Source organism: Euphorbia lathyris, chromosome 6 (genome assembly GCF_963576675.1).
Source record: "Euphorbia lathyris chromosome 6, ddEupLath1.1, whole genome shotgun sequence".
Classification (NCBI taxonomy): domain Eukaryota; kingdom Viridiplantae; phylum Streptophyta; class Magnoliopsida; order Malpighiales; family Euphorbiaceae; genus Euphorbia; species Euphorbia lathyris.
In genome coordinates this window covers 90,765,288-90,837,376 of record NC_088915.1, presented here as the reverse complement: position 1 = coordinate 90,837,376, position 72,089 = coordinate 90,765,288, and the positions used below count along the sequence as shown (strand labels likewise).

The following is a 72,089-nucleotide window of genomic DNA, read 5'->3' as shown; positions in this document are numbered from 1 at the left end:
CAAGTTGTACAAATAGTTATAGATACAAGATACAAATTTTATAGTTTACATTAGAGTTTTCTTCGAAGTCGAGTTTATACTCTGTAGTTGACCGAAATGTGCTATTTCGAGGATTCCGCGAGGGGAACCAGTATTGGAGGCGACCCACAGTTTGACAAACCTACGAAGTTAAGTAAATGATTGACAACCCGGAACTCAATGTAGTCAAATGCCGTTCAAACTTCTTCTTCTCTGTTAACTTGTGATGTTTCAATTCAAACTAATAAATATCTTTTTAATACAGTTCCATTTTCACTTTTGTTTTATTTAAAGTTGGATCTAGTGATATTCTTTAAATAAATCTAATTGGTGTTTTCATGCAAAACTATTTAAAAAGAAATTTGGTATTTTCTCATGCAAACTTTGTTGTACACTTAAGCAAATTCGGATTTATATTTGTTCATTACGGTAATTCGAATACTCGGATTTAGATTTCGAATTTGATTAAGGTTTTCAGTCTTAGTCTGAAAGGTATAAATTGATTACAGTACAATGCTTCTAAATTGAATTAATTGATAATTTGTTATATCTTTCTAAACAAATCAAAGTTATAAGTTGTGTTTTCGCTTAGTGTAAATAAGCCTTTGAATTAACTTTAATTTAAACATAATTTCTATAAATTGTAATCTTAACTATAGCCAAAAGTAGAATCAGAAACACCATTTTTAACCCATTTAACGATTTTCTATTAACCTCGAGAAAACGAATTTAATCAGAATTATAATTTTTTTATTATCAAAACGTTCCTTATGGGATCGATATCTTTTTATTACATCATGCGATACCGTGCACTTATGGAAATCTCGCAACATTCGGTCCCACATCGCCTTCCGCCGGTTTGCTGTAACCGACCAGAAGTGTGATAACCGAGACAAGGTCCTAAATTCAGCTCCACCAATCCAATAGAGGGTAGAAAATGACACCTTATTTCAGGTGTATCACCATAAGGCCATACAGATGGTAGTAATTCTGGAGACACCGAAGGGAAACCGGGGATAAGTCCACCTAAATAGAGGGTAAATTACATACGTGGTGTACAACCTTTACCTGTTTTCACACTTTGGTGTATAACCTTTAATTTTGCACACTAAAGTGTACAAAACTTCATGTGACCTCCCACTAAAATGTACAGCCGGTAATTGTAACCGGTCAACCAAAGTCAACGTGCCACATCATCATTTTCATCCTACCCATTATAAAAAGTGGGGCCCACTCCTTATGAAATTATAAAAATACCCTTTACCCTTACATAATTACTAAAATGCCACTGTATTCTTCCTTTTCCAATTTTCCCCATCTCTCTCTTTCCCTTTCTCTCTTTAAATCTTCTCTCTCTAAGTTTCTCTCTCCTCTCTCTAACTCCTCTTTCATCACTTACCCTTTCTCCAAGAAATTTAGGGATTGAAATTGCTTCAAAATTATTGTTGCTTAGATCTAGATACTTCAAATGCTTCAATTCTAGCAAAGATTCACTGATCTTACCTCCCAGTGTTGATCTTACCTCCTAATTTTGATCTTACCTTCATAGTACATTTGTGGAGAAAGAGCAAAACTTTGAAGATGGAGCTCTCAAGAACATGGCCAGTGAAATTATTGCAGATGACTACGTGCCAAGGATAGCAATCTGCCTCACCATTCCAAGATCCAAGCTGGTTTAAAAGACCGATTAGACCACTCTTCAATTTCACAATTTGTACCTTATCTGAAATAAAAATTTAAAAATTAGTTTAAATAAAAAACGTTGGGAGATAAGTGAAGCGTTTCGAAACCCCCTTCACAAAAACGCTGACATTATTTCTGTGAAGTGGAACTGTATGACTGAATGAGTTCGATAAGGTATTTTTCTGTGATTCACATTTTCGTTCTCTTCTGAGAAATTCTGTCTCTGCGTTTTCCTTTTCTTTTGTAATCTGATGACTATTTTCATGGCCGTATCGGCATCTTCTCCATGGATGATTACGATAAAAAAAACTCTCCGCTCGAAGCTTCTTCATCTTTTCCGTTTAAACTCTCCAAATTACAATCATCCCCTCCATTTTTATCGGTTTTCGGTTCTGGGTTGGATCTATGCTGGTTCTGGTTGTGATCTTGGTGAGGTTGTGTGGATTGGAAATATTGATGATGAAGTAAGTGATGAAAGAGGAGTTAGAGAGAGGAGAGAGAGGAGTTAGAGAGAGAAAGGGGAAGAGAAAGTGGAGAAAAATTGGAAAAGGAAGAAGACAATGACATTTTAGTAATTATGTAAGGGTAAAGGGTATTTTTATAATTTCATAAGAAGTGGGCCCCACTTTTTATAATGGGTAGGATGAAAATGGGGTAAATTACATACGTGGTGTACAACCTTTACCCCAAATCACACTTTGATGTACAACCAATTTTTTATCACACTAAACCGTACAAACTTCGAGTGACCTCCCACTAAAGTGTACAGCAGGTAATTGTGACCGGTCAACGTTGGTCAACCATACCACGTCATCATTATTTGCCTTTTTCAATTAAAACATGTTTCCTATTACAGATGCAATTACCTTTATACCCCTCCTGCTTAGTTTCCCGTGCAAATTATAAAACCCAAAAGACTCTCTGTCCTCTCTCCTCTATCCTCTCTTCTTTCTCGCCTGACATTGCGTCTTCGTCCCTCTTTCTTCCATTGTTGGTCTTCATCGCAAGAACTGAATGGCAAAAAAAAAACCCAATCTTCAAAATCGCAATCGCAAGGGAAGTATTGCGATACCCAAAAAAAAAGCACTAAGCATGCCTTCCTCATCTTCTTCGCGAACTGTCCAGAACTTTGGCGGAGGATGGATTTTCCATTGTGGGATTGAAGCCCTTATGGCAACTTCTTGAAGTGATTCAAACCCAGGGAGAAGATATTTCAACTGTAGGAACTTTGGGGTAAGTCGTTTGTTTTAAAAAAAATGTTGTGTGGATTCTATTGTATTACTTCTCTAATGCTCTGTTAATTTTTCCTCCTCTGTGCCAGACTCGAAATGCATGTAAGTTCTTTAAGTGGATGGACCCTCCAATGAACAAAAGGGCAAAATCTGTCATCCTTGGATTATTGAGGAAACTAGATAAAATGGAGAAAGAGTGTGAGAGATTGAAGAATTGTGAAAGAGAAAGAAACAGGGAATTTGACATGGCAATGGAATGAGAAACAGGGCAATGAGCAACACTAATTCCGCAGGAGAATGATAGAAATGACAAAGGAGGACAATTGTGCAACTGCCTTGGGATTTTCTGTGTTGTTGTGCTTGCTTGCTATATTTCCAAATTGTTGTTGGGTTAGACATGTTTTAAGGTTTAATGTACTCTTTTCGGAAATCTGTTATGAAATTTGCAATCTGGTTTAATGTACTCTAACTTGCTGTATTTAGAATTTGTTATTTCTATATATCATTGAAGACATTTGCATTATAGGTGCTTAAAAACAACATTTGCACTACAAGTGCTTACAAATTGATCATACCTAAAAAAAGGCACAAAGTGCACTTGCACCTTACCTTAAAAACATCGTTTGCATTATACCTAAAAAATCACAAAGTGCACTTGCACCTTACCTAAAAACTCCACTATAATTGCCTAAAACATCCAACGCTTTAAAAATCACGTGTGCCTAAAAACATCATTTGCATTGAAAGTGCCTTAAAAATGGCACAATATATATATATATATATATATATATATATATATATATATATATATATATATATATATATATTTGTACCATATACCAAAAACGAGTTTCAAAATGGAATGCCTGTTAGATGGCAACAACAAAAACATGTAGCACATTACACAAAAAACATATTCCCCAACCAAAACCATGTACACAATAAGATTGGTACAACAAAAACATGTTCCACAATGCAGCAAAATGAATCAACACTCAACGACATGGTCTTTGAGAACTTCTGGTGCTTGGTCTGCTGCTTGGATCATTAGTTAGATTGCTTTCTTGCGTATTGACTACTTCATTGTGCCCTGTTCGTCTACTTGTTGAAGGGTCTGTGGCTTGTGGTCTGCCACCAGTATTTGAGCCCTGATTCTGTTGTCCTCCACCAGTTGGATTGCTTTGACTTGCACCCTACAATAACACAAGCAAACATCAATTTAATAACAGTGACTACCAACATATATTGCATGAAAACGAGTCCTCTAAATATACACTTACATGCATCATCCAACGCACTGTTGTAGGTTGTGTAGTTGGTCTTGGAGCACTAAATTGAGTGGGTGTGCTAGTTCTTCTCCTTTTAGGCTAAAATCAACAAGCAGCTCATATAATTCATAACAATTCATAACTTCAGCTCGATATGCAACTCATATACTACAATTTGAGATTACCTGTGGGGCACTTGAAGATTGTCCTTGAGATGTACATGTCCGCTTGTTATGACCTTTACCTACCCCAATCAGTCCCTGGCAAAGTAGCAAACATGTTAAATATGGTATTCATCGCAAGCTTCACAGCATATAGAGGTATGTTGATTACCTTTTGTCTGTCGGACATAAATGTCCACTGACTGCTGTTGTTAATTCCCAAATCTTTTGCTAGCAGGTCGAAGAACCAATTCCATGTTTCTCTACTTTCATTCCCAACCATTGCATATGCTACAGGGAATATGCAATCATTAGGATCAATGCCAACAACAGATAGCAGTTGTCCTCCATATAGCCCCTTCAACCAGCAGCCATCTAGTGAAATGAGTTTTCTGCATCCTGCTTTGAATGCTGACTTGAGAGTATTTAAACAAACATACATCCCCAGAAACTTCCCATCCTTCCATCTCCCCATCACTGTGCTGCCCGGGTTTGATCTGAGAATCTCTACTCTATATCTGTTATTAGAAAACAATACAAGGTACAACAGGTAATGATCAAAACATGTTACAATGTTGACTAAATAATACAATATAGAGTGATCCATACCTATAAATATTGTCATACTGGCTCCTTTCATCACCATGTATAATTTTCAAAGCATAGCACTTAGCTCTATATGTTGTCATCCTTCCAACTGTTAGAGACATCACCCTTGATATATCATCAATCATAGCATCAACTTTCCAATCAGCATCACTTCTGAAACTCTCTAAATATTTATTCCCTATCCATTTATAGGTCATGTGAAATTTTTTATGCACTTTGCTGCATTGATGCTTGAAGAACCCACTCTTTAATTGCATTGTCTTGTTTGTTGCATCTCTCTTATCAACCCTAGAAGCATATGCTCTCCATGGGCACTTGTCTTTCCCACCCACCATTGATTTACACACAGCTTCAATCTTGATGGGGGTATTTAGGGGAAACCATAGTTGAAACCTATGCTTGATGCCATGCTGCCTATAGGCTTCCTTGAACTCCTCTCCATTGTTAAAAAGCATCCCAATCTTAAAAGTTGGATCTGCCATATCCTGGTCTGCATTGAATTCAGGATACCTAGGACGTACGTCGTCATTTTCAGAGTCTCGATCAGAATACAATGCATCTGAGTCTCCATACTCGGATGAATTGTCCTGCAGTTCGAAGTTTGTGGTTGGATCAACAGTACTGCTCCTAACTTCAGCTCGAGTTCTTGGTCTACCACCCCTAGCATTCTCAACTCCATCCACCAAGTCTGCATCATCGTCTTCAAGCACATAGTCTGGATCAACAAAATCTGGTTCTTCTGCTCGATGGTTTGCTTGTGAAGTGCTTGCTTGATTTGTATTTGGTTCTTCCATATTACCAACAACAGGTTCATCTTCAGATTCTTCCCTATCACCACCCTGCCCATATTCAGCTTCTTCCCAATCCTCACCATGCCCAACTTCAGCTTCTTCCCTATAATCACCATGCCCAACTTCAGCTTCTTCCCTATCACCACCATGTGCACCTTCATCTTCAGCCCCTCCCATATATCCACCACTTATTTTTGCTTCACCTTCAGCCCCTCCCATATATCCACCATTATCAACATAATTCAAGTCATCTCCTCCCATATGTACACTAACATCTTCTGCTTCATTACCTCCCCTATACCCAACATTATCCCCTAAATTGTGATCAACACTAACTTCAGTCAAACCTCATTCCCAACATCATCCCCTACAACATTATCAACACCGTTATTTTCCCCTACATTATGATCAACACCAACTTCAGTCACACCTCCACTCACTGCCATATTACCAATACCTACCCCATTAGATTCTCTTATACTAGCAACACCCGCACCACTAGATTCTCCTATACTAGCAACACCAGCACCACTAGATTCTCCATACTCAAGGCATAAAACCCCCCTTGCCACCTTCGTCTTACCTTTAGCCTGCGTTCCAACAAGAGAGTTGAGGTCTGTTGCTTCATCAATTTCTTCTATCACAACTGCACTATGCACGAATTCATCTTCCTCTATAAAAATATCCTCTTCAGTCAATGGCTTCACATATACATCTACCTCACCGCATTCAACACCAGCCAGTGCCATTTCATACACATCATCGTCATTGCCTAGATGTTTCAAACTATTGCTAATGTCCTCATCAAATTGCTTCCAGTAATATTGGAATGTGTCAGTACATTCTAAACTTACAACTTTAGCAACTATTCCCACCAGAGAGAGTGTATCCTAGTGACAATCATTCCATATGAACATATCACCCCCAACATACACATTCCTATACATTCTGCCATTGTAATGTAGAATCATACAAAAATATCCGTCTTCAGGATCTGCATTAGAATAAATAACCATTTCTTTATATGCAATACAATTAATACATTCACCAAACAAACAAACCAAATATAATAAATTCACAAAACATTTAAACAAACCAAACTTATTAAAAAATTCACCAAACACATTTTAAACAAGCAAAACCCATTATTAAATTGACCAAACATATAAACAAACAAAACCCATTACTTTACATATGATACAAATATTAAATTATACCCTCTCACTTATATATTAAATACAAAAAAAAACATATCATATAATACTTACATGGTCTGTCTACTTTAGACATTGCACGGTTTCTTTATGATGGACCACCAAAAAGGCAGCTTCTTTATCCTACGCATCGCAACCCCCCCCCCCCCCCCCAACCCCCCCAAAAAAGCACACCGCTTATTTACCACATGTGGGTTCGTATATAAAGAATATAAAGTGAAGAAACGGGAGACATAACATAATCACAGACGAAACGAAGAGAAAACGAGCTTGCAGACGATGATGAATACAAAATAAAAACGGCAATGAAGAGTTCACTTACATGCACGAAGTACCGCTTCCACTTGACGATGAAGATAAAAGACGATGAACTGCTGAACTGCTTTACCGAACGAAAACGAACTGTCTCTAAATGTCTTCTAGGGTTTTTCAGAGAAACAATGTCGAGGAAAGAAAGAAAGAAGATGAACTGAAAGAGACGAAGTGATCGAGTAAGTATAAGAGATGAATACTGATCGTTTTTTGGGGGGAGAGATAACGGTTCCCAAAGTAAGTTTTGCGGAAAACTAAGCAGGAGGGGTATAAGGGTAATTGCATGTCTAATAGGAAACATGTTTTAATTGAAAAAGGCAAATAGTGATGACGTGGCATGGTTGACCAACGTTGACCGGTCACAATTACCTGCTGTACACTTTAGTGGGAGATCACTCGAAGTTCGTACGGTTTAGTGTGACAAAAAATTGGTTGTACACCAAAGTGTGATTTGGGGTAAAGGTTGTACACCACATATGTAATTTATCCGATGAAAATGATGATGTGACACGTAGACTTTGGATTGACCGGTCACAATTACCGGTTGTACACTTTAGTGGGAGGTCACCTGAAGTTTGTACACTTTAGTGTGCAAAATTAAATGTTGTACAACTTAAGTGTGAAAACAGGTAAATGTTGTACACCACGTATGTAATTTACCCCCTAAATAGATTAAAAAAGAAGTTATTACTCAACTATAAAAATTATCTTCTCTAATATTAGAACCGCTTACCTCGATCTTGATCGTTTTAATTTTTTTAAGACTCGTTTAATATATCTGTCGCATTTAATTTTTTTTCTTCAACGATCAATTGATTGCATTTTGTATGAGTTTAGAGAACTAGCTGAATATTTTATCAAGTTGAAGGGGCTATCGAGAACTTTTTAAAAGATCACATGATCAATCAAGTGTTTTTTTTGTCAGGGAGTAAATGATGTATCAAGCTAATTTAGTGAAATGGTTCATAACAATATTCTATTAATATTTTAAGTTTTTCTCATGTTGACCAATGAACAGAAAAGAGCATCCCAAACTCTCTTTCCATTATCATGAAAAAACAGCTTTATATCAGCTTTACAAAAAGTGTACTCATGATATTATTAACGGAAGAAGAATAAAATCAAAATGATAATGATATGGTACTTTACAGTACCATTGAATTTCGGGTAAATTACACTCACCGCCACTGAACCTTGCTCATTTTAAAATTTGAATTTTATTTCTTAACGGTATAATCACTAAATTTTATTCTTTTTAATATCGGTAGCTATTGAACTTTAATTAATTCTTCAAAATGAAACAGTAATGACTTCAAAACGAAAATATTTAAAAATTAAAGTCATGGTGTAATTTACCAATAAAATAACGTCTGATATTCTTTTTATCACGTTTTTTACTAATAATAAAATGAAAAGGGAAAGAGAACCAATTTTGGTTCTAGGATTATTACGAAATCAATTTTACATTCATATTAGAAAGTAGGGTTATGTACATTGGCTAATCACAAATCTAATCCAATTGAATGGGTCTATTAATATATTGGACCCGCTTTACTTTTATTTTATCAAATTAGGCACTTTCATTCACTTTGGACAAGAATACCCTTATTTCAATGTACTTTCTTTCTCAGACTCTCAACGTCTTCTTCGCCATCCCAAACCAACGAATATCATTGTGGATTGGCAAAAATATAATTAAGCCTCTAAACTTTACATGTTTTAAGGATCAAGCCCTTTATCAATTATTTTTTCATATTGAGCCATTAATCGTTGATTTTGTTATGGATTTGACCTTTATTTAACTTTTCCGTCGAGTTTAGGGGATGAGAAGATCGATTTGGCGATTCTAATGTTGAAAATCACAAAATAGGAGAGGAGAAAATCGAGTTTGGCAGAATATAGTGGAGATTAATTTCAATAATTTTCTTTTAGTTCTTAATTTTTATCTCTCCTAATCAAGAATTTCTTATTTTTATTTGTCAATGACAATAAGATGAATCGCCCTAACGATATATGCAATCCAAACTCGACGAAAAAGTTAAATAATGGCATAATCCATAATAGAATCAAAGATTAAGAATTTAATGTAGAAAAAAATAAATGATTAATCCTTAAAATAGTTAAAATTGACTTAATTATGCTTTTTACCTTGTGGATTTTAATGATTTGGCAGTTAGTTATATTTAAGTTTGTGTTTTGTCACTGAAATTGTTTCCTATGGTTTTAGCTTGACAACGTCTCAATATTATAACAAAGTCACTTTGAACATTTTTAATCATTTTTTTTTACCAAAATTACCCTCGTGTCATCTCAATGTCACGTAAGCGCCACATAGCATATTAAAAAAATGTAATTATATATTTTAATTGACAATTAATATGTCACGTGAGTTAGTCTATAGTTAAAATTTTAATTGACAATCCTTATTTACTTAGTTTAATTTGTGGTTTATTTTTATTATTATGTCACATGGCGTTTAGACGTGTGATTAGATTTCCCGAAATCAACTCCAGCGAAAAATGATCAAAAAACGACCAAAGTGACTTTATCGAGACAAAAACAAGTTTAAGTGATTTTATTAAGACAAAAGATCCTAAAACCAATTCAGTTTTCTTAAAAATGACATTTTCCAGTTTCCGTTTCAATTTGCATTTCCGTGCAACATAGGTGCCACATAAAGCAGCATGCATAATACACTTAACTAATTCGGTTTATCAATAAATGTGTTTGAAAAATACGATTTGAACATAAAATGGCCAAACATATAAATAGAAGTGGAAAAATATTAACCCTAAACCAACATATTGTATTTTGTACGAGTTAGACACAAAAATCTAAATACTTCACCGTTTTATAAGAAATCGAACCAACTTACCAACATTAGCAATATAATTGATTTTGATTATTAATGTTATGAGTAAAATTGCACCATTTTAAAATGTTACAGATAAATTTAATCTTGACTATCGACCTTGGGGTATTTTTTTCTTAATCTTATTCTTGTATAACATAAAGAAGAACAGTTTCCTAATGTAATGGGAGAATAAAACAACAACTTTTAAGAGTTTTATGAAAAAGGATAAGGTGTTGGTCCCGTGTAATGTGATAGGATTAGTTCCAAGGGGGGTTAGGAACTAATATAACTTTTTCGCTTAATTATGCTGGCTTAATTTAATTCTTCAAATAACTTCACTCAGTTTTGGTCAGCAAGGCTGAGCGCGATGCAAGACAGCTTTAGTCAGAGGCTGGCTAGAGCTGTTTCACTTGTGAGTTGGGAAATAACACTTAAGGTCAACTTCCAATTCGGCACTCTTGTTGACTCAGCGTCGGCTTATACAAATTATATACTAAGTAATTTAAGCAAGCAACACACACACACACACACATATATATATATATATATCAAGAGAAGGGTTAGAGATTACTCAGCAGTCTTATCCTGGTTCGACCTCACCGCCTACGTCCAGTCCCTAGAGTCCTTCTGGGCTTTTTCAATCCACTACTGAGCTCTTTAAAGGTAGAGCAAAAACCGTTTACAAAGCAATTGAGTATGCAAGAGTACCGTCCTCTATTCGTCTACTCAACCTTACTGAGCGCTATAACCGAACACTCAGATTTTCTCTACCGTTGAGTACTAAAACCGAGTACTCAGCACCACTCTCTCAATCTTTACAAATGATACAAATTTGTTCTTTCTAGATGAAGAACACTTTAGATGAAATCAAATTCACTCTAGACTTTTACACAGAGATTGGATTTGGGTGTAAGAACTTGTTTTTTCTAATGAGACAGCTTCTCTTTTGGATTTTCACTCTTGTGAAGATTTTCTTTTCTGTCTGTACTTGCTTTTTCTTTATGTAATTCGGCAAAGGATCCAAGTGATGAACTTGTCCTTTTATAGCAATTCTGAAGCTCCTAATGATTTAAATTCGAACATATCCGTTGAATTCAAACGGTCTTCTTGCGTCATTCATTTGGCCAGCATTCAGAATCGCAAGCCAATCTTGTCGTCTGAAATTAGCAGGCGTCAGGCTTGCTAGTTTCGTCTTCTTGCGCCAGGTTTCGTCTTCTGGCGCCAGGCTTGTCTTCTTGCTAAATGTCAGGTGATACGGGCGTCTCGAAAAGGTCTTTGATCATTTTTCCGAGGCTTCTGAATTGGTGTAGACCTTTGTCGGATCTTGTCTTTTAGTAAACGGATCATTGGCGCTGACCTGACGAACACTCAGCTTGACTTTATTGACGTTGCCTTTGTTCTTTATCTTTATCAAAGACTGAGTAACATTCTACTCAGCGTCTTCGGTCAGCTTCGTCTTCAAGCGTTTGTTCTGAAGAAGACTTTTCTTTTATGATGCTGAGTTGTGTTCTACTCAGCTTGTGTTGTGTCTTATGCTGACTTCGTTCTGTCTTACTTTTTATTCATGTTCTCATTTATTCATATACCCAACATTAAACAAACACATTAGTACAATTAAATCAAAACACTTAAATTTAATTGTCTTAATCATGGGATTAACTTAAACAATTTTTTCAAATCAAAATCATGTGGAAAGGTGTTTCAACATAAGGTACTAAAATAAGCTTATGGTTTTTAGGGAAATATTAATTTAGGTTCTACGTACAAAATAATACCAATAAAGGTTTAACGTTAAAAAATGGTACCAATTTAGATATCGATAATGGAACATGACACACCATTAATATTACTTCGTTAAGTTCTGTCACTTGTACGTGGAGAGAAAAATCAGAACTTAACCGAGTAACATGAATGACGTGTTACGTTCCGTTATTGAGATCTAAATTGGTACTCTTTTGTAAATATTAAGTCTAAATTGATATTTCTCCAAAAACAATAAGCTTTAGTTGGTACCTTATCCCCGTGAAAAAGAAAGGAGAGAAGAGGAGTTTATTCGAGAAAAATCCCTTATGCTTGATTTTGAAAGGGTTAAATGTACCAATGGTCAGTAAACTTACATGATTATCTTAAAATAGTTATCCAACTTCAATTTGTCTCAATAAAATCATTCAACTTTGAGTTTTGTCTCAATTAAGCCACTCCGACGATTTCAATAATTAAAAGACATTGAAATGATAACATGGCTGACACGTCAGCATGAATCAATTTAGATATCTGGCTGAAACGACATGTGACGGCTTGGTATATGTCAAAGGGTAAATTACACAATGATCATAATTAACAAATTATTTATAACCGTGTCAGACTCTTAAACAAATTTATTTAAATGTCAAACAAATTTATTTAAATGTCATATTTGGTGGTTTTTTTAAAACTGTTTTTATTTCCTGCAACTGAATAACTGAAAATTTAACAAAAATAGAAATAAAATTATGATATTCTGATATTTTAAAATTTAAAATCATATAATGATAAAATACATAAAAGCGATTTTCATAATTGTAAATAGTTTTTAAAATATGAATTTCTGTGTAATTTTCCCTATGTCAAATGGCTTCCATTTGTTAGTTATTTTAATGAAAAAAATAATTATTTAATTGGTGGTCCTTAAGTGGCTGCCACATATCATTTCGCTCAGAGATCTAAGTTGACTCGTGCTGATATATCAGCTATGTTATTATTCCGATGTCTTTTAATCATTGAAATTGTGGGAGTGACTTAATTGAAACAAAACTCAAAGTTGAATAATTTTATTGAGACAAATTGAAATTAAGCATCAAGCTGTTCGGAAGGGCCAACTTGATCCTCTTCCCCAAGGATCCCAGATGAGGGAACCCTAGGAGAGCCACTGACTCCAACTATCGTCCATGTATGCTCCATGCTAGATCTGACCAACTGCCCATCTTACCCCCTCTGCGTTCTTTTTTGCCTATCTTTGTCTCAGTAATGTCTTTCAGTGGCATGTTTCGGTCCTCTTCCCTATTATTTAGAAAAAGTGAGCCACCGGTTCCAAATTATTTTACGTTTTACACTTTTCAATGAGCATTAAATGTGTTTTTTTCAACTTTGTCCTCATATAATAAGAGGAAAGAAATTTGCAGAGAAATTTAAGTATTAATTGCAATAGAGTAATAAGGTAATGTTTAACTACTTTTTAGGCTAATTAATAGGTTTCTTAATATTTGTGTAGAAACCTTAAAAGACAATTAAAATGAAACGGAGTGAGTATAATCTTTTTAGAAACTAGTATTGAACTAATAAAAAAAATTAAATATATCTCATTACGTGTTAGGCTTGTCCAAAATTCAAAATTTTTATATTTTGGACCTATTTGGTATTCCCTAAATCCAAATTTCTAATTTTTTTAGACCTGTTAGGCATCTCTAAATCGAAATTTTTAATTTTTTTGGTCTATTACGAGTGTACGTACTAGTGTTGGGAAGACTGAAGAGTTTCCTATTACGATTGGAGTGCATCAAGGTTCCGCACTAAGCCCATTTCTTTTTGCGATCGTTATGGATGAACTAACAAGTTCACTTCAAGATGGTATACCATGGTGCATGCTGTTTGCAGATGATATTGTGTTGGTTGATGAGACGAAAGAAGGAGTGGAGAGGAAGTTGGAACTATGGAGACAAACTCTAGAATCTAGAGGCTTTAAGTTGAGTCGAAGTAAGACAGAATATTTGGAGTGTAAGTTTAGCGGCCATAGGAGTAGGGAGGCAGGGACAATCACCCTAGATGGGAGAGTTGTTCAGGCCTCAGATTGCTTCCGGTATTTAGGATCTATTATCCAAACGGATGGAGAAGTAGATGGAGATGTTGCTCATAGGATTAAAGCTGGTTGGTCGAAGTGGAAGAGTGCTACGGGTTTCCTTTGTGATCCCGACATGCCTAATAGATTGAAGGGAAAATTCTACCGGACGGCAATTAGACCAGCATTGTTATATGGTACGGAGTGTTGGGCAGTGAAACACTGCCACATCCATAAGATGTCGGTGGCGGAGATGCGTATGTTGAGATGGATGTGTGGTCATACGAGAAAGGACCGGGTGCGTAATGAAATAATTAGGACAAAAGTAGGGGTCACATCTATTGAGAATAAAATGAGAGAAAACCGACTAAGGTGGTTTGGCCATGTGAGACGTAGAGCGCTTGATGCGCCGGTTAGGAGAACCGAAGAGTGGCAAATGGATGTAGTGGTGAGGGGTAGGGGAAGATCTAAGCAAACTTGGAGGAGGGTGATCGAGAGTGATATGAGTTTACTGGGAATTGAGGAAAATATGGTAGTGGATAGGACGGAGTAGAGGGAGCGAATCTGTGTCGCTGACACGACTTGATTTTCACGGTTTTATATGATGGTTCATGTTAGCCGACCCCGAATCATTTCGGGACTAAGGCTTTGTTGTTGTTGTTGTTGTTGTTAGGACTATAAACGAAATCTAGCTTAATTTTGAGAAATTGTACATTAATACTTAAAAATTGGTTCTTGACCATTCAAATTATAACACGCATATATACAAAAAAAAAAAATTAAGCAAGTTCGATTTAGCAATTTTTTTTTCTAAATGCACGTATAAAATCGGCCCCCAACCGAGTAATCCTGTATTCACCACTGGGTTCAGGTACAAGATACTATCATTACCGTCTGAATAATTAGACATCCAAACCGTAATCGCAACGATCCAATTGCAAGAGCGGATTAAAATAACCATATAAGTTCACTGGATACATTTAGGGAGAGATTGTTTTTAACCGGGGTTAGAAAAATATAACCATTCCGGCGCACTAGGCGCCGGAATGGGTACCACTATGCAAGTCAAACTTGCGCAGTGGACTACTATTTGGAATAGTGGCGCCGGAATGGTCACTATTCCACTGCGCAAAACTGAATCAACTTTGCCCTCAATAAATATTAAAAAAAATTATTATTTTATAAAAATAAATATAAAAAGAAATTAATTTATCATTTTATAAAAATAAAATTATATTATAATAATGTTATTGAATTTGTATTTTATAAAATTTAATTTTGCATGAAAACGTTATGATTAAATTTGCACAATTTCATATATTATGGCTAAATCTGTACTTCACTTAAAACTTTACAGTTAAATATTTAGTGTATTACTAACAAAAAAAAATATATTTAGTATATTAATAATAGAGTAAAATATTTTAGACATTTTCAAAGAAATTGTGATTAATTTATACGTAACAGGTTTAGTTTTTTTAAACTGTCTAAAATATTTTACTATATTATTAATATAATTACGAAAAAAATGTAACTGATTCAATTTATCGATAAACTAGTTTAGAAGTGTGCAAATTTAATCGTAAAGTTTTAAGTGAAGTACAGATTTAGCCCTAACGTATGAAATTGTGCAAATTTAATCATAACGTTTTCAAGCAAAATTAAATTTTATAAAATACAAATTCAATAACATTATTATAATATAATTTTTATAAAATGATAAATTAATTTCTTTTTATATTTATTTTTATAAAATAATAATTTTTTTAAATATTTATTAGGGGCAAAGCTGATTCAGCTTTGCGCAGTGGAATAGTGACCATTCCAGCATCGGAATGGTTACTATTCCAAATAGCAGTCCACTGCGCAAGTTTGACTTGCGCAGTGTACCCATTCCGGCGCCTAGTACGCCGGAATGGTTACATTTTCCTAACCCCGGTTAAAAATAGTCTCTTCCTTGAAATTATTTCCTAACTATCCCTATCTCCCTATTTATCTTCCAAATCAGTTCCAAACACAGGTTTAATCCATTCACATGCTTTTTTTTATAATAGCTCTTCACAGACCAGCCTTGTTGCTTGCTTTTCCTTTGTGCATTGACAGAATATTTTCCAAATCCTTTGTACTTTGTACTTGGAGAGAGAAGAAGAATTGACCAATGGAACTCCAACATATGGATGGTCACGTGATTCTTGCTTGGTTGGCTTTTGATGAAAATGTTTCAAAATGGCATTCTTTTCTTTAGTTTTCTCTTCCATTGTTTTGTTTTTTCGTTGGGGTTTCTACTAGAAACTAATATAGGGGTGTTGAATTAACCAAAAAAAAAAAAAAAAAATATATATATATATATATATATATAGGGGTGTTGAAAACCGAACGGGATTGAAATAACCGACTCAACTAATGCCTTTCAGTTTTTAATCTATTAGATTCGGTTTCGGTGTTAAATATAGAAATATATCAGTGATATGAGTCGATTTGATTTTTATGATAAAATAATCAAATTAACCGAACCGAACCAAACCGATCGAAGTACGAATTAATTCTTAACATTGTGGTTATCAAATTTCAATTCTTAACTTTACACCTTTTTAAGATCAGTGGTCATCAAATATGTCTTACTTTTCTTCCATCAAACAAGGAGAAAGGCTCCATTTATATATTATCAACCAAGACGAAGAAATAAGAAAACGATTTAACCGAAACCATCAAAGTACGAATTGTTTCTTAACATTATGGCAATTGAACTACTGTCACGTCCGTGTCTAAATTTCTAGAATTTATACCTAGATATTAATATATATTATAATTATGGGGTATGTGATTTTTATTTGGTGTTATAGGAAAAATTTGGAGTTAATTCGATGGTTTTAGGTGTAAATTAAAAGTTTAGGGTAAGTAGTAAAAGATTATATAAAGATGGAGGACCAAAATAGATATTTGCTAACTTTGGTATATAAAACCAAATTGTTCCAGAATGTCGAGCATCACCTTTTCTTTTCTTTCTTCTCTGTTTCTTTTTGCTTTTATCCGTTCTTCGCCGTTCTTCGACCGTTTCTCCACCGTTTCTTTGATTTACGGAGATTCGACCGTCCAAATCACTTGAAACTTAAACTATAGCATCCTTAGGCATAGATCTAAATCCTAATCGAAGAGTTTCTGAATTTCGGAAGTGTTTGGAGGGGAAACGTCTTAGACAGGATTTAGAGGCGAATTGAACGAGTTGTTTTCTTCAATTAGCAGTCAAGGTAAGTAACTATCAATTATATTTTGAGTTTTATGTATAGAGATATATATATAATCAAAGAATTTCTAGAAATTGATATTTTAGGGTTATGCCGAAATTTTGTAAAAGTGAGGTTTTTCACAATCTTGCTTTTATTGTGAAATTATAGTTCAAATGAACTATTAACTATGTTTAAATGTGAAGTACAGATTTTACTGGGTTATATTGATTTGAGGTTTCATTGGTTGATAATTTTGGAAATTTTATTTGATTAAGGATTGATATTTTGGAGAATTGAACACTTGTGAATTTGATTATGATCAAGTGAAATATATACATATATATATATGTTTTTGGTTTCAATCTATATATATATATATATATGGAATTAAATGTTTGGTATCCATTGAGAGTAGTCCGGTATGGTGGATTTAATTTTCAAAGACCATATTTAGTGAGAAATATGGCCTGTGTACACAGTCTGAAAACCTATTGGGTATGGCAGAGAAGTGTTGGGTAAGACCATATGGGATAGGCAATGTTAAGAGACGTCTCGTATATGTTGTGAATTGTGATTTGAATTATAAGGGGATGAACTCAAGAATGGATACAAGATTATATATTCTTGGTTTTTGGTTTAATACCTTGATTGAGTATATTTTACAAGGTTTTGATAAATCCTTTATAAACGTATATATATGTAGTTATATTAAGTAAAGTTGATTTTTATAGCTGATAGTTTCTTATTGAGATTTTTATCTCATGTTTTCCAAATGTTTTTATTGTTTTGTTTTAGGCGAGGAAGTGCAAGGTACCGAGAGGGGTACTCGATCCTAGGGCGTGGTTCGGTTACAGCTACGAGGTGCAAGTCGTCTCTAGGGTATTGCATCCATTTTGTTCATGTACATACGGACACTTGAAGAACTTGTTTTTGGCAGTGTCCTTTTGTTTGGTTTGTATTATCTACCGGTATATATATAGATATAATAAAGAATTGTCTATATAGGTGATGCGGAAAAATCAGATTCATACCTGAATCTTGTGATGAATTTTTCGACCAGATATAGGCCGAATCTGTCTTGGAGTCCTAAATGAAAGTTCTTTATTTTTGTCTTATGTTTCCAGGGGTTTTTGAATCGCCTTAATCGGACTCCGTATGAAAAAGTTAAGCTGGAAATGGAATATGTTGTTCATTTTAGCTTTAAACTAGAATTTCGTTTTTGATTTGATTTTTCTCCTTATTTGAGAGATACTGCTAGTGGTTTATATAATAAGTCAGTAGTAATGTCTCACCGTCTTATCTGATCTTATTTTAGGTCGGGTTTGACATTTTGGTATCAGAGCAATAGGTTTAATCCATATCCATAAGTGGATATATAAGTAATATAATGTGATTCTTTGTATTTCTTGTGTTGCACACATGACATTCATGCATAGCATATATCTACATATAATTATAATTGTGTCTTTATCATATAGATGCATCCGAGACGACCGCGTGGCCGACCGCCTCTAAATAGAGGTAGAGGTAGAGGTAGAGATGAGGAAAGAAGAGAGTTAGGATGGGATCTTGAGGGCATAGGGGATAGTGAAGCCTCTGATGCTAGAGTTCCACCCATTAACCAACCCCAAAGACAACAACAACCATTGCCTCCACGTCGACCTGTTAATCTTCCAGCTGAACAACCTGCACCGTATGTGGCTCCACAAGCTGCAATGCCACAAGTAGTACAACTTGAACCCCGAGCTTTAGTTGAAGCTTTTGTTACTATAATGGAAACACGGGAAGCACATAGAAGGCCCAGTGAGCTAATTGAGGATGCTAAAAATTGTGGGGCATTTGATTTCAAAGGTACAATTGACTCTGAGGAAGCTGACAATTGGTTAAAGGCTACAGAAAAAGCCTTTAGTACTATGCAGTTACGTGATGAGGATAAAGTCAGGGTTGTGTTTGGTTTATTACATGGACCAGCAGATGCATGGTTAACTCGAGTCAGGGGTTTGTATCCTGAAGGTTTGAATTGGGGAGTTTTCAAACGTGAGTTTATGAGAGAATATCTGACTGAAACATTCCAAAAAGCGAAGAGAAATGAGTTCTTTAATTTGAAACAGGGGACTATGGCTGTGAAAGAGTATGTGGACAAGTTTGATGATTTATATCGTTATGCTAGTCAGTGGTTTCCTACTGAGGAAGTGGAGATTTAAGGATGGATTGAGTGCATTTTATCAGAATGAGCTGAGTTTATTCGAGGGTGTACATTATCGTGGCTGGGTAGAGAAAGCATTACAGAAAGAAAAGTTAAAGGGGAAGTTAGAATCTGAGACCAGTCAGAAGCAGTCAGAGGAATTTGGGAGATCAAAGTTTGCTAGAGGAGGACCATCTCAGTTTCGGGGTAGTCAGATACAAAGTCAAGGTTCAAGGGGAGCATTTGTGAATCGTAGTACTTTTCGAGCACCTGATACTTTTAGCCAAGCTTCACACAGTCCTTCAATTGCTAGCAGTGGTAATGTTTTAAAATGTAGTCAGTGTGGGCAATTTCATTCAGGTGAATGCAGAAAGAGAACATTACAGTGTTTTCAGTGTGGCGGAAGTGGTCACTTAAGAAGGGATTGTCCTTCAGGAAGGACAACTGAACCTCAGAGAAGAATTGTTTGTTATGAGTGTGGTGAGGAAGGACATGTACGTACTCGTTGTCCTAAATGGAACAGAGCTGGAAGAGGTAGAGGATTACAGACTGACAGAGGAAGTAGAGGTAATTTGTTTGGGAGAGGAAATAATCAGGGTAATGGTAGAGGTAATAACATGGGAAGAGGAGCTGGTAATACTTCTCAAGGAGCTAGGAATCAGGGTAATCAGTCAGATAGAGCTGCAACTCAACCTCGAGCTTTTGCTATGACTCCACAAGAAGCTGTTGCATCTGCAGAAGTTATCACTGGTACGATTTCTTTATTTGGAAAAGATGCTTATCTGCTTATTGATCCTGGTGCTACACATTCTTTTGTGTCTCCATTATTTATGTCTGATATAATTTGGGAGTCAAAACTTATGCCAGAACGTTTAACTGTTAGCATGCCTATGGGAGAATCTTTAGTATGTACACATGTGTATCCTAATTGTGAAGTGCAGTTAGGAGAGTCTTTTATAGATGTGAATTTGATACCTTTGCTGGTGCAAACATTTGATGTCATCTTAGGCATGGATTCATTATCTAAGTATCAAGCAATAATAGATTGTTCTAAAAAGAAAGTTAATCTAGTATTAGCTAGTGGAGAGGGATATGTGTTTCATGGTGAGAGAGGTGTACGTAGAAGTATAGTCACAGTTATGACAGCTATGAAAATGCTAAGGAAAGGATGTGACGCTTTCTTGGCATATGTGGTAGATAGTAATAAAGAATCTCCCAACTTGGAAGATGTGCCAATTGTGAATGAGTATCCAGATGTCTTTCCGGATGAAATACCAGGGTTACCACCAGTAAGAGAAGTAGAGTTTGCAGTTGATTTGCAGCCTGGTACTGCTCCTATATCACTTGCACCATATAGAATGGCACCGGCAGAAATGAAGGAATTGAAAGTGCAGTTGCAGGAGTTATTAGATAAGGGATATATTCGACCTAGTGTATCACCATGGGGAGCTCCAGTTTTGTTTGTAAAAAAGAAGGATGGTACAATGCGGTTATGCATTGATTATCGTCAACTGAACAAGGTTACTATTCGTAACAAGTATCCATTACCTAGAATTGACGATTTGTTTGATCAATTGCAAGGAGCAACCATATTTTCGAAAATTGACTTGAGAACTGGGTATCATCAATTGAAGGTCAGGGAAGAGGATGTTCAGAAAACAGCTTTTAGAACTCGATACGGGCATTATGAATTCTTGGTTATGCCATTTGGATTAACTAATGCACCTGCTGCTTTTATGGACCTTATGAATAGGATTTTTAAACCTTACTTAGATACATTTGTGATTGTGTTTATCGACGATATCCTTGTGTATTCTAAGGATAAGGAAAATCACAGTAAGTATTTGAGAACAGTTTTGCAGATTCTAAGGGAGAAACAATTATATGCAAAATTTAGCAAATGTGAATTTTGGCTTGATGAAATGATGTTTTTAGGTCATGTGGTCTCAGCTAGGGGAATTTTAGTTGATCCTAAGAAAGTTGAAGTTGTAGCTAATTGGGAAGCACCGTCGAATGTACATGAAGTACGTAGTTTCCTAAGATTAGCGGGTTATTACAGAAGATTTGTGAAAGGATTCTCACTTATAGCTTGTCCGATGACACGATTACTGCGGAAGGGTGTTAAATTTGAATGGACACTTGAATGTCAAGAAAGTTTTGATATACTAAAGTCCAGACTTATCAGTGCTCCTGTGTTAACACTACCTATAGTGGGTGAAGGTTATACAGTGTACAGTGATGCATCAGGGCAAGGTCTCGGAATTGTATTGATGCAGAATGATAACGTTATTGCTTATGCGTCACGACAATTAAGGCCACACGAATTGAATTACCCGACACATGATCTTGAATTAGCTGCCGTGGTGTTTGCTTTAAAGATTTGGAGACATTATCTTTATGGTGAAAAGTGTCTAATGTTCACTGATCATAAAAGTCTGAAATATATAATGACACAGAAGGAATTGAATTTGAGGCAAAGGAGATGGATTGAGTTATTGAAAGACTATGACCTGACTATTGAATATCATCCTGGTAAAGCTAATGTTGTAGCTGATGCCTTGAGTCGCAAGAACGTTGGAAGTTTGAGTTATATACAATCAGTGAGAATGTCTTTATTGCTTGATATGAGAGCTTTGAATGTTGAACTGATTTGTGGAGATGAGGCAGTATTATGTGCAATGCTGAAGGTGAGACCGATTCTTCGAGATAGAATTAAAGAAGCTCAAAATCAAGATGAATTTTTAGAACAAATCAGAAAAGACGTTAGCGAGGGGAAGAAGATTGAATATAAGGTAACAGGAGATGGCATGTTAATGTTTGGAGACAGAATGTGTGTTCCAAATGTTAATGATATCAAGAAGGAGATATTAGAAAAAGCTCATGATTCGTCATATGCAATGCACCCTGGGAGTACTAAAATGTACAGAAATCTTCGAGAGCATTTCTGGTGGAAAGGAATGAAAAGGGAGATAGCTGAATATGTGGGTAGATGTTTAAGTTGCCAACAAGTCAAAGCAGAACATCAACGACCTGCTGGTACTTTACAACCACTTCCTATTCCTGAATGGAAGTGGGAACATATTACAATGGATTTTGTCAGTGGATTACCTCGTACACAACATGGTAATGATTCTATATGGGTAATTGTGGATAGATTAACAAAATCATCCCACTTTCTTCCGGTGAAAGTGACTTTTTCTTTAGAGAAGCTGGCACAGTTGTATATCAAGGAGATTGTTAGACTTCATGGTGTACCGGTTTCTATTGTTTCTGACAGGGATCCTCGCTTTACATCAAGGTTTTGGCCTAGTTTTCAAGATGCATTAGGCACGAGATTGAATTTCAGTACAGCTTTCCATCCACAGACTGACGGTCAAAGTGAACATACCATTCAAACTTTGGAAGATATGTTGAGAGCTAGCATTTTGAATTTTCAAAGTAGTTGGGATGTACATTTTCCTTTAATGGAGTTTGCATATAATAACAGTTATCAATCTAGTATTGATATGGCACCTTATGAAGCCTTATATGGAAGAAGATGTAGAACTCCATTATGTTGGTCTGAAGTAGGCGAGAGACAGTTATTAGGGCCTGAGATAGTGCAGTTGACAACAGAAAAGGTGCAAATCATACAACAAAGGTTAAAAGAAGCACAAGATAGACAAAAGAGTTATGCAGATCTGAAACGGAGACCAATTGAATATGATGTGGGAGATAGAGTATTTCTGAAAGTATCACCGTGGAAGGGTTTACTTCGGTTTGGCAAGAAAGGGAAGTTGAGCCCTAGATTCATTGGTCCATATGAAGTTGTGGAACGAGTTGGGCCAGTTGCATATCGATTACAATTGCCTCAGAATCTCTCCAATATACATAATGTATTCCATGTTTCAATGCTACGGAGGTATAGGAGTGATCCGAATCACATTATTCAAGAGTAGCCAATTGAATTGTCTGAAGACTTGTCCTATAAAGAGGAACCAGTAGCTATCCTAGCTAGAGAACAGAAAGTCCTCAGGAACAAAACCATACCACTTGTTAAAGTTATGTGGCACAGACACTCTCGTGAGGAAGCAACCTGGGAAAGAGAGGAGGATATGAGACAACAATATCCCCATTTATTCACCTAGACGGGTAAGTACAATTTCGTGGACGAAATTTCTTAAGGTGGGGAGGATTGTCACGTCCGTGTCTAAATTTCTAGAATTTATACCTAGATATTAATATATATTATAATTATGGGGTATGTGATTTTTATTTGGTGTTATAGGAAAAATTTGGAGTTAATTCGATGGTTTTAGGTGTAAATTAAAAGTTTAGGGTAAGTAGTAAAAGATTATATAAAGATGGAGGACCAAAATAGATATTTGCTAACTTTGGTATATAAAACCAAATTGTTCCAGAATGTCGAGCATCACCTTTTCTTTTCTTTCTTCTCTGTTTCTTTTTGCTTTTATCCGTTCTTCGCCGTTCTTCCACCGTTTCTCCACCGTTTCTTTGATTTACGGAGATTCGACCGTCCAAATCACTTGAAACTTAAACTATAGCATCCTTAGGCATAGATCTAAATCCTAATCGAAGAGTTTCTGAATTTCGGAAGTGTTTGGAGGGGAAACGTCTTAGACAGGATTTAGAGGCGAATTGAACGAGTTGTTTTCTTCAATTAGCAGTCAAGGTAAGTAACTATCAATTATATTTTGAGTTTTATGTATAGAGATATATATATATAATCAAAGAATTTCTAGAAATTGATATTTTAGGGTTATGCTGGAATTTTGTAAAAATGAGGTTTTTCACAATCTTGCTTTTATTGTGAAATTATAGTTCAAATGAACTATTAACTATGTTTAAATGTGAAGTACAGATTTTACTGGGTTATATTGATTTGAGGTTTCATTGGTTGATAATTTTGGAAATTTTATTTGATTAAGGATTGATATTTTGGAGAATTGAACACTTGTGAATTTGATTATGATCAAGTGAAATATATACATATATACATATATGTTTTTGGTTTCAATCTATATATATATATATGGAATTAAATGTTTGGTATCCATTGAGAGTAGTCCGGTATGGTGGATTTAATTTTCAAAGACCATATTTAGTGAGAAATATGGCCTGTGTACACAGTCTGAAGACCTATTGGGTATGGCAGAGAAGTGTTGGGTAAGACCATATGGGATAGGCAATGTTAAGAGACGTCTCGTATATGTTGTGAATTGTGATTTGAATTATAAGGGGATGAACTCAAGAATGGATACAAGATTATATATTCTTGGTTTTTGGTTTAATACCTTGATTGAGTATATTTTACAAGGTTTTGATAAATCCTTTATAAACGTATATATATGTAGTTATATTAAGTAAAGTTGATTTTTATAGCTGATAGTTTCTTATTGAGATTTTTATCTCATGTTTTCCAAATGTTTTTATTGTTTTGTTTTAGGCGAGGAAGTGCAAGGTACCGAGAGGGGTACTCGATCCTAGGGCGTGGTTCGGTTACAGCTACGAGGTGCAAGTCGTCTCTAGGGTATTGCATCCATTTTGTTCATGTACATACGGACACTTGAAGAACTTGTTTTTGGCAGTGTCCTTTTGTTTGGTTTGTATTATCTACCGGTATATATATAGATATAATAAAGAATTGTCTATATAGGTGATGCGGAAAAATCAGATTCATACCTGAATCTTGTGATGAATTTTTCGACCAGATATAGGCCGAATCTGTCTTGGAGTCCTAAATGAAAGTTCTTTATTTTTGTCTTATGTTTCCAGGGGTTTTTGAATCGCCTTAATCGGACTCCGTATGAAAAAGTTAAGCTGGAAACGGAATATGTTGTTCATTTTAGCTTTAAACTAGAATTTCGTTTTTGATTTGATTTTTCTCCTTATTTGAGAGATACTGCTATTGGTTTATATAATAAGTCAGTAGTAATGTCTCACCGTCTTATCTGATCTTATTTTAGGTCGGGTTTGACAACTACAATTCTTGACGGAATGACCATACAATTCTTAACGGAATGACTACTGAACTTTACACTTGGTCATTCCGTCAAGAATTGTAGTTCAATCGCCATAGTGTTAAGAAACAATTCGTACTTCGATCGTTTCGGTTACATCTTTTTCTTATTTCTTCGTCTTGGTTGATAATATATAAATGAAGCCTTTCTCCTTGTTGGATGGAAGAAAAGTAAGACACACATTTTACATTTACTAAACTCCCAATAGAGTTAGCAATGAGAAAGCAATTCCTGAAACAAACAATTCAACACATATTGCTAAGCTTTCCCCGAAATGAAATTCCAGAAATCTGCGGGTTTCCAGTCCCATTTATATATAAACAGCTATATGTGTGAGCTGTAGCAAGCGAGAGCCAGATCTCTCTCTTAGTAAAGCGATTCCATTAGAGAGATCAATATTATATTCACCATTGGAAATGGAATCTTTTATGAGATCTCAATTTTCTTCTGCAATTAATTAGGTAATTCTCAATCTCTCCTCTCTCCATCTCTATATGTGTTTTTATCTTTCTAAATGTTGGAGAAGATGAAGTATTACAGACGATCTTTCTATCGCTTTAATTTTGAAATTAATCTGCGGAAAAAACATGGATCGATCAATCTGAGTAATTTTAAATTTTTGCTAAATCAATAATTTGAAATGCATTTATGAGAAATATCAAATTGATGCTGCATTTCGTAATACTGCATCTTAGAATTTTCTGCTAGATGTGTTTCTGTCGGTTTCATGGACTGATCTTCTTTTTTCAAACAAAAGAGTAGTTGTGATGTCGTAATGCCTTGAATCAGTATATCCCGTTTCCTATTCGGAGTAGGATTTGGGTTTCGGATTCCTAGTTGGATTAGGATCATGGGTTCCTAGTTGGATTGGGATCATGGGTTCCTAGTTGGATTAGGATTGGGATCATGGGTTCCTAGTGGGATTAGGATCATGGGTTCCTAGTGGGATTAGGTTGGATTGGGTATTATAAATACCCCATTATGTAACCTAATCATTGTAATCTGATTTTCGCCTCCTAATAATACTATTTTCCTTCTGCCCGTGGACTAGCCAACACAACGTTGGTGAACCACGTAAATCTATGTTTTTCGATTGTTTATTATTTTATCTTTCATTAATTCCGCACAACAAACTGGTATCAGAGCTTTCGGTTTCCGATCGGGGTTTTGTTTTCTGGAGAGAAAGATGTCTACGATGAACGTGAAAATCGAAAAGTTTACTAGGAGAAATAGTTTCAGTCTATGGCAGATCAAGATGCGGGCTTTGTTAAAACAACAAGGTCTGTGGACGCCGTTGAAGAAGGCAACAGGAGAAGTCACTGCTGAGATGACGATTCTGGAAGAAAAGGCACATTCAACAATTATGTTGTGCCTCGCAGATGACGTCATCACCGAGGTCTCAGACGAAGAGACTGCTGCCGGTCTGTGGATGAAGTTAGAGAGCTTATACATGACGAAATCTCTAACGAACAAACTTCTTCTGAAACAATGTCTGTTTGGTCTGCGAATACAGGAAGGTATGCAACTCAGGGATCATTTAGATCAATTGAACACATTATTATTAGAATTACGTAATATTGATGTGAAAATTGAAGATGAAGATGCTGCTTTGATTCTGTTGGTGTCTTTACCGCTTTCATATGAGAATTTTGTTCAATCATTTATTGTTGGTAAAGATTCTGTGACTCTGGAAGAAGTTAGGTCATCTCTTCATAGTAGGGAGTTGCGTCATAAGGCAAGCAATACAGGTGCAGATAATCAAGCCTCTGGATTGGTTGCCAGCGGCAGTAAGGGAAAGGGAAACGGTGGAAAGAAGAAGTTTAAGAAGCCGTTCTCAAAGGGTCCCAAGCCAGACCACACTTGTAATTACTATAAGGAGAAAGGCCATTGGAAAACTGATTGTCCAAAGAAGAAGAAGAAATCAGAAAATCAACCAAGTTCTGCTGCTGTAGCAGATGGCGACAGCAGCTCTGAAAATGATATTGCTCTAGTTGCTGATGGACACACTCATCACTCTGATGTGTGGGTTCTTGATTCTGGAGCATCTTACCATATTTGTCCAAGGAGAGAGTGGTTTTCAACTTATAAGCAGGTAGATGGAGGTAGCATTTCAATGGCTAATAGTCATGTCTGCAAAGCAGTTGGAATAGGCTCGATCAAGTTGAGGACACATGATGGTAAGTTCTGCACGTTGAACGAAGTCAGGCATGTTCCATTGATGACGAAGAATCTGATATCTCTGAGTTTGTTAGACAGCAGGGGTCTCAGCTGGTCAGGAAAAGATGGAGTTCTACATGTCTATAAAGGTTCTGATGTGATTCTGAAAGTTGTGAAGCATGGTACTTTGTATTTCTTGCAAGGTTCCACTGTTACAGGTTCAGCTAATGCTGCATCGTCAGAGATTGACCAGGAGGATATGACAAAGATATGTCATATGAGACTTGGTCATATGGGCGAAAGAGGGATGCAGATTCTATCAAAGGATGATCTTCTTGATGGTCATAAGGTCAAGAGTCTGGAGCTTTGTGAACACTGTGTCTTTGGGAAACTACATCGCAGCAAGTTTCCCAAAGCTATTCACATAACAAAAGACACACTTGATTACATCCACTCTGATTGTTAGGGTCCATCTCGAGTTGAGTCTTTGGGAGGTCACATATATTTTATGTCTCTAATTGATGATTATTCAATGATGACTTGGGTCATCATGATGAAGCATAAAAGTGAAGCTTTCAAGAATTTCAAGCAGTGGAAAGCATTGGTGGAAAACCAAACAGGAAAGAAGATAAAGAGGCTGGGAACTGATAATCGTCTGGAATTTTGTTCGTCTGAGTTTGATCAGTTTTGTAAGGATGAAGGGATTGCTTGGCATCACACAGTCAGGAATACACCGCAACAGAATGGTGTAGCTGAACGAATGAACCAGACATTACTGGAGAGGGTGAGGTGCATGCTCTCTAACGCTGGGTTAGAAAGAAGATTCTAGGCTGAAGCGGTGAACACAACATGTTATTTGATTAACCGCGGACCACACACCGGCATACAACTCAAGACGCCTACAGAAATGTGGTCAGGAAAGGTTGCTGATTACTCAAATTTGAAAGCTTTTGGGTGCACAGTTTACTATCATGTTAATGAGGGTAAGCAAGAGCCAAGAGCTAAGAAGGGAGTGTTCGTAGGCTATGGAGATGGAGTTAAAGGCTTCAGGATCTGGTCTCCATCATAGAAAAGGGTCATTTTGAGCAGAAATGTAGTCTTTGACGAAAATCTGTGCTTAGACCCATTGTGAAGCCTACAACTGCAACAGAAACTGATAGCATTGATAAACAGGTGGAGTTTCAGGTCATAGAGAGTGAGAGTGGCTTGAAGGAACAAGAGTTAGAAGCAGAAATAGAGCTACCAGAGTCTACACCATCAGTTTCTCAACCATCTGAAGCTACACATCGTAGCTTAGCTCAAGATCGACCAAGGAGGGTTGGAGTTAGGCCACCTAAGAGGTATGAGGACATGGTGTGCTATGCGCTACAGGTTGCTGAAGAGGTGGACACTCGTGAACCATCAACTTACCAAGAAGCTGTTTCAGGCACCGATTCTGAGAAATGGCTTGCTACTATGGGAAATGAGATGGAATCCCTTCATAAGAATCAAACATGGGATTTAGTCATACCACCTCTAGGGAGAAATATTATTACTTGCAAGTGGGTTCTTAAGATAAAGGAAGGGATATCACCTGCAGAGGGAGTCAAGTATAAGGCTAGAGTTGTTGCTAGAGGTTTCAATCAAAGAGAGGGAGTGGATTATAATGAGATATTCTCACCAGTAGTCAGACACACCTCTATTAGAGTGTTGCTAGCTATAGTTGCACATCGGGATTTGGAGCTTGATCAACTTAATGTAAAGACAGCTTTTCTGCATGGAGATTTGGAGGAAGAGATCTACATGACCCAACCAGATGGTTTCCAGATTCCTGGGAAGGAGAATTATGTTTGCAAGTTGAAGAAGTCCTTGTATGGACTTAAGCAGTCTCCTAGGCAGTGGTATAAGAGGTTTGACAGCTACATGATGCAGCTGGGCTACACCAGGAGCCCATATGATTGTTGTGTCTATTACAATAAACTAGAAGATGAGTCTTTTATCTATCTGGTGTTATATGTAGATGACATGTTGATAGCTGCAAGGAAGAAGCACGACATTCAGAAGTTGAAGGGTCTTCTCAGCGCAGAGTTCGAGATGAAGGATTTAGGTGCAGCTCGAAAATTTTTGGGAATAGAGATTTACAGGGACAGAAGCAAAAGGAAACTTTTTCTGTCACAGAAGGGCTATATTCAAAAGATCTTGTCAAGATTTGGCATGTCTACCGCAAAGCCCATAAATACTCCTAGTGCTGCAAGTGCACATCTGTCTATTGCTTTTGCACCTAAGTCTGCTGAAGAGAAGGAGTACATGTCTCGAGTTTCCTATGCTAGTGCAGTAGGAAGCTTGATGTATGCAATGGTCTGCACTAGACCTGATCTTGCACAGTCTGTTAGTGTTGTTAGCAGGTTTATGGGTGAACCTGGCAAGGAGCATTGGCAAGCTGTGAAGAGGATCTTTCGGTACCTAAAAGGTACATCTGACGTTGGTCTCATTTATGGAGGTGATACAGAGTGTTTGGTGACAGGTTTTTCAGACTCTGATTATGCTGGAGATGTTGACACTAGAAGATCTATGACTAGTTATGTTTTCACTCTTGGCGGTTCAGTTGTCAGTTGGAAAGCTACTTTGCAGCCTATAGTGACTTTGTCTACTACAGAAGCAGAGTATATGGCACTGACTGAAGCTGCTAAGGAGGGGATTTGGCTTAAAGGACTGGTTAGTGATCTTGGTTTACGTCATGATCAGGCTACAATGTATTGTGACAGCTTGAGTGCAATCTGTTTAGCCAAGGATCAGGTTCATCATGAGAGGACCAAGCATATAGACGTGAGGTATCATTTTCTGAGAAGTGAGAAGAGGGTCAAGGTGAAGAAGGTAGGCACTACTGACAATCCGGCTGACATGTTTACCAAGCCTGTTCCACAGAGCAAGTTTCAACACTGTTTGGACTTGCTAAACGTCAGAGATTACTAGTTGCCCTGTGGGGGCAACTTTGAGGCAGAGGGAGAAGTCTGTTCATCTGGCACTGTTATGGGTGCATCTGTTATGTTTTCAGGAGGATTCAAGTCAAGGTGGAGATTTGTCGTAATGTCTTGAATCAGTATATCCTGTTTCCTATTCGGAGTAGGATTTGGGTTTCGGATTCCTAGTTGGATTAGGATCATGGGTTCCTAGTTGGATTGGGATCATGGGTTCCTAGCTGGATTGGGATTGGGATCATGGGTTCCTAGTTGGATTAGGATCATGGGTTCCTAGTTGGATTGAGATTGGGATCATGGGTTCCTAGTGGGATTAGGATCATGGGTTCCTAGTGGGATTAGGTTAGATTGGGTATTATAAATATCTCATTATGTAACCTAATCATTGTAATCTGATTTTCGCCTCCTAATAATACTATTCTCTTTCTGCCCGTGGACTAGCCAACACAACGTTGGTGAACCACGTAAATCTGTGTTTTTCGATTGTTTATTATTTTATCTTTCATTAATTCCGCACAACATGTGCTGTTAATTAATTGCATTAATTTGTTCAAGTATGAATCTATTAATCTTCAATCTCTTTGAAATTTAATTTGTTAGGCAATGAGAGGAGAGAAGGGATGAGGGAGAGAGAGAGATAGCTTCTTTAAGTAAGAATAGAAATCAAAGAGGAAGCCTAAAAAAGAAGAGAGAAAAACAAGAAAAAAAAAGGAAGAAATGTTGGTCATTGGTCAAACTAACAAAAGGATCATAATCTTCGAATTTTAAATTAAACTGCCTCAACATCTTATTTATTAATGTCTATTTACATAAAAGATTCCAGCTACTGTTTTCCCTCAATTGATAGCATATTTAATATACAAGTTTAAGAGCAACTAACATAAAATTGGGAATGAATGATGAGTATAGTAACAAAGATAGAGTGTGTGTGGAGTAAGTCTTAAATAGTGATTCTGAGAGTTTCCTTAATTGAGTAATGCAAAGTATGCAAAAACAAGGAAGAGAAGAGGGTAAGAAGAAAGCTAGAAAAAGCAGTGAAAAAAGAGAGAGAAGGATGGTGATGAATAGTCACTGTCTAGGGTGTCATTTGAATCAGTGCTATTGGGCAAAAGCAGTCAAACATGGCTATAATTGTGAGAAGGACTTGTCATATTAACCAAAAGAAAGGACACAGATGGTTATATTTGTAATCAGTTCCGATCCCATGCACCTTACTTACTGAGCATGGAATATTTGGTCATTTACCTTGGATTTTAATCTCTATGGCGCCGTTTGGTTCGCGGAATAGAATGGAATAGAATAGAATGGTTATTCCAAAAGGAATAGAATAGCAAAGAATGGAATAGAAATTCTTAGGAATTACTATTCTTATGTTTGGTTGGTGGAATAAGGTATAATGGAATAGATAATTTTTTTTATTAAAAAGACAATATTATCCTCAAATTTAATTTCTTATTTCTTTTAAAATTTTAATTTTTTACTATAAATTGTTTAAATATTGTCTCGTTGCTGGTGGAATAAGGTATAATGGAATAGATAATTTTTTTATTAAAAATACAATATTATCCTCAAATTTAATTTCTTATTTCTTTTAAAATTTTAATTTTTTACTATAAATTGTTTAAATATTTAATATATATTATTTTAAAAAATATATAAAAAATAGAAAAATGGGAAACACGAAACACGAAAGACGAAAGACGAAAGACGAAAAAAACAATAAGAACATGAAAACGGAAAAATTGTAAAAACACGAAAAAAGAGAGGTAAAAAACAAAAGAAAAAATGAGATAAAAGTGGAAAAGGGTGAAAACGCGAAAACATATAGACGTGTTAACACAAAAAAAACACACACAAGCAAAATATGAAAAAACACAAAAAATGTGCAAACCGTAAAAAGCACAAAAACATGAAAAAAGTGGAAAACACGAAAATGTGAAAAAAAAGAAAAACGTGAAAAAATCGAAAAACACGAAAACATGACAAAGTGTTAAAAACACGAAAAATGCGTTTATAACGTTTTCTTATGTTTTTTCGTGTTTCCCAAGTTTTCTTGTTTTTTCCGTTTGTTCACGTTTTCGTATTTTTCACGTCATGTTATTGTGTTTTATTTTGCATTTTTTCGATTTTTCACGTTTTAGTTTTTCGGTTTTTCCCCTTTTTGTTTTTTTCGTGTTTTTGTATTTTTCGTATTTTGTTACTTTTTCGTGTTATTCACGTTTTTCCATGTTTTTTCATATTTTTGTGTTTTTAACGTTTTCATGTTTTGTTTGTGTTTTTCGCATTTTCATGTTTTTCACATATTGTCACGTTTTTGTGTTTTAGCATTTTTCGTGTTTTTATTTTTCACGTTTTTTAATATTTCGTGTTTTGTCACTTTTTCGCGCTATTCCTATTTTGTGTTTTTCGTGTGTTTGCTTTTTTTTTTTTCGCGTCTTTGTGTTTTTCGCATTTGTTCACGTTTTCATGTTTTTCGCGTTTTTTATTTTTTGCATATTCTCGTGTTTGTAACATTTTCACATTTTTCGTGTTTCATATTTTTCGTATTTTTACATTTTTTAACGTTTTTGTCATTTTTCCATTTTTCACGTTTTATATGATATAAATTATGGATTGACCAAAATTTATAAGATTTGGGAAAGTGATTAGAGAGAAGATTGAAGATTTAATGGAGGATAATTTTGTAAATTACAAAAATATAATATTAAGATTAGGCTATTCCTAACCTAAATTGAAGAATAGCTATTCCATGAAATAAAGGAATAGGGATTCCATGGAATAGCTATTCCATAAAAAAAAATCAACCAAAGGTGGGAATAGCTATTCTTTAGGAATAGGCTATTCTATTCCCCCTCTATTCCGCGAACCAAACGAGCCCTATAATCCAATGGTTCATAATAAATTACAGATTATTGTACTTTATCATTAAGGACAGAGAGAAGAGAGAGATCCATAGAGAAAACTTAAAAACGAAGAGAGGGACACGAATTCAGAATAATTTCTCATGATTTAGTTATTCTGCAACTAAAATTTTGAAGAATTTCAAGGAAGATAGACAGAGAAAAGAGATAGATCCAGATTTTAGTAGACCTGTTCATGGGCTGGGCTGGGCCGGGTTCGGGCCGGGTCTAACCGGGCTTTACATATAATTATCTTGTCCAAACCCAACCCAGTCCACCTATATTTATATCGGGCTCGGGCCGGGCTGGGCTTGACTATAAAAAGTAATTCCCAAGCCCGGCCCAACCCGCCCATCTAATATGTTAATATTAAAAAAAAAAATTCTAATGTAATTATTTTAGGACTTTAGAGTAATTTAATTTTAGATTCAACTATCAAATTTAGTAACAGGAGTAAAATTCTTTTTTTTAAATACACCACATATATATATATACAATTAAAAATATTACTATATAATATAAAATCGGGCCGGGTCGGGCTCACTTGGGATTTTGAGAGCAATCCCAAGCCCAACCCATTTTATATGCGGGTTTGAGCGGGTTTGGACCGGACCGGACCAAAGATCAAATATCAATGTTCAAGCCCAACCCATGAAGTACGGGCCTGGACGGATTGGGTGTGCCAACAGGCTCATGAACTGGTCTAGATTTTAGAGAGAGAAAACTACAACGAAGGGAGATAAAAGCACACCTATTTGTATATAAACAAAGCACCGCTATCATCCTCGCCAACTCTGCTCTGGCATAATTTTGGCGTGTAGAGCTACAAGATGCAGATCTTCAACTCCAACTACACCTTCTTTCTTTGAATCGTGATTCTCTACTGCTAATTCAATGGTTAATCCGATAGGGCCTGAATTTCTCTTCAGGATTTGGGCTTAGGAAACTTCTTCTGAGCCAACTGACACCGTCCTTTTCTTGATGCAGGCATGTCTTGCTCGGAACTAGAGCCCCTTACACTGTTGCTCTACTTATCATCCGTATTGCTCTTGGATCCTTAGGTTTCCTCATCTCTTTCTTCCTTCATTTTAATTGTTTCTATTTTGAACTTAATTCCTTGGTCTTTCATTTAGCTCTATGATTTTGCTTTTATGCTTCTTTCCCCTATTTCAAATTTGAGAATGATACAAGTTTCTGCTGATAATATGATTCTTTGCCCCCTATTTGAAGTTTGAAAATCGATACAAGTTTCTGCTGATAATATGCTTCATTTCAAAACCTGAATCCATTAAGTTTTGTTGATTTAGCAATATAACACATAGATGATTTTGATTCACTTATGCACAAGTACTGCAATAAAATGAGTGCTTTTATGTACAATTACAGTAATAAGTGGAATCCATTGCCTAGCCACCACTACATTTTCTCTTATATATGAGATAATAATATCATATATAATAGGAGGGGCTTCGGAATTCAGAATCCAAAAGAGAAGAGTCTGAAAAGAAAATCCCGACATGAGAAAGTTCTCCTGTATTACCTTGCCATTTTGCTGCATTGAGAGGACAAAGTTTTATTTAATTTGCTTGAACCCTTTCAAACTTTTTGGAGGATTAGATATTGCTGATGCAGATTATGCAGTGCTTGGCATTGCAAGAATGGTAGGTTCAAAGGTTTTATGAGGAGGATTTGATCCAACTTCTTGAAGGAGTTTGAGAATCTCCTGTTTCTTTTGATTTAGTTGTTGTATTTTGGTGTCCATCCTTTCAAGCTTAGCTTTTAATTTAGAATTTAGCAGGGCCAGGTTTTTGACCTTCTTCTGGTTCTTCTCCTTTTCACCATCTTCACTGTTGTCCTTCTTATCTTTATTCTTAACATTTGTCGTCACATAAGAGTCTATATTCATGCATAATGCAGTCATTTTTTAGTCCACTAGGAGCTGTTCCTTTGCAGCAAATAAGTGTTTTTCTCATCCCAATGAGTTTTCCTTCGTCGAAAATCGCCTTATCTTGCCCAGTTGCCTTCCAAAATCCAGCCATGGTAGCTCTGTTCGTCCTTGTTTTCGTTCGGATACTTCTTATCCTTGTGGCTAAAGAATAATAATATAAGGTTCGAATAAAAATGTGACAAGTATTATAAAACAAACACATAATGAACTTTTATAGACATAAATGGAGAAGAAGAGAGTTTGTAACCAAGAGGAATAAGAGTTGGAAGTTAGGCCCAAGTCTAAAGAATGGACAACTAGAGGTTTATGGTAATGATGTTGTCTAGTGTTGGTGAATAGTAGAAATGATGCATCAAGAACGGGGTTTTCATTATGATTGTATTAACAAAAATAACAGCACTTTTTTATATATAATTAATTGAAGCTTGACATATAACTAATTAATACACAGCCCAAAAATAAATATAAATTAAATCTAGAAGAATAGGATAAGAAAAACAAAAACAACTTTTTGGATCTACTTTTACTTGGATCTTTATTTAATATATAATGCTATAAAACAACAAGGACAAAAGGAACATATATAGAGTTATTGAAGATGTGGAAATTGAAGTGCAGAAATGCATCTTTATACCTTGATGACTTAATTTGTGATCAGGGGACATTTTACTGAATTTAGCTATCAATTTTGTTTTGAATGAACTGTAGATATCTAAAATGGGTGAGGTGAAAATTCACATCAGCATTGTGGTCATTGGACATGTCGAGTCTGGCAAGTCTACCACTACTGGTCATTCAAGTATGCTTGGGTGCTTGACAAGCTTAAGGCTGAGCGTGAGCGCTGTATCACCATTGATATTGCCTTGTGGAAGTTTGAGACAACTAAGTACTACTTCACCATTATTGATCCTCCTGGACATCTTGACTTTATCAAGGACATGATTACTGCAACATCTCAAGCTCCACTGGTGGTTTTGGAGCTGGTATTTCCAAGGATGGACAGACCTGCGAGCATGCTCTCCTTGCATTCACCCTTGGTAAACCCCTAATGTGTTACTGTTTTTTTATTTTGCTGCTTATATTCTTGTGACCGAGTCTAGCAGTTTCAATGGCCTTCCTAGCATTAATGGAATGTCCAGTTCTACTATGGGTGTTTACTTTATAATTTGTTTTATATTTTAATATGTGTTTATCGGTAGCGTCAGATGTGGACCTGCAAAACATAGAACTTCGTCAAGTGACCGGTAGCCACTTTGTGATGCTTAAGTCAGAGATTATATTAGAGGTGGTGAATTATGATCAACTTAGCTTTGGGTTTATTTTACTCTTGGCTTATACAGTGTAGTGTTGTAGTCTCCTAGTCCTAGATGTAGTGTTGTAGTCTCCTAGTCCTACTGCATTAATATATCCTAGTGGTGTGACTATATGATGACAGATCAATTTACATATATTTTATCAAGCTGTTACTGGTTTGGTCATTTAATTTCGTCATTTCTCTTTTTTGATAAAAATGTTATATTTTCAGTATGTATTTTCTGGCTTGGTCATTTAATTGCGTCATTTAAATGTATAATCATTATTGGAAGCTAGCTTTTCTCTCCTTTGGAAATAGACAGACAATCATTTAATATCATGTTGCTTTCTTCTGATGAGTGTCTACTTATCAAGTTTTCTGTTTCTATTAGAGGATTTTGAACCACGGCAACATTGAACTCTGCAGTTATGTATGCACCAGGGAATTCTATCATAAAGACAGAAGGCAGCTTCCTGCTAAAGGTGACCAAACATATATTAGTTATCTTTCATTCCTTATTTTTAGCTCTCAGAAATCTGTTTCCTTGTATTTTCTGCTGGCTGAACTTGTAGTGATATAGGGTGATGACTTCATTTCTGTCACAAGTCTGGTTAATGGTAAAAAATGAATCAGATGTTTCTTATCAAGTTGGATATTGCTTCAATTTGTACTTTTGCCTGCTTCAAAATGTTACTAAATTCCAAGTTGCTTTCCTGTACCGAATTTCTTTTTGGTTTAGGAACATTTTTAATTAGTGATATTGCAGGAAAAAAACTGATTTTCCTATCTACATACCTAGTGCCCAGAATCTTCTTCCTTCTAGAACGAATCATGGTGACTCAAACAAATTGTTTCTATTCGACTGAAACAGAGAGTAGTGCCCAGAATCTGCTTCTTTCTCCAACAATCCTCGTGACAAAAAACAAATTGTGAGGGACTAAATTTTTGAAGGCCAATAACCGAGCAGTAATCAGACTGTATTTTACTAACCTGTGTTCTTATTCGACTAAAAGCGGGAAGACGGCTTCCATCTTCCGTTCTCTCTCTTGAATTAGTTATTAATTGAAGTTAGGACTCTTTTTCCACCGGTTATTTCCTTAATTTAGGGGATTTTAAATTATAATGTCTTAAAATTTATAATTTAGAAAGTGGTTTAATGTGATTTTTTCAGTTTTTTTTTTTTTTTTATCTACCATTGGATTATAGAGAAACCAAATCCAATGGTTAATGACCAAATCCCCTATGGTCATTAGGGTGCATTTGATCAAAACTGCTTACATATATATGCTACAATGGGCTCTGGTTCTGATTCGCATGGTGAAATCGCTATTTTTTTAAGTCCAAATACCATGAAGGTTTGTCCTATGACACCTGGAGTTTCCGTTTTGGCTGCCATATCCGTGTCCAGACGACATGACATGGACACATGTATGAAATCCGTGTCAGACACATTTGATAACCCATAGGATACATTTATTCTCTTTGAAGAACAGTTTTTTTCTATTTAGGAAATTAACATTGTTTGTTGTTACTTGTTATGATCATATTATTTTGTTGGTTGTTTTTTTTAGAACTTGTTGATTGTTTGTTAGACTTGAAATCTTAATTTTTAATGCAGTTGATGAAAAGTTGTGTTTTTTTTGGAATTTATATATATATTTTAATTTCGTATCCCAATACGTGCGTCCAAATTTAGGACGGTATCTCCAGGTGCACAACAAATGAGGTGACATGTGCGTGTTGTAGAAAAAACAAACGCGTGATGCAGTACGCCCGAGCCAACTATTGGTATGTGATAGGTTTTTAAAACCAACTATAGATATGTGCTGGATTTTTAAAGTCAAATATAAGTGTGTTTGTAGGTTATTTTAAAATTTCAGGATGTCAAAACATATTAAGTTTAAGGGTGTAAACATGCATTAAACCGTTTTTGTTGTCCTATTTCTATTTCTATTATTTACTGTTCATATTGTTGATGGTGTTTGCATGTTCCAATATTGATTGTTTTGAATATATGAAATGGGGGAATAATTCATGTTGAAATTTTAATATGCACTTTTGTTTTGGGAAAATGAATGTTAAAAACAGCCTTGTGACTTGGATTTTTTTTTATTTTCTGATTCATATTTCCATCAAATTTGTATTCATTATGTAAAAGCATGCATTCTGATTAAAGTTACAAATGTTAATAGCATCATTGCTTTCCAGGTGCTGAATGAACTATATAGTCACTCATTAGTTCGTGCTGATTAAAGAATACGGTGGCTCTTACTGAACAGAAACTGTGAAAAGCATAGCAAGAGTATTTCTCACTGTTAATAATGCATATGGAGGTTCTTTTTTACACCCTAATGCTCTTACAGAACGCAAGAGGTACGTACCTCTTTCGGCTAAGCATTGCTCCGTTTCTTTGAATTTTATACATGTTAATTGGTCTTAGAAGGTTCTATTTCAACACGCTTTTGGTTAGCTTTGGACATCTATTTCAACACATTTTGGTTAGCTTTCACGCTTTTTCTGTTATGTTGATACTAGGATTAGTAGCCTTTTATCATGTTTCACTTTTGGTCGTGTGCTTGTTAATAGTGATGTGATTTGAATTGGTTATAAATTTGATGGTTTGGCTAGTTCTGCAACTCATTAAATATCTTAGACATAATCATTGTTTAAAACCACCGTCTTGACCGCCTAGGCGCTCGAAATTCCTCAAGGTGGTTGAGACTTTCCTACAAGAGGGGTACCTACCATCTTTAATATTCTTTCACTTGAATGGTGAAGGATAACTTTCTTGATTAAGCTAGGGGCCTTTATAATTATTTTAAATAAGCTTATGAACTTTGTCACTTTTATAATTAAGTCCATGATCTTTATTTTCACGTTGGGAGTCTTTTTATAATAGCGGTATATACTGACTGATGTTGGAGTGTCAATCCCGTAAGTGATTGATTATTATTATCGAGTCCCTAATAATTTATATTTATAGATAATGAAGTCCTTAAATTTTAGTTTTAACATAGATACATTAATTTCCTCACTAACAGTTCTGTTAGTGAACAACTCAATTCATGTGAAAACTAAATATCATGGATTTAGTTAAAAATGTGACAAAGATCATAGGATTATTCAATAAAATTATAAAGACCCAAGAGCTTAATCAAGAAAGTTACAATTTCTCCATTCAAGCGAAAGGACACTAAAGATGGTAGGAACCCCTCACTTTTCGTCACGTAGATTCTGTTAACCATAACAAAATCAAATTGACCTTTAGATTAATACAATTATGATATAAATTAAGGTTGATTCATTTAATACTAATTGATAATTCACGAAATGCAAATAATTATGTATGTTTTTTATTACTCTTATTGACGAAATGCAATCACGTTATGATATTGTTTAAAGTTAGAAATACAAAGTCTATTTTATTTGTTCATGCATTGAACATAGAAATTAGACAAACTAAATAAGCTAATTAGTTAATTATTATTAATATTAATTTTTTTTTTTATTTCTAAGTTACTAGCCCCCTCACAAACTCAAGGAACATGGCCATTTTTTCCTCTGTCCCTGATGGAACCGACACCTAAAGAACCATGACGAGGGCCTTGAGGAGCTCGACCACTGACAGGCGCCAAAGAATCAGTGTGTGAACGCTTGGAAGGAGGCTCATTATCAGCTCCATCCTCCATGTCGACCACGACGATATCATCTCTCTTAACCTCAAGATCTGCAAACACCTCCCCTTCCCTCAACTCGTTGCCCGAACGTCTCCCCTCGCCTTGTGGGACGTCGATTGCAAAGGCATCACGATTGGCCCAGCCTTAGCAGGCCTAGTTCCTTCAGCTCCTTCCTCACCAAAGCCGGTTCCGCCCAACAACTCGTCACTTTCGAAGAAGTTGTCGTCAAGCACCCTGTCGAAAAGGCCCTCATTGCCAAGATCGCTAATCAATGACTCCAGGGCATGAGGGAAGTCGAGGTGGTCCAGGTCTGCAGACCAAATAGGGGCACGATCTTCAGCCATACCTGCAAAAGCAACACGAATAAACAAGCTAGATGCCTAAAACATTGTGTCCACCTCGTCCTCCTCCCTCGGAATCCACAAAACTAACCCGGTCCAGGAGCATACTCATAACCTAGATAGCCTCCAAATCGGTGAAGTCTTGCCGTGATAAGCCCCATCCTACCAAGAACTTTTGAAGACACCCTTTCTTTCGACCCTCCAAATGTGTTGACTTCCAAGTCGAGTACATGAACCATCCACTCGGTATATACGCATAAAAGAGTTTATCGACCTCAACCTTAGGCAGAGGAGGGATAACATTTATCCAAAACACCAACTGCTCCTCCCTTTCAGTCAATTTCCGTTCTATGTCAATAGTAAGCTTTGATTCTATTTAGTTTCAAAAAAGTACTGATAACCATAATCAATAATTTACAACTTACATGATTGACACTTCAATACTAGTCAGTGTATTGAAGGCAATATGATCTGATCCTTTCCCAGTCTGGACCCTTACTATCAAGGAACTCTCAATAGCCTTCCAAATCTCAATAGCCTTCCAGTTTTTGGTTCGCTTGCTTCTCTACTTTTTGAAACTGGTGATAGTCACCGTATGGATAACTCTTTTTCTTTCATGTCTTAATTTGTGACCTCAGTTTCTGTGTACAGATAGGGGTTTATATTTATGAGTCGTTCTTTGAGTGAACCATCCTACAAATGGTCCATCCCTCTTTAACTCTACACACGTAGATTCAGATTCATTTTCAGTGAGCTTTTTATAATTTTCATATCCAATCGTCCGAATGTTGGGTCGACCTGTGTGTAACACATTACTATAAAATTAGAACATTGATTTAGCTAATCATAATCATAAATCTCTTGAACCATCTAATTCTTTTCAAAAGAATTTAGAAATAAAATTGATTAAGTAATTTTTATTCACTTAAAAAAACAAATTCTATACATACCTTGTAAGCCAATTTAAACGGTTATGGTGCAACTCGAGGCCTATTTGGATATTCTGCAGCGGTGATGACTCCTATCAGATCTTAGTAAATATCGTATTCCTTGTACCTTGCCACAGAAGAAATCGAAAACTAAATCCTCAAACGGACACAAGTCAATACCGTGTTGGATGGATAGTCTCCGAGTCTTTCATGTGAGATTCACCTTCCTCCGAGCGAGTCTCAAACGAGACTCGAAGACGTTGATTGCTCAATGGATGATACACGTGGAGTCTTCTGAAGAAGAGAGAAAATAAATCAAAATAAATTTCATCAAGTATTAGAAATAAATTTTCTGAATCTTAATAACCTCCTTCTCTCTCTCGGATAGTACTCAAATCCCCATATACCCTCTCTTTTTCTAAACCGATACTACTTCCATATCTTCTTCCTCTTGAAAAATGTGAAAAGCTCGCTGAACCTGAATTGGAATATGTATGTGTAGAGTTAAAGAGGGGTGGATCATTTGTAGGGTGGTTCAGTTAGAGAACAACTCATATAGATAAACTCATGTCTGTACATAAAAACCAAGCTTACAATTAAGATATTAAGAAAACAGAGTTATGCATACCTGTGACTATCACCCGTTTTCAAAAGTGGAGGGGCAAGCGAACCAAAAAAACTGTAAGTCTTTTGGGAGTTTCTTGATAGTAGCGGTCCAAATTGGGGAAAAATCGGACTCGGTCGTATTGTCTTCAGTACACCGACTCGTGTTGAAATGACAATCGTGTAAGTGATTGATTATAACTATCAGTACCTTATGAACCTAAATACAATTAAAGCTTATTATTGTTGTTTTGAAAGGGAAAAATATAAAAACAAACCATCTGGTTACACTCGTTTTTAATCATAAACTATGTAGTTTAAAAATTTGCACACTAGTACCTTATTGTTCATTCTGTTAGCAAATACAGTCCAAATTGTCTAACGGTTTAAAAAAAAGGTGAAAAGTCAAGTGGGAAAAAATTATTTTTGTCCTTATATTTATTTATTTTACAAATTAACCCTCTTAGTATCTAATTATCATAAACAAAACCCAAAATAAAAATAAAAATAAAAAATCGATTTCACCATCTATTTTCTCTCTTGCTCTTCATTCTTCTCATTCTTTAATCCATTTCTTCAAATCAAGCGCACAATCTCTCTTTCTTTGTTCCTTCTTGCTTTCTTTAGGTTCTTTCTGTCCTTCATTTCTCTTTGTCGTCAAATTACCCCAATTAGCTATGATAAGGGCCTTCAAGAGCTCGACCACTGACAGGCGCCGCCGAAGAATCAGTGCGTGAACACTTGGAAGGAGGCTCATTATAAGCTCCATCCTCCATGTCGACCACGATGATATCATCTCTCTTAACCTCAAGATCAACAGACACCTTCCCTTCCCTCAACTCGTGGCCCGCAACATCTCTCACAACTTCTCCCCTCGCCTTGTGGGATGTCAATCGCAAAGGCGTCACGATTGGTCCAGCCTTAGTAGGCCTAGTTCCTTCAGCTCCTTCCTCCCCAAAGCCGGTTCCGCCCAACAACTCATCACTTTTGAAGAAGGTGTCCTCAAGCACCCCGTTGAAAAGTCCCTCATTGCCAAGATCACCGATCAATGACTCCAGGTCATGAGGGAACTCGAGGTGGTACAGGACTGCAGACCAAATAGGGGCACCATCTTCAACCATACCTGCAAAAGCAGCACGAATAAACAAGTTAGATGCCTACAGTATTGTGTCCACCTCGTCCTCCTCCTTCGGAATCCACAAAACTAACCCGATCGAGGAGCATACTCTGCTATTGTAACTTGGATAGCCTCCAAATCGGTGAATTCTTGCCGTGATAAGCCCCGTCCTACCAAGAACTTTTGAAGACACCCTTTCTTTCGACCCGAACGAGTTGACTTCCAAGTCAAGTACCTGAACCATCCGCTCGGTATATCCACATAAAAGAGTTTCTTGACCTCAAGCTTAGGCATATGAGGGATAAAATTTATCCAAAACACTAACTGCTCCACTTTTTTAAATCGATGATTGTCACGGAATGGATAACTCTCTTTCTTTTATGTCTTAATTTGTGACTTCGGTTTCTGTGTACAGAGAGGTTTAACTTCATTAGTTGTTCTTTGGGTGAACCACCCTACAAATGGTCCATCCCTCTTTAAATCTACACATGTAAATTCCAATTCATCTTCAGTGAGCTTTTTATAATTTTCATTTGCAATCGTCCGAATATCAGTCGACTTGTGTGTAACCAATTACTATAAAATTAGTACATTGATTTAGCTAATCATAATTATAAATCCCTTGAACCATCTTATTCTTTTCAAAAGAATCAGAAATAACATTGAATAACTAATTTTTATTCACTTAAAAAACAAATTCTATACGTAGTTTATCAGCCAATTTAAACGGTTCTGGGGCATCTCGAGGCCTATATGGATATTCTGCAGCAGTGATGACTCCTATCAGATCTTAGGGAATATCGTATTCCCCGTGCATTGTCACAAGAAATTCGAAAACTAAATCCCCAAACGGACACAAATCAATACCGTGTTGGATGGATAGTCTCAGAGTCTTTCAAGTGAGATTCACATTCCACCGAGCGAGTCTCAAACGAGCCTCGAAGGCGTTGATTGCTCAATGGATGATGCACGTGGAGTCTTCTAAGGAAGAGAGAAAATAAATCAAAATAAATTTCATCAAATATTAGAAATAAATTTTTTGAAAACTTAATAACCTCCGCATTCTGGCTTCTGTAGAATTTGTCGTATTTTTTGCTTTCGAGTCATTATCCTTCTCTTTCTCGGATAGTACTCAAATCCCCATATACCATCTCTTTTTCTAAATCGATAATACTTGCATATCTTCTTCCTCTTTTGAGTGCTATCCAGGGGAGCGAAGGATAATGACTCAAAAGCAAAAAAAAGATATCACATTCTGCCGAAGTCAGAATGCCAAGTAGGTAATCAAGTTTTCTAATTTTTTATTTCTAATGTTTGATGAAATTTATTTTGTATTATTTTTCTTCTTTTATTAAGAAGACTATACGTGCATCATCCGTTCAATAATCAACGCCTTCGAGGCTCGTTTGAGACTCGTTCAGTAGAAGGTGAATCTCAATTGGGAGATTCGGAGGCTATCCATTCAACATGGTATTGATTTGTGTCAGTTTGGGATACATTTTTCGATTTTCTTGGGCAATGTATGAGGAATATGATATTCACCAAGATCTGATAGTAGTCACCACCATCGCTGCTAAATATTTATATAGGTCTCGAGGTGCGTCAGAACGTTTGAATTGGGTCACTTGGTATGTATAGAATTTGTTTTTTTAAAGTGAATAAAAATTAGTTATCCAACGTTATTTCAGAATTCTTTTGAAAAGAATAAAATGCTTCAAGGGATTTGTTACTAGCTAAATCAATGTTCTGTTTTTATAGGAATCGGTTACACAGTTTGACCAATTTTCGCACGATTGCAGATGAAAATTGTGAAAAGCTCGGTGAATCTGTATTGGAATATGTATTTGTAGAGTTAAAAAGGGCTGGATCATTTGTAGGGTGGTTCACTAAAAGAATAACTCATATAGATAAACTCATCTCTGTACAAAAAAAGCGAAGGTAACAAATTAAAATACTAAGAAAATAGAGTTATCTATACCGTGACTATCACCGGTTTTCAAAAGCGGAGTAGCAAGCGAACCAAAAAACTTTAGGTCTTTTGGGAGTTCCCCATATTGTCTTCAATACACTGACTGATATTGAAATACAGTCCAAATTGTCTAACTGTTTAAAAAAAATGAAATGGAAAAGAGTTATTTTTGTGCTTATATTCATTTATTTTACAAACTAACCCTCTTAGTATCTAATTATCATAAATAAGACCCAAAACAAAAATAAAAAATCAATTTCACCTTCTATTTTCCCTCTTCCTCTTCATTCTTCTCTTTCTTTAATCCATTTCTTCAAATCAAACTCACAATCTCTCTTTCTTTGTTCCTTCTTGCTTTCTTTAGGTTCTTTCTGTCCTTCATTTCTCTCTGTCATCAAATTACCCCAATTTGTCTCAGTCTCCAATTTTGCTTCCCTACAAAATTTTTCTTATTTCAGATCTCTTTGCTTCAATTCAATCAAATTTCATTAGATTTGTGTATTGTCTTGTGGTTTGAGCTGAATTGGATCTCCATTTCTGTTCTGAAGAATCTTCATCCTCAGATTCTCAATCAAACTTTCCATTGAAATAAAGTAATGTTTACAAACACAAGATCTGCAAATATATAGGAGAGGTAAAATGAGTCTGAAACCAAGTATCAGTACAACTAACATGAAAAACATGAGCAAATAGAGGTAAATGTTTTATCCATTCATCGTCCTGGAACTCCGCTATACAGACAAAACATTCACTCGATTCTTCCTCGTCTGTCTTCGATGAACGAATTGAACCAGATACTAAAAATAATCAAACCAAACTAAAGTATTTGATTACTATTATCAATTTTGGAATGAACAATGGTTCTTGTGATTTGGTAAATGAAGTAGTCTTGGTTTTTTTTTTGTGGCTTAATGTATATTTACATCTTTAAAATGGAAATTTTTTGTCTGTTGGCTTTCTGAACTTTTAAAATAACAAATCACAAATTTATAGTTGGCTTTAAAAACTTATTGCGCATCTAAAGTTGGTTCATTCGGATTTTTTTCATCGTCCTGGAACTTCGTTATACAGACAGCACATTCACTCGATTCTTCCTCGTCTCTCTTCTTGTTTTTAAACTGTGAAATCGGAAGAATTGAGCCAGATACTAAGAATAATTAAACCAACTAAAGTATTTGATTACTATTATCAATTTTGGAATGAACAATGGTTCTTGTGATTTGGTAAATGAAGTAGTCTTCGTTTTTTTTTTTTTTTTTTTTTGTGGCTTAATATATATTTACATCATTGAAATTAATAATTTTTACCTGTTGACTTTCTGAACTTTTAAAATAACAAATCACAAATTTATAGTTGACTTTAAAAACATATCACACATAGTTGGTTTTAAAAACTTATTGCTCATCTATAGTTGGCTTATTCGGACTTCCTGCATAGAAAGATGAGGTGTATGTGCGTGCTATAGAGAAAAGGAAAGCCTCTAAGTTGCAGGAGGTCGAATGAGCTAATTATTATTATGTGATAGGTTTATAAAGTGAACTATAGGTGTGAAATAAGTTTTTTAAAGCTAACTATAAGTGTGGTTATAGGTTATTTTAAAATTTCATGATGCCAATAAGTAAAACGTGTCAAGTTTAAGGGTGTAAATATGCATTAAATCGAGTTTTTTTTTTCTACTTCTATTGTTATTATTTACTATTCATATTTGTTGATGGTGTTTGCATGTTCCAATATTGGTTGTTTTGAATATATGAAATGAGGGAATAATTCCTGTTGAAATTTTAATAGGGTAAATTATATACCTGAGGTGTTGTTTGGTTAGGAGAGAGAAAATAAATTTTTAGAGAGAGAAAGCTCCAAAAAATGTGATTTCGGAAAATAAAAAATGTGGTTTCATGGTAAATGTCATTCTGAACAACTTCAATTCTGGAATATTTTTATTTTGAGGTCGCTAACGGTCATTTTAAAGAGTTAGTTAAGATTGAGTGGCCATTAATGTTAAAAAGTATAAAGTTTAGTTGCTATACTGTTAAGAATTGAAGTTTAGTGGTCATAATATTAAAATGGGTAAAGTTCACTGGTCATTGGTGTAATTTACCCAATTTTAATATGCGATTTTGTTTTGGGAAAGTGAATTTTAAGGTTTGACGTATCATGTTGGTAGTCCATCGAGGGGACATGGACTATAAGGATTATGGTTTACTAGAAATTTTTGTTCTTTTATCCAATGTTTTAAATCTAATACTATTTTAGAAATAATAAATATTAAATAGTAAAACCAATATATTATTAACTACAATTCAAGTCATATAATAATAACATAAAGTTAAGAAATTTTTATTCTTCTTGTTTTTGTATATGTAAAATCGATTTTTTTTAAATATTTAAAATCAAGTTTCTTCTCACCAGTAATGCGAGAAGCAAGCAGACGACAAAATATTAATTTCTGGAAATTAATCTTTGACGACTGAACACGAACTTAATCGTAAGATTCTATGGAAAGAAAGAGATGAATTTATCTTCGAGATTAAAAATTAGTTGAGTCACGTATTTATTATGAATTATATGCTTAAATCATTATTTGGACATTGATTGATCCAAGGAATCTTGTCATTTGGCGCTTGATCTATCCAAAATTTTATCATTTGGCCACTGAACTATCCCAATTGGTGAAATTTCAATCCAATTTGGATGGAAACTTAATAGAATTATTGACATATTATGATATTTTGATAACTAGACTTGATAAATTTTAGTTTAGAGATTTGTTTTCTTGTTTTAATCTCATTAATTATTTGGGTAAATCAACTTTAAAACGTACGACATGTCAAGCTCATATGTCAAAATATCAGCACATATTATAAGGAAACAATTTTATCAAGACTTCATCATAGTTAAGTAGAATTTCATCAATTTGAATAGTTTATGGTCCAAACGTGACCAAATAATAAATTAGTGGTCAAATATTAAAATTTTAAATTAATCAGAGTCTAAATAACATTTTATACCAAATTACAAATTGTAATTCATAAGTGAATTTCATCTTGTAATTTATAAAAAAAAATTTAAAAATAAGTATAATAACAAAGTAATAATTTATACATTTGTGTTGTCAAAGAAAAAAATAAAAAAATAAAAGAAAATATAACAAAAAAAAAAATGCTGATCCAAAGAATTGAACTCTTACTTTTGTAAACATCTCCACTATGTCTTTACTATTCAAATTAGTACTATTTCTTGTTATATATTTAAATTTATATACCTTTTAACCATAATTTTTTTAATAATTATCAAATTTAAAAAAAAATTCCAATCGGAGGCCCCCGTAAATTGGATGCCCTAGGCTGTCGCCTAGGCGGCCTCCCCCTGGAGCCGGCCTTGGTAATATCTCTGAACAACACCTATAATTAGAAAGGAAAAGAGAAAAGAAATATAAAACTTTTTCAGGGGGGCCCACCACTTCATGTGCTGCAATGCAATCAACCGTGAAAATACAAAGAAAATTTACAAACTAATCCTTTTTTTACCCATTAGTTGTTTGAAAATTACAAACTGTTCATTTTTATCCATTCTTAGATAATTTTTTTCATTTTTATTATATTATTAATATACCGTTTTTTTCTTTTGGTAAGAAGGGAAGAAAAAAAACAAATAAACAAAAACCTAACCCGGGATCAGTCTAGGAAGACTGACCCCAATCCTATCCTCAAGAAGAGAAGGTAACAGAAAAGAAGGAGGAACGGAAAGGGTAGAAACACCTAACATCCCCCCATGCCCAGCAGCTGCCAAGCGATCCGCCACGCGGTTTTGCTCCCTATAAATATGGGAGAAGGTAAGAGAATCGAAGGCAGGACGAAGCCTCAAGATGGCTTTAATGAGATTCTGACTCTTAAGACAAACAGTCTGTCTATCCGAAATCCTGTTGGTAGCCTCCAAATTGTCAGACTCCACCGAAAGTCTTTTAACACCCATGCGAATGGCGAGTTTAATGCCAGACAAGATCCCCCAGAGCTCCGCAGTAAAGGAGGAGCCCGTACCTAAGTTATGGGTAAACCCAGCCAGCCAGGCGCCACCAGCATCCCGAAGAACTCCACCAGCAGCAATTCTTCCATTACTAAGGCAGGAGCCATCCGTATTCAACTTGACAACCCCTTCCCTGGGCTTCCTCCAACCAACTAACTGGACCTCTTTAACCGGGGAGGGGTGAACTAGGGGCTCTCTTTCAAAACTCTTTGTAATAACAGAGAGTTTTTTCGAGAAGTAAAACCGGAGGTCAGGAATAAAGAGTCTTCTCAGCAAGTAACTCTTCATTCCTCCATTTCCACATTTGGTGACATTAATATACCGTTTTAATTTATTGAGAAATTTGTTTTAAAGTGGAATATAATAATTAAATAATAGTTAAATCAATTCTTTTAAATTTTTAATTAAACCGATAAAAATTTGACCGTTCTTAAAACTACTACTATTAGATTTACATAAATTAAAACTAAATTTGCACCTACTTAAAATGTTAAGATTAAATTAAGTCGTTATTCCAAATTATAATGATTAGAGACATTAATATGTTTTTTTAAGTACCCGTTTATTTTACATATTGTTTGTTGTTTGAAAAATATGCTTTTTCAAAAAGCCACTTTTCAGCAAAAAAGACAAGCACGAAGTGTTTAATCAAACATTTAAAACTCTCATTTTTCAAAATGAAAATACAAACAGGAAGTAAAAAAGAAGCAACCAAACACTCATAAATAAAAGCATATTAAATAGGGATAAGGTACCAAAATAGGCATAAAGTTTTTGAAGAAATACCAATTTAGGTTCAACGTTCAAAATAGCACCAATATAGGTTTAACGTTTACAATATAATATCAATTTAAGCTCAACGTTTACAATGTAGCATCAATTTATGCCTCATGTACAAACTAGCACCAATATAAGCTTAACGTTTACAAAATAATACGAATTCAAGCTTAACGTTTATAAAATAAATTCAATTTAAGTTAAACGTCACAATTAAATTAACCATATTATATTCTTTTCCTATTAACTTGTTATCTTTTTATTTAGTTCTATTTTCTTTTTTTATAATACAATTAATTAGTATTCTTGTCTATTAAAATTTTATATTTGTTTTTCATCAACCATTCCATGACTCCTAAATTCCATGGCTCATGTAATATATGCAAACTAGAAGTAATTGAATATCCACAATATTTTGAACATTAGTTTGCATATATTGCATGAGCAATGAAATTTAATAGTCATGGAATCATTGATGAAAAACAAATATAAGATCTTAATGGGCAAGAATACTAATTAATTGTATTATAATAAATAAGAATATAGAACTAAATAAAAAGATAACATATAAAGTTAATAGGGAAAGAATATAATATGATTAATTTAATTATGACGTTTAGCTTAAATTGTATATATTATGTAAACGTTAAGCTTAAATTCGTATTATTTTGTAAACGTTAAGCCTATATTGGTGCTATTTTGTATGTATGACCTAAATTGATGCTATATTGTAAACGTTAAGCCTATATTGATACTATTTTAAACGTTGAGCCTAAATTAGTACTTCTCCATAAACTTTAGACCTATTTTGGTACCTTACCCCTATTGAATAACGAGCAAAGGCTTTCAAAAAACAGGAATTTTCACATGCACCTTAATGAGCAAGTGAATTTGCTCATTCACCGTTAGATATAGGCTTATTAAATCTAAGTCTCAGGATGCTTTGAATCTTCACCTTAGGATTCTAATAAGCCTAGATCTAACGGTGAATGAGCAAATTCTACATGCTCATTAAGGTGCATGTGATCAAGACTGTTCAAAAAAATACAGCCAAAGAAATGGGGGTTTTAGAGGGACAGATTAATAAAAACATAATAATCATTTTTCTCTTCAAACTAAAATTTCAAAATCAATTACAATTTTAAAAATATCAATTGGCTCCTTATACTTAATAAAAATTACCAATTGAATTTTCATCTTAAGTAAAAATTATCAATTGAGTCTTCATGGAACATCATGCGGTTGAACAGTTTCAAGTCTCTTATCCAACCCATTTGAGTTAACACATAGATCATTACAGTCTATGTCAAATAGACGGGAAATTATTAGAAGCACTCGGTTTTCTATGTCAAATTGATGATTTGTTTTACATATTTTACCATATGTAATATGGACTCATACATATTATATAAGACCACACTATTTTATTTATTGAGCGGGTCATAATACACGAGTCTTAATATGAATTGAGGTGTCCTTCAAGTGACATGTAAGACCATGTGCTTAGTATAAAAATTCTAAATAGACATGTTTTCTTATTTTAGAATAGGACGAGTGCTCAATTAATGATTTTTGCTTAATTTAGGAATTTAATTGATAATCTTAATAGTTTAAGTTACTAATTCATTTTGAAATTTTAATTTAAAGGTGATTAGAAGTACTTTGGCTCGGTTGTTTGATCACTTAAAAACTGAACTGAACTCAATGTTATTAAACTTAACTGAATGCTACTGAATTTAATTGAATGCTACTGAACTTAACCGAACTTAACAATAATGATGATATTAGACTTTAAAATAATTTTAATGATAATATTAGACATTAATAAGCTTATAATAATAATAATAATAATAAATAAATAATAATAATAAATATATTGTTAAAGATAAAACTAAATTGAATATCAAATAAAAGTTTGGTTCGATAAAAGCCTATGGAATAAAATAAAAATAAGTCTAGTTTAAATTAAAAATACAAATTACATACAAACACAAATTTACATACAAACTAAAGCCTATGAAATTAAATATAAATTTTCATATGTGTTTGCATCGTAAATAAATTTTTAGCTTTTAATTATATTTTTAATTTATTAATTGGTCTAACTTATGTCTAAGTAGATTTTTTCAAGAGTGAACATCGGGGTAAACCAATTTCCTAAGGTGAACCTCAGAGGAATCTTAAGGTAAATCAAAAGGAAAATCATAAGGTCATTTAATATTTTAACGTGTATTTTGTGAGCCAATTAGAATGCAGGAAAGTTAGAAAGCGTCAATTTCATTGTGGAAGTCAAAGTGAAGCGGTTACTCAATGTGGTGGAGAACGTGGATTAGTGGAAAGAAGCAGGAAGTTACCTCCAACATCTATAAAAGGAAGGAATCACGATAAACAAACCCCAGCCAATCAACCAACTCAACAACAACTACCCAAAACTCTAGCAAATTACCTCTAGACTTCAGCATTTTTACAATTCTCGATTGTTTCCTTAGATTTAATTTTCACGTGCAAAGTTCATTCAAGCTTCCAATATATTTTTATTTTATTTGTTGTTCAACCATTTTCTGTAAGGTCGGTATCGTTTTGATAATCGAATCTTAGGAATTTTACGGTCTCTTTATTCCTTACAATCGTTTTGATAATTAGAAGTTAGCAAGCGCACTCAATTTCACTCCATAGTTTGATAATACTATAATTATCTGGCACGCCCACAATTTCCCACGAAAGAGCCAAACCAAAATTGGCACGCTCGGTGGGACTCAATCACAATGCCGCCGAAGAAAAGTGATAAGAGCAACAAAGATCCTGTAGTTGCAAGTTCTGAAGAAGAGGAGGAGGTCATGGTAACAGGCAATGTTCCATAGATGGTGGGACGAATCGAAGGGGAAAAGGTTACTAGCCCCAGAGGAGAATCATGGATCTTTACAGAGATCCAAAATTCACCATTCTTGGAGAGGCGTTTCAGTTCCATCGAGAAGAATATGGAAGCTCTGCGGAGTGACATAGATCTGAAGATGGATAAAATACTCCAGAAGCTGTCAGAACCAGGGGTAATCAAGAATGGAGAAAACCATGGTCCTCAAGGTTCCCCAGATTCCAATGGGGGACGTGGGTTGTCCGGCGCTGAGAAGTATCAAATTCCACCCTTGAGGGACGATGTTGTCTTGCAGAAGGCCGCTAGTTCAGCAGGCCGAGAAAATAGTGGTAAGTCACCTGTTTCTCAATATTTTGGAAACACTAATCCTACCTCCTACACAGCTTCGTATCATGAGGAGGAAGGAGGCCACCATATCACTGGGGACATGGGGGGGCAACTATAGAGGCAATGGAAGGAACACTGGATTTCTTCATATGCCTTACGGTCACCATCAGAATGGCATACCTCAACAAGTTCCAGCATTCAATATGGAGGCTGTGAGAGAAGTTGTCCAAGAGCTGTATGGGCCTCGCCTTCGTCAAGTTGGCCGCCCTAAGTTCCACAAGCCTTACCCTCATGCGATTGACATGGAGAATCCTTATCCAAGGGGATACAGGGTACCTAACTTCTCCCTATTCTCTGGGGAAGATGGCTTGTCAACTTTGGAGCACGTAGCAAGGTTCACAATCCAGTGTGGAGAACTTGCCAACTACCCTAACTTCAACCATCTCAAGTTGAGGCTCTTCCCAAATTTTCTGACGGGACCAGCCTTCACTTGGTATGCTACTCTCCCTAGAGACTCCATCCATGGTTGGCAAGATATGGAGAGGCAATTTCACACTCAATTCTTAAGAGCAGAGCCAGAAGTGTGTGTTGCAGAACTTTCTAGGCTTACTCTGAAGGGAGGTGAAAGAGCAGACCAGTTCATTGCTCGTTTCAAAAAGATGAGGAACAGATGCAATGTCTATCTCCCAGAGGTGGAGTACGTAAAGATGGCCCAGAGGGGACTTAACATCGAGCTGAGGAAGAAGTTCCAAGGAATGGAGTTCAGAGACTTTTATGAGTTAGCTGCCAAGGTGACAGAGTATGAAGATCTGTTGAGGGAAGAGAGTCACAGAAAGAAGAGTGCCATGGGAACTTATTGCCAGAAAATATACCATGAGGTTGCAGTGGCAGATCTTAAAAGTACAGGGACTCATGTTTGCCCTTTACTCCACTCCACCGGAGGACATGATGCAGCAAAGAAATCTTTCAATGATAAACCTCCGCAATTCAGCTTTGATGTGTCCAAGAGTGATGCTCTGTTTGACTTTCTCTTAAAGGAGAAGTTTATTACTTTGCCTGCAGGTCATAAATTGCCAACAAAAGAGGAAATCAAAGGGAAGACATATTGCAAGTATCATGATTCCTGGAATCATGCAACCAACAATTGTTGGGGCTTCAAGAATGCAGTTCAGGAAAGAATCAACAAGGGAATTCTTAAGTTCCCAGAGAAGAAAGAAGCAATGTTGGTTGATGAAGATCCTTTTCCACCGGTGGTGACTATGAACATGGTGGCAGTAGATATGCGAGATGTCCTCAATAGGAAGAAAGAAGACCTTCGTTTGAGACTTGCAGAGTCCAAGAAGGAGAAAGGCAGAAGTTACCATACTTGGATCCCTAAGGAGTATCTCAGAGGTCCTGATGAACTTCAGGCTAACATCAAGGAGCAAGGGGGGCAGAAGTCAAAATTCGAGTAGAAGTGAAGAGCATCGGAGGGAATCACTATGAAAGAAGGGTTTAGACTGAGAGGAAACCTCTAAAAAGTGAATTTCACCAAGAGAAGTATTCCCCAACTGCCAATCAGAGGAGACCTCGTTTTGTGGTGCCTCAAGCAGAAACTTCTGGTAAGTGGCGCGTGGTAAGCCACAAAAAGGTCCCCCAACCTCTTACAAGAACACAGAAGAGAAGGATGCAACGTAAGAGGGCAGCTGTTGAAAGACACCATGATGAGAAAGATGAAGTAAGGGAACCAGTGGAAAAAGAAGAAGTGCAAGCTGGTGATCCAGAGTCAATAGTTCCAGAGGAGGAGCCAGAGGAAATCATTCAAAATGTGAGAATAGGTGACATGGTGATACCTATCGGGTGTGCAACAGCTTCAGTGACATTGCCAACTGATTTCCTAGGAAGTTCAAGGGATCATCATGCTGAAGAGGAGAATAGTTCACCTATTCCTGAGAAGAGAGATTCATTCACCAGTGGGGTCACAATTCAATCGAGTGGCCCAGGAGAACCAAAAAGAGTGGTTTTTGAGAAACCTGCAGATAGCATGACCAAACATATCAGGCCTCTTTACATCAAGGCACATCTAAATAGCAAGCCAGTATCAAAAGTGTTGATCGATAATGGCTCTGCAGTGAATATCATGCCATTTAGGATGATGAAGACCTTGGGGAAGTCAATAGAAAATCTAATTGCCACAGAGGTTATGGTGTCAGCTTTCACAGGGGAAACCACCAAAACCTTAGGAGTTCTGCCAGTAGATATTACTGTGGGAAGCAACATATCTATGGCAGCATTCTTCGTTGTTGATTCAACAGCGAGCTATCAAATCTTGCTAAGGAGAGACTGGATTCATGCCAATTGGTGTGTACCGTCCTCACTCCATCAATTCTTGCTTTTTTGGAAAGGAAATGAAGTAGAAGTTGTCTGGGCAGATGGGAAACCATTTACAACTCAAGCTGATTCCGTGGAGGCAAGGTACTATGATGGAGCTGTGGGTCCAATAGAGTTCAGAGGTGAAAGCAAGAGAGGAGGACCCAAAAGTATCACCTGGAAGAAGCAATGTCAGAACAAAGGGAAAGCTATCCTCCAACCATCAGCCATCGTTCCATCCAAAGCTTGGGGAGCGTTGGGAGAACCGATCATCGAAGAAATCGATGATTAGTAAGCATAATGAGAAAGAAATGGCAGTAGCTGCCGCTGCCATATAAAAAGCCCAAGTGCAGCAGGTGTTGGAGGAATTACAGAAGGAAGAAGGTCTGGAGGCTCTAGGTGCTGAAGTAATCTATGAAGAAGAGCCTCTGGAAAGTGAAAACGTTATTCAGATAGATGAATTGAAACCAGCTCCTTCACCACTAGAGGATGATAGATCATTGGCTAGAGATCCATTGGAGGAAGTGAACTTGGGAACTTCTGAGAACCCAAGATGTACATACATCAGTAGTCTTTTGGATCCACACATCAAAGAGAGACTCATTGCATTATTGCAAGAGTACAAGTGCTATCTCCTGACTCAAGCTAAGAAACTGACCTAGTCACCAGTTGACTAAGCCAGTATCTTGCTGTTTACTCAGCGCCGCTGTTAAAACCTTTTTCCTTTGGAAAAGAAGTCTGCCCTAATTTGAGAAAAGTTTGAATAGTTCCTAACCCTCCCTTGGAACTATACTTGCAACCTCACAAGGGACCAATATGGAGCATATAGATCACTTGAGATGTGGTTTTCAAAGGATGAGGGAGCATCAACTGAAACTTAATCCCCTCAAGTGTGCTTTTGGGGTGAAAGCTGGAAACTTCCTCGGGTTCCTGGTGCACCAAAGAGGCGTGGAGATAGATCAGAACAAAGCCAAGGCGATCATGAAGTCCAAATCCCCTCAAACAAAAAAGGAGCTTCAGCGGTTTTTGGGGCAAGTGAATTATCTCAGGAGGTTCATCTCCAACTTGGCTGGAAAAGCTAAGACATTTTCTGATTTGTTGCGATTAAAGAAGGAAGATGAATTCAAATGGGAGGAACACCATCAGCAAGCCTTCCAAAGTATCAAAGAGTATCTATGCAAACCTCCTGTACTTATGCCGCCAAGGCCAGGTGTACCTCTAAAACTTTATCTATCTGCCGCTCATGATTCCATTGGATGCTTGTTAGCACAAAACAATTCCAAAGGATATGAGCAGGCAATATATTATTTGAGTAGATTCTTGAATACAACTGAGGTAAAATATTCACCAATTGAGAAACTCTGCCTTACATTGTATTTTGCTTGTACCAAACTGCGGCATTATATGATTGGGGCAAGGGTGTTGGTGGTATCTCAAACTGACTTGATCAAGTACATGTTGAATAAGCCGCTCATAACTGGGAGGATTGGAAAGTGGTCGCTGGCTTTGGCAGAGTTTACTTTGGTGTTCTGTCCTCAAAAATCTGTGAAGGGCCAAGCACTTGCAGATTTCCTTGCAGATCACCCATGTCTTGATGTGAAGGATGAAATAGATCAAGATCTACCAATCTTCAGTGTTGAAAAATCCCGCTGGATTTTGAAATTTGATGGATCTAGCACCGAGACATCTGCAGGAGTAGGAGTAGTCATTATATCCCCCATGGGAACCAAAACAACAATGTCTTTCAACTTGGATTTCAAATGTACGAACAATTAAGCTGAATATGAAGCTGCGGTCATTGGCCTAGAGATCTTGAGGGAGTTAGGAGCAGATGAAGTCTTGATCCAAGGGGATTCCCAACTCGTGCTGAGGCAACTATCAGGAGAATATAAATGCACTAGTCTCATCTTGGCTCCATATTATACAGCCGCTGTTCAACTACTGCAGGAATTCAATGACTTCTCCTTTCTTCATGTTCCAAGAGAGATGAACTGGGAGGCTAATGAGCTAGCTCAAATAGCCTCTGGTTTGAAAATGTCAGAAGAACTCACCCATAAGTTGATAATGATCAAGAAGCTCAGACATCCTTCCATCATGGAGAGAGGAATTCAAGTGGAGACATTTAATACAGATGTCAATCTAGCTAGTGACTGGAGGAGTCCCATCAAGGAGTATCTATCGAACCCAGGAAGACGAGTACCTTATTCCCTTAAGATCAGATCATTGAACTTCTTATTGATGGAAGGTGACTTGTACCGCAAAAATGTAGATGGACTTTTGTTGAAATGCTTAGGATTTCCAGACAGTATGGAAGTTATAAAACAAGTCCATGAAGGAGTATGTGGAGCTCATCAGGCAGGCATCAAGATTAAGTGGCTCATCAGGAGACATGGGTACTTCTGGCCATCTATGCTGAAGGATTGTATGTCTTATGCAAAAGGATGCTGCCAATGCCAAAGATATGGACAGATTCAAAGAGTTCCTGCAGATGAGATGCACGCAGTCGTCAAGCCGTGGCCCTTCAGATGATGGGCAATTGATTTGATAGGTAAAATTTATCCTGCATCATCAAACGGGCACAACTTTATGATCGTGGCAACAGACTACTTCACAAAATGGGTGGAGGCCTTACCAATGAAGAAAGTGGACCAGAGAGATGTTGTGAAATTCATCAAGGAGAACATCATTCATAGGTACGAGATCCCTCAGTCAATTACCACAGAGCAAGGAACCATGTTCACAGGAGATGACATGAAGGACTTCATGGAAGATTATGGAATCAAGTTGTTGCACTCTACTCCTCATTATCCCCAAGCTAATGGTCAAGCTGAGGCCTCCAACAAAGTTCTCATCAACATCCTTGAAAAGATGATCGAAGATAATCCCAAGGAATGGCACGTCTTACTTTCAGAAACTTTATGGGCATACAGAACATCAAAAAGGAGTGCCACGGGCGTCAGTCCTTTCTCATTAACATATGGACATGATGTCGTGCTTCCTATGGAGGTAGTAGTGTCGTCCCTCAGAGTAGCCAGATAAAATGAACTCACTCCAGCAGAATACACAGAGGCGATGATGATGGAACTTGAAGAATCTGATGAAGCTAGAATGCAAGCACTTGATCGAATGATCGCCCAAAAAAAGAAAGTAACCAAAGTATACAATAAGAGAGTGAAGAAAAAGACCTTTGAAGAAGGAGACATGGTTTGGAAACTCATCTTACCAGTTGGGACTAAAGATAGAGCATATGGAAAATGGTCTCCAAATTGGGAAGGACCATTCAAAGTCTTCCAAGTTCTAAAAGGAAACTCTTATTGGTTAGCCAGCTTGCAAGGGGAACCACATAAGAGGTTCATCAATGGAAAGTACCTCAAGAAATTCTATCCCACCCTTTGGGAACTGAGGGAGCATCAACCATAGGATATAGGCAATATGTATTTGATGTAACGCAAAGCAATTTCACTTTGAAAGTTGTAAAGCTGGCTTATAGCCGCTATTCTGTTTGCAATAAAATAATAGCAGGCCGTAAGGCCGCAATTTATTCATCATTCAATGTCTATCAAATATGTTTAACAAAGAAATATATCTAGAAGGGAATCAAATCAAACATCCTCTAAATCTATGGTCTTCAGATCTTCCCAACAAGCCCGAGAAGCATATCGAAGTTTTTGACGTTCGGCAGCCCATGCTTTAGCTTGGTCATAGTTTGATCTCAAAGAGTTTGCCATAAGTCTCTTGTTCTCCCACCTATCTTTCTGGAGGTGGCGCAACTTTTCACCTTGGACTATCGAGCTCATCAGTTCATCTTCAACTGTCTTCAACAGTTTCTTGACTTCTTCCATCTTTTTATACTTTTGGTCGATCAATTCAATGGAAGACTCAACTTCTTGGTCAGCAATAGAGTTACTTTCACATAACTTCTGGTAAAGAAGGTGATCAGAGGCACATGAATCTAACTTGTCACTTAAAAAGGCCAGCTGAGGTTTCACAGCAGAGTAATCAGAATGCCATGAGTGAACTTGAGTCTTGAAGTTAGTCAAGCGTTTCTTAAACTCAGCAGAAGAGGAGCGGTGAATAAGATCATCAATAGTCGAAAAGAGCATCGTCAAATGTTGAGTACAAATTGAGGATATATCAAGATCAAGTATCAATCGTATCATATTCTTAGAGGCAGAAGTATGGTCTTTATCAGGTGCATCACTATGAGTGTCATCCTCAAGAAAGGAGAAGTCGATGTTAGAAGAAGGATCCTCAAGAGGAAAAGCTTTTACTCCAGCAATTCTATCAATTGCTATCTAGGAGTGCCTGATCAAAAATCTAGAAACAATGGGAGTGTCATTCTTTGATGGAAGTTCCCGTGCATGGTCTATGATGGCTAGATCAGAAGAAGATGGAGGTTGAGGGATATTGACCACGCCTGAAGCAGGGATCTCATCTACTGATGGCGAAGTACAATCAACTTGTGCTACAGAAAGTACACCATCGTGCTCTGCCTGGTTGCCTTCATCACCTGGGTCAATGGTATCAGCTGGAATATCAGAGGACTTGCCCATTTTTTGCCTTTTTAAAGGAGGGGTATCATCTTCCAAGAGTCTCTCATCTGAATCTAAATCCAAATCTTCAAAGTTAATTTGGGCAAGGAAAGCAAAATCTGCTTCAGGGAAGTCGTCGAGGTCGATAGATTCATCAGGAGCAACATTGGCCCCAACAACATCACTATCTTCATCTTCATTGGCATCTTCCTCATCAACCACCTTCCCTGTGCGGAATATGTGTGAATGGTCTGGTTCAAATCAGAGATGAGAGGAAGTAGAAAGAAGTAAATCAAGAAATTTACCTGATGCTTCTACTTTTTGTTGAAGGTAAGGAAGGCGTAAAGACCACCACTGGTCAAACTCATTAGTAACAATTGAAGAGGCCTTGCCCACTTTTGACAATTTGAAGTGAAAACCATCATTGAGAAGCCGATGTACACGAGATTCAGAAGCTTTGTAACGTTCTTCCAAAGGAAGCAAAGGAGGAGCAGGAATGACCTGAATAAGGCCAAACTGTCGAGAACACAATGCTGGCCAATACAACTCGAAACACACCGCCGTCCCTGTGATAGTTGGCTTGAACGACTTCCACATTTCATATGTCTCATCCAGGTTGATTGTAGAAGCTTTCATTATTCTTCCAGATTCTGGCAGTCTAGAGAAACAATAAGTGAACCTCAACGGAGGCTTATCTTTCAAACAAGAGAAAAACTTGAAGAACTTCCTGGTCTGGGTCATTTTGGTTCTACAACTCATCAGAGACCGACCAATGGGCATACATGTGTCTAAAACAGAACTTTGAAGCTGAGGAAAGTAAGCAAGGAGCCACAATTGAACGATCCAGAGGTTTCCACCAAGGCGGGTGAAAGGTTCATTAGAGACCACGTGGGCAATGTGATGATAAGTTGCACCCAACAACATGGATCCTAAAGCCAATTTTTTCCCAGTTGCAAGCTCATATGCAATCTCCTTGTATTCTGCGGTTACTTTGCCAGATGCAGTGCAAAAAATATATCGGCAAACAAGAGTCCACAAAAAGAGAAAATGATCAACTTGCTTTCTCTTTGGAGGATGATTAGCCATATATTCGATCAGCCTCACCGAATCCATAGTTCTGTACTTCTTGAAGAATTCTGGAAGCTCATGTCGAACTAAAGAAGGTATCTCAGGACCAACCACTGGTAGTCCTGTTAGCGCTAGCACATCCCTCAAGGTAACAGTCATCGGTACAGGTGGAAATAGAAAAGCATTACAGTTACGTGACTAGAAACCCAAAGCTGCATACAAAAGATTCTTGTTTACTGGAAGCTCTATCTGGGACATTTTAATCAACTCATTGATTCCAAGATGGCACCATTTTCTCTCATACGTCGGCTTCAACCGATTCACCCAAGTAGACCATGCTTTTGTGGCAGTTTCACTAGCAAGACGGGGCCAACTTTTGCATTTAACATGGCGGCCGATGAGAAGATCAGGTTTCATCAAAAGAAGTTCTCCCTCTTGAGATATTGGAAAAGGCACTTGAGGAGGTTTGTCTCGACCAGTCGGCAAAAGAGCATACAATTCATCATCGTTAAAATTGATCTTGATTGTGTCAGGTTGATGTGCTTTTCCGAGTTCACCAGCACTTTTTCCGGAAGGATTTGGGTGCGACTTTCTTACAAGTGGAGCAGTTGGTTTCTTGATAAAAGAGGTTTCTGCCAAATTAAAGATTGTCATCCATTCACCAAATATCAATCATCAAACACATTTGAAGTCCATTAACTTTTATTCACAAGTTCGGTGGTAAGTTTACCTTTGGAAGACATCTTGGCCGTGATTTTGAGTAAAGGAGTTACACTTTAGCTAGACTGAACCTCAAGTTTGGTAACACCTTGATTAAAGGAAACCGATCAACGATTAATCCGGCCTTTAATCCTTGAGGCCTTCAAATCCTTCGTCAAAAGAGGAATCGGTTAGGCACTTATTCTTAGAGACTTCAATCAAAGGTACAAGCGAGCAAAGAGTTGGCAGTGCAATCACGAAGAACTTGTTAGCACCGTGATTAAAGGAAACCGATCAATGATTATCAATGATTGATCTGGCCTTTAATCCTTGCTACCGGTACGCGTTCGTCGCAAGAGGAACTGATATCAGAGGGAGATCGTCAGGATTTGCGGCGGTGAAAGAAGCGCACAACGAGGAGCTCAAGAGTAAGTATGCAGTTTCCCGTCTGTTATATTGCTCGGTTTCTGAAAATCGACATCGTCTGGTAGTGGATCCTATGTCTATCTCAGCGCCATTCTTGAGTATCTTGTCGTCGAGGTATTGAAACTGGTTGATAATGCAGAACAGACAACAACAAAACTTGAATTGTTCAAAGACGTATCCACCTGGCGATTATGAATGATGAAGATTGCTAGTGGAGTTTGCTGCTGAACATCCACGCCTTGAGGATAGTAAGTTTTCTACTTTCTGCTGATGGATTTTGTGAAAGCTATTAATTATATAGTTTGTTTTGTGGTGCCACAATCCCATTCCACTTAAGACTCCTATTATATTTGATCGCAGTGTTTATAGGTTTACCTGTATAGTTTATTCAAATGGAAAGACTTTTTTATTTTCGTTTTACTTTTATTCTTTTTTAAAGAGTATTTTAATCCTATTGAAAGTTGATTCCGTTGGAATTGGAATTTGAATTTATTTTATAGTTAGTTTAATTTTTTCTCTTTTGATTTTTATTGTTACATTTTTTTTTTTTTAATTTTCGAAGTCTAAACGATATTTGTCGAGGGATTCAAACACAAATTTCCGTCTCTCAAATTCATACTTGTGGGGGGTAATTGTTTGCACCGTAAATAAATTTTTAGCTTTTAATTATATTTTTAATTTATTAATTGGCCTAACTTATATCTAAGTAGATTTTTTCAAGAGTGAACATCGTGGTAAACCAATTTCCTAAGGTGAACCTCGGAGGAAACTTAAGGTAAATCAAAAGGAAAATCATAAGGTCATTTAATATTTTAACGTGTATTTTGTGAGCCAGTTAGAATGCAGGAAAGTTAGAAAGCGTCAATTTCATCGTGGAAGTCAAAGTGAAACGGTTACTCAATGTGGTGGAGAACGTTGATTAGTGGAAAGAAGCAGGAAGTTACCTCCAACATCTATAAAAGGAAGGAATCACGATAAACAAACCCCAGCCAATCAACCAACTCAACAACAACTACCCAAAACTCTAGCAAATTATCTCTAGACTTCAGCATTTTTACAATTCTCGATTGTTTCCTTAGATTTAATTTTCAAGTGCAAAGTTCATTCAAGCTTCCAATACATTTTTATTTTATTTGTTGTTCAACCATTTTCTGTAAGGTCGGTATCCTTTTGATAATCGAATCTTAGGAATTTTACGGTCTCTTTATTCCTTACAATCGTTTTGATAATTAGAAGTTAGCAAGCGCACTCAATTTCACTCCATAGTTTGATAATACTATAATTATCTGGCACGCCCGCAATTTCCCACGAAAGAGCCAAACAATATGAATACAAACTCTTAACTTTTTATTACAATTAAAGGTTAAGGTGTAAAAATACCCATAACATACAGTTCTGTCTCGTCCCAATTTCTATCAAAAAAAATACCCATAACATTTTGAGTCATGCGCAATTTTTCCCATAATGTCTAAAATTGTGCAATTTTACCCCAGCGTTCGAAGCCAAGAGCAATTCTAATTGGCTCACAAATAATACTCAAATAATAAAATAAGTTCAGAATAAAATAAAACATATCAACGTATTCTATGCCATGAGATCTTTTTAAAAATATATTATAAACTCAAAACGGACAAATGATGAAGGATAAATTAATACTCAAAGTGAACGATTTGAAATGGTTTGGAAGAAAATAAAAGGAAATTAAGCATTCACATCTTACATAGAAAAGAGAGGAAAAACTTAACTAGTTTATTAGTAAATGGGCTTTACAAGGCTCTAACCAATTACTAGGGAGAAGGCTCTCTCACACGCAGGGGGTGCAATCGATTAATCACCGGGTTAGGAGCGCACCCGTACGGCGTGGGCGACGCGAATGCCTCAATGTAATGAGGTCCATTGACTTGATCACTTTTGCTATTTCAAACCATTTTGTTTTTCAAATCATTTTGTATCCCGCCAACATCGCCCCGATATTTTTTTTCTTTTCAAACCGGCCTGCCTATTTTTACAAACCAGCCCGCCTGTGAAATATTCAATCCCGCGTACAAATGTTAGAGACCCGGGGATACACCGGTTCCCGGTCGAACCGCCGGGTCCCGGTTCAATCCCAGGTCTCTCCAATCTGTTGCCTAATCAAATAACTGGCCAGGTTCGGACCAGTCTCCTCATCGGTTCTCGGTTCGACTGGTCGGACCGACCGGTACGGTCTGAACCTGATAACATTGGAATATAGAACCAAATGAAAAAGACCTTTTGAATTCTAAAAAAAGCGCAAGTTTCTTTTTTTTCTTTTGGACAAATAATATATTTTTTTCCTTTAAATAACAGATAAAAAACGATATGATCCAATTTCAGACCCATTTGAATTTAGCCGATAACAGTGGAGCTCGAGAATTGATGTGTATTCGAATCATTGGGACGAGTAATGGCCGATATGCTCATATCTGAACTGGTTATTACTAAAAAAAAAATTTGGTAGGAATTGGAAAAGAAAAAGAAAGAAACAAAAAACCAAAAAATCTAGCCTGGGATTAGCCTAGGGAAGCTAACCCCCATCCCATCTTCAAAAAGAAGAGAAGAAAGATAATCAGCAGGATAAGAAAAGGTCGTGATGCCCAACGTCCCCTCATGACCAGCAGCCGCCAAACGATCCGTTACCCGGTTCTGTTCCCTGAAGATATAGCTGAAATTTATGAAATCAAAGGAAGAGCTAAACCTTCTAATACCTTTGATTAGATTTTGGCTATTTAAACAAATAGCATTATTATCGGAAATTATTTTGATAGCCTCAAGGTTATCAGATTCAACAATCAACATCTTTAAACCCAGACTCTTGGCAAGTTTAAGTCCAGAAAAAATCCTCCAAAGCTCAGCCGAAAAGGAAGAGCCCAAACCCAGATTAAATAATGAAAAACAAGACCTTTTTGTTTTTTTTATATTTCAAATTATTTTTAAAAATTGTGTTACTCCCTCTCATTATAACACACGCGCTCACAACAATCTCTGAATCTGAATTTGAACCAAGCACACTATTTTCCGTAAACTACATCCCTGGCCATGAACTTCAGCAATGAATTTCAATATTTTTAAGTTATGACCACTAAACTTTATCAATGTTAATATCAGTGTCAATGCAATTTTAACTAACTTCTTAAAATAAACGTTAACGATTTTAAAATAAAAAGAACAACATTTAACATGAAATCATATTTTTTTATTTTCTAAAATCATATTTTTTGAAACTTTCCTTTTATAAAAACTCACTCTCTCTTCTAACCAAACAATATCTAGATGACTTCAAGATAAAAAAATTCAAAAATTAAAGTTTCTTAGAATATTATTTAGTGTCCAATTTTTTTGTATGTTGATGTCATCAATGGTACTTTTGAGACATTGAGTAGCCATTGGTATTAAAAAGTGTAAAATTCAATAATTATACCATTAAAAATTGAAGTTTAGTGATCAAAATATTAAAATGGATAAATTAAATGGGCATTGGTGTAATTTACCACTCTCTCTCCTCATCTAACCCACGCCCCCATCCAAAATCTCTAAACCTGATTCAGTATCAGAATCAAACACACCATTTTCCTTTTCATGTACTTTTCCTTGGATGATAAGTTTTCCATTTTCATGTAAATGGTTGTGACACTACACTCTGGTATATTCATTTTTATTTTGCTACAGAATATAATCATTTTTTTTTTACAAAACAACACTTTGACTTTTTTTTAAATTAATGCAGCTGCAGGTCCTCATTTAAGTTTAAAATTAAACAGACACGGAGTCAATGGAGAGGAGATTGAGTTGGATTAGGTTGTAATCAAGCTGAGCCGAGCTTTGACATGCGCAAGCTCGACTCGTCATAATGTTAACGCGTTCAACCTGAACTTCGAACTCGGTTCGAACTCAAATTTGTGTTTGAGTTCGGCTCCTTTACTCACGAGCTAGCTCATTTATCTTATTCACGAGCTTAGCTCGTGAGCTGCTCGTTTATTTTGTTCACGTGTTTGCTTTCGAGTATCTCGTTTTTTGTTCACGAGCAGTTTGTTTATTTTACAAATGAAATAATACAATTTAATATTTATAAACATTAAAAAACTTTCTCTTAAGATGTGGGAGTTAGCTTTCCTAGGCTAATCTCGGACTAACTTGTTATGACCAGAGGCTTTCAGATTAGTCATTTATGATTTATCACTGAGTTCCCTTTGACATTGGTTTTCTACTTGGGCGAACCTTTTCATCGTAGAGTACCAACTCCTCCTCCTCCTGTTGAGATGCTTTACATGTCTTCCTATACTCAGGATGAGACATTCAATACTATGATACATAGTGAGGAGCACCCACTCTTGGAGAGTGATTATCCCACCTTTATTATGGATACGCTGAGATGGCGACCTTTCGTCTCAGTGTATATAGGTGTCAGACATCCTACTCTGGTAGATAACATTCATTTGCTCTCTTTATTTCTTATTTTTGTACTTTTTTATTATTTCTAACATCAACCATGATTCTCTTTTACAAGGTAAAAAGAGATCTTGTGCAGGCCCATCTACTCGTGGTACCTCCACTCAGACTGTTGATAGTGGGATGCGGGACTGCCTCTAGCTCTTCCAATCGGGCTCCTAATATGGACTTTGTGATGAGAGAGATGACTTAGCACTTTGAGACTACCATTCTGCTTGTCAGGCCAGAGGGTGGTGAGAGTGAGGTAGTGTTTCTTATGGGCTCTTTTTTTATCCTCATTATGATCCTCGTCACACAACTTGTGTAAGTTATCTAAATTCATTTGACTTTTCTGTTTTTGTTGTATTCTATCTTTGTTCCATCTTACTTATTTTTATTTGTTCAATAGGTCCCCCAAGCTACTAGTACGAAGCCGATTCATCTTATCTGGGGAATGACTTCGGCATTTACCGGGAAATGCTCTCTTTTGGGTAAGCCTGCTTAGTGAATTCTGATATTGTTGAGATTTAGCAACACCGTAGAGCGTCCCTGTGAAGCACCGTTGGGATGTCCGGGGGCACTCCGATGCCTAAAGTCAGTAACATTCTTAAAAGAATAAACTCTAATGACAAAGCAAGGTTAAGAAGAGTGTGTCAGTGTCCCTCTGTTGTCATGTTACAAGGGTATTTATACAAGTTTGAGTGATAACTGTAATAACCTTCTCTTTAGTGCTCCTTTAATGAAGAGTAATGCTCTTTCAATGTAGTTTAACTCCATCCTCTAACCTTCGTGCTTTGGCGGGTTCTGGGCTATCATTAATGCTAGTTAAATGATAGCGAGTTACGCCGTATGATCCTCTGCATTATCTAGAGGCGGATTGCCATATGGGGTGAATCCCCTTATTGCCCCTCTTGGGCGGATCCTTGTAAGAATCTCGGACACGACATCGTATTTCTTACTAAGGCGAATCGTAAGTGGAGCTCTATGAGACGACATCGTATTCCTGTTATACGCTAAGTGGCGAATTGTGAGGAGGAATGCTCAAGACGACACTGTATCTTTATCTGTACGCCATATATGTCTTGGAGGTGGATCTTTTCTCTCCTTAAGCCTTGTTTGATAGGGAAAATTACCAGCTTAGTCCTTCATACTTTATGCGGATGTTATTAGAAGCTCCCCCTAAATGGTCTTCTAAGTTCTTTAGGACTTCTCAGCTTCCTCTCATGCTACTAGCATTTCTTGTACCTGACAGGTAGACCTGGGCATGGGCCAGCGAGCCCGCCCAGGCCCATTTAGCCGGGCTTGGACGCATGAAAATGTTGTCATGCCCGGTCCGCCCAAGCCTGTATAAGCCCGTCAAAAACTGGACGAGTTTGAGCTTTACGAATTTTACATCGGCCAGCCCGACCCGGCCCGATCCGATATACTATATACTATATATTTTTTTGTATAAATATAAGTTATATATACTTTTATAAATATATATGTTTCCTTTATAATATGATAATAAGTAATAACTATACCTATGCAATTATTTTACATGACCAACATTCTTTCCTAACATTAAAAGATAAACTCTCTGAAGTAGCAGCTTCTAACCAGGAGAGAAAGAAATAAGCTACAAAAACATTAAAAAACAAACTTAAAATATAGGCAACAATTAATGTATGTATATTATGATTAATGTACTAGTTCATTCAAAAACAAAATTAACGTACTGGTTCATTAAAAAAAAAATTAACGTACTAGTCCCATTCCTATAATTAACGTATGTATATTATGATTGTTTTAATTGAAATATAAGCTAATTGTTTATTTTAAATTTAATTGTAATTTTTTTTAATATATAGATGGGCTTGGACGGACGGGCTTGGGATTCATATCTTAGGTCCGAGCCCGAGCCCGACTAAATTTTTTACGGCCTGGACTGGGCTTAGGTTCATTAGGCTTTATTAAAAGCCCGACATGCCCGGCCAGAGCCCGGTCCATGCCCAGGTCTACTGACAGGCACCTTTATCTAGGCCAATGACGTTTTTACAGGTAGCAGTTCTCGACACAGATTTCGAAATCATTTTAATCATTTCGCTAAATAGAACAGGCTTTCTTTTCAACTTCTTTCATCTTCGTCTTTAGCTCTCTACGATTTTCTCCATTTATCTGCAGAAGTTTTATCTCTCTCTCTACCTTTCGATTCTTCATGTAAGTTCATCTTTTTCCTGTAGCTTTTCGTTTTTGAATGTTTCTTTCATCTACTACTTCTTCTTCCGAGAGAACTTCGAGTCTGAATTTGAACCTTTCTGTCACGTCTGTGTCCTTAATTTTTTATTTATTATATCCCAAACCGTAAGTTATATTATATTAGTTTTAGGATTGTTCGATTAATTGGATGTTACGGGTATAGTTTTAAGGGTAATTGCACATTTTTGTAATAATTATAAGTTTAGGGTAAGTTTTAAAAGAAATTAGATTTTTGGAGGACCAAAGTAAATAATTATCCACTCACATCAAGGTCTATATATAACATTAATTCATAATTATAGATTATTTTGATCAAAACTCTTGCTTCTACATCCTTCTCCTCCTCCATTCTCTCTCATTTCTCCTCCACCTTCAACCACCACCAAAAACAGGGCAGCTCCACCGTTTTGGGTGTTGCCGGAGATCTAACAGTCCAAATGACCTTAAATTTTAACTGGAGACTCTAGACACATAGAAGCAACCTCTGACCGGAGGGATTTTGATTTGGAGGTTTGAGAAGAGAATACGGGCTAGGCAGATTTTGGGACAGATTTAGGGTTTTGTGGTGTTAATTTCAAATTTAGGCTAAGGTAAGTAACTATCAACTAGTTTTTGATTTGCATGTATAAATATATGTATATTAAGCTATAAATCTCCATGAATTTGTCTCCTAAGGGTTTTCTTAGAAATTATTTGAGTATTGGTTGTTGATTTAAGTTTGTGTTCAAGTTTGAAGGAAATGAGTTCACAATGGTAATTTTGAACTATTTTGATGTTGAATTGGTTTTACCTTGATGTTGAATTGGTTTTATCTTGATGTTGAATTGGTTTTCCTAAGAGTTTGATTATTATTTAGTTCAATTTATATTGAATTGGTTTTCTTAAGGGATATTTAGTTCAATTGATGTTGAATTGGTTTTCTTAAGGGTTTAAGTGCTATTTGGGTTCAATTGATGTGGATTTGAATTTCGTTAAGAGTTTAAATGTTATTTTTTAATGATATTTTGGTCAATTAGTGTTAAATTGGATTTCTTCAGGGGTTCAATTGCTATTTTGGTTCAATAAATGTTGGATTTCGATTTATTGATGATTGTAGTAAAGTTTGGTCTATTTGATAAGAAAATGTATACAATTGAAGTTTGGTTGGATTTTGGGTAAAGTCTGTATCCATCAGGAGTAGTCCGGATGGGTGGTTTGATATTTGAAGACCATGTTCAGTGAGGAACATGGCTTGTGTACACAGTCTAAAGACATAGTCGGGTATTGGCAGTGAAGTGTTGGGTAAGACCAATACGGGATTAGGCATGGTTAAAGAGACGTCTCGATTATGTTTGCGTGTTGTGGATTGATTTACGAGGGGATACTCGGTGATGGATACGATATTGAATTTGATTCGAACTTCGGTTTTTAGTAAATGTTTATATAAGAATTGTTGTGTTTTGATTAAGTTTGATTTGCGGTTATTGATTAACATTCTATTTTAATTTGATGTTGTTTACAAGTTAATAAGTTTAAGGTTTGGTTTGGTTAAATGTTTTCACAAATGTATACATATAGCTATTTTACGTAAAAAAAACTAGTTGTTATAGTTGATAGTTGCTTACTGAGATTTTTGTCTCATATTTTCAAATGTTTTAATGTTTTTAGGCGAAGAAGTACGAGGTACTGAGGGAAGTGTTCGACACTAGGGCGAGGATTGGATACGGCCACGATTGTCCAAGTCGTCTTCTAGGGTATTGCATACCATTTTGTACATGTAGATATAGGTTTGTTTTGTGCTTGTGAATGTTTAGGCACCCGAGTTGCCCATTTTGAATCGAATATGAAGTTGTGTGATGGAGGATTTTGGTTTGAATGTCCCATTATGGTGTTAATTTATGAGATTAGGCAAATTAAAAGTTAACAAGTTAGAATTGGAGTAATTTTCTATGTTTCGAACTCGTTTTGGTAAAACGCACGAGAAAAGGATTCGTGATTGGAAATTATAAATGATTTTCGACCTTTTACAAATGTAAAAGTATATGTAGAAAATGTTTTTAAGTTCAAACATGATTTGAATTTCTTAACTCTTAATTGTGAGATATTACTTCTGACTCGTACACGTCTGTGGTAATGTCTCACTGTCATATCCGATTCTATTTTGGATCGGGTTTGACACTTTCCTTGGCCCTTTCTTCATCTCGTATTCCTATTACGAACATGAAGGCTTTAAACCCTACTTTTGGAGGGGAAGCAAGTTCTTCTGTTCCTAAAAAGAAAGGGGCAAAATCCCCTAAAATGGAAGTAACTTCTTCCAGTTTTAGTTTTACTCTTCTGCTAACTCTTCAATCTCTATACCCTTGGCTTCGAGCGGCTTCCTACTTAGTTCCTAAACCTTACCAGAGACCTACGTCTCCTTCTCGGGGTTATTTTGCAGTCTATCAAAGCCATGTTGAGAGGGGCTTTAGCTATCCGGTCCCCAAAATGGTTGGGGATATTCTTGAATTTTTCTGTATCCCTATCTGTCAATTGCATCCAAATGGTTGGTTAGATTTAATATTGGATACTTACTTGGCAGCGAATCTAGGCTTAGTTCCGAGCCCTCGCTTTTTCCGGACTCTTCACACCATGTCCAAGCGCGGGGTGGAAAGTCACCTTACCTTTTCCAAATTAAAAGGGTATTCGCCGTTTCACAGTAAAATGTCGAACATCCATCGTTGGGAGCAGAGATTTTTCTTTGTGAAGATAATGGATGGCGTACCTCTTGGATTTCCTGCCGGATGGAACTATAATCCAAAAGAAAGGGCGAACCAGAAGTTTTACCTTACCAAGGATGAGAAGAGTACCCTGTGGATTCTTCGATCTCTCAAGCACGATTTTTAGACGTATGACCAGGCGTTGACTATTGTGAAGTCTGGCGAACCTCTAGCAACAATACGAGACTGAGAGATCCACTACAATAATTTCTATGCTTTTAAAGCTATCTTCTGCCTTTTCTGATCCGCCTTATTGACCTGTTCTTGTTCTTTGCCCCTTCTTGCAGGGGGAATTAATGCCAATGATGTTATTGCAG

At 36.3% G+C, this 72,089-nt stretch overlaps 1 protein-coding gene across 6 annotated transcripts; it reads left to right on the top strand.

The window, feature by feature from the left end:
- The first annotated feature begins 34,172 nt into the window (after positions 1–34,172).
- Positions 34,173–67,528, top strand: LOC136232353 (uncharacterized). Of its 6 annotated transcripts, XR_010690470.1 has the most exons (8): positions 34,173–34,299; positions 34,390–34,463; positions 36,059–36,387; positions 37,036–37,126; positions 38,341–38,432; positions 38,853–39,017; positions 66,879–67,123; positions 67,209–67,528. XR_010690470.1 is itself a non-coding variant. In XM_066021455.1 (7 exons), exon 7 carries the CDS (start codon positions 53,234–53,236, stop codon positions 54,731–54,733), a length of 1,500 nt encoding a protein of 499 aa, XP_065877527.1. In that variant the 5' UTR covers positions 34,173–34,299; positions 34,390–34,463; positions 36,059–36,387; positions 37,036–37,126; positions 38,341–38,432; positions 38,853–39,017; positions 48,916–53,233; the 3' UTR covers positions 54,734–62,829. The 6 variants fall into 6 exon arrangements, 5 of the variants coding, with proteins under 5 accessions (XP_065877527.1, XP_065877528.1, XP_065877530.1 ...); XM_066021455.1 differs by lacking the exons at positions 66,879–67,123; positions 67,209–67,528 and adding an exon at positions 48,916–62,829; XM_066021456.1 differs by lacking the exons at positions 66,879–67,123; positions 67,209–67,528 and having other exon boundaries at positions 34,173–34,274; positions 38,853–62,829.
- The last annotated feature ends 4,561 nt before the right edge of the window (positions 67,529–72,089 follow it).

Coding starts and splice junctions, on each gene's coding strand:
- LOC136232353 (XM_066021456.1), top strand. CDS start 53,234: ATGTTGTCTTGCAGAAGGCCGCTAGTTCAGCAGGCCGAGAAAATAGTG.